Source organism: Phaseolus vulgaris, chromosome 1 (genome assembly GCF_000499845.2).
Source record: "Phaseolus vulgaris cultivar G19833 chromosome 1, P. vulgaris v2.0, whole genome shotgun sequence".
Taxonomy (NCBI): Eukaryota; Viridiplantae; Streptophyta; class Magnoliopsida; order Fabales; family Fabaceae; genus Phaseolus; species Phaseolus vulgaris.
The window spans coordinates 10,361,202-10,432,533 of NC_023759.2; the positions used below are offsets into that span (position 1 = coordinate 10,361,202).

The 71,332-nt window shown below is 44.1% G+C and overlaps 7 protein-coding genes across 7 annotated transcripts in view; 4 read left to right on the top strand and 3 right to left on the bottom strand.

Moving 5' to 3' along the window:
* Positions 1–17,921: 17,921 nt before the first annotated feature.
* On the bottom strand, positions 17,922–24,844 carry LOC137815501 (uncharacterized). Its single transcript, XM_068618617.1, has 10 exons — positions 24,562–24,844; positions 24,479–24,503; positions 23,194–24,407; positions 23,033–23,040; positions 21,817–22,985; positions 20,460–21,697; positions 20,341–20,401; positions 19,775–20,006; positions 19,508–19,694; positions 17,922–18,082 (listed from the first exon to the last, which is right to left on the bottom strand). Exons 1-10 carry the CDS (start codon positions 24,842–24,844, stop codon positions 17,922–17,924), a joined length of 4,578 nt encoding a protein of 1,525 aa, XP_068474718.1.
* LOC137815502 (uncharacterized) lies at positions 24,841–28,173 on the bottom strand. Its single transcript, XM_068618618.1, has 5 exons — positions 27,542–28,173; positions 26,845–26,988; positions 26,438–26,582; positions 26,072–26,386; positions 24,841–26,025 (listed from the first exon to the last, which is right to left on the bottom strand). Exons 1-5 carry the CDS (start codon positions 28,171–28,173, stop codon positions 24,841–24,843), a joined length of 2,421 nt encoding a protein of 806 aa, XP_068474719.1.
* Positions 28,174–28,187: 14 nt separating this feature from the next.
* Positions 28,188–32,222, top strand: LOC137815503 (uncharacterized). Its single transcript, XM_068618619.1, has 3 exons — positions 28,188–28,239; positions 30,760–31,659; positions 31,873–32,222. Exons 1-3 carry the CDS (start codon positions 28,188–28,190, stop codon positions 32,220–32,222), a joined length of 1,302 nt encoding a protein of 433 aa, XP_068474720.1.
* A 1-nt stretch (position 32,223) lies between these two features.
* Positions 32,224–42,063, top strand: LOC137815504 (uncharacterized). Its single transcript, XM_068618620.1, has 20 exons — positions 32,224–32,246; positions 32,318–32,685; positions 33,006–33,332; positions 33,703–33,813; positions 34,101–35,355; positions 35,463–35,938; positions 36,231–36,291; positions 36,399–36,820; positions 36,867–36,939; positions 37,011–37,597; positions 37,699–37,989; positions 38,072–38,108; positions 38,171–38,349; positions 38,758–39,019; positions 39,131–39,940; positions 40,048–40,793; positions 40,842–41,225; positions 41,344–41,452; positions 41,596–41,837; positions 41,960–42,063. Exons 1-20 carry the CDS (start codon positions 32,224–32,226, stop codon positions 42,061–42,063), a joined length of 6,867 nt encoding a protein of 2,288 aa, XP_068474721.1.
* A 12,099-nt stretch (positions 42,064–54,162) lies between these two features.
* On the top strand, positions 54,163–56,019 carry LOC137815505 (uncharacterized). The gene is made up of 5 exons (XM_068618621.1): positions 54,163–54,231; positions 54,431–55,019; positions 55,076–55,234; positions 55,352–55,511; positions 55,644–56,019. The coding sequence occupies exons 1-5, from the start codon at positions 54,163–54,165 to the stop codon at positions 56,017–56,019; spliced, it is 1,353 nt and encodes a 450-aa protein (XP_068474722.1).
* Positions 56,020–63,524: 7,505 nt separating this feature from the next.
* Positions 63,525–65,235, top strand: LOC137815507 (uncharacterized). The gene is made up of 3 exons (XM_068618622.1): positions 63,525–63,544; positions 63,652–64,329; positions 64,404–65,235. The coding sequence occupies exons 1-3, from the start codon at positions 63,525–63,527 to the stop codon at positions 65,233–65,235; spliced, it is 1,530 nt and encodes a 509-aa protein (XP_068474723.1).
* Positions 65,236–66,123: 888 nt separating this feature from the next.
* LOC137815508 (uncharacterized) overlaps positions 66,124–71,332 on the bottom strand; it is a 9,900-nt gene continuing 4,691 nt past the window's right edge. The window contains exons 10-17 of the mRNA XM_068618623.1: positions 71,191–71,332; positions 70,747–71,007; positions 70,137–70,259; positions 69,916–69,946; positions 69,457–69,839; positions 69,203–69,264; positions 67,489–67,711; positions 66,124–67,391 (exon numbers count right to left, since the gene is read on the bottom strand). The exon at positions 71,191–71,332 is cut by the window's right edge and continues 658 nt beyond it. Of these exons, the coding sequence (XP_068474724.1) occupies positions 66,124–67,391; positions 67,489–67,711; positions 69,203–69,264; positions 69,457–69,839; positions 69,916–69,946; positions 70,137–70,259; positions 70,747–71,007; positions 71,191–71,332 (2,493 nt within the window). The remainder of the gene's footprint in view (positions 67,392–67,488; positions 67,712–69,202; positions 69,265–69,456; positions 69,840–69,915; positions 69,947–70,136; positions 70,260–70,746; positions 71,008–71,190) is intronic.

Genomic DNA, 71,332 nt, shown 5'->3' on the forward strand with positions numbered 1-71,332 from the left:
AGCGAGGAGTTTCTGGGTCTCATCCTTGATCGCCTGCCTCCTTTCTTCATTAAATTTCCTCCTTCTTTGCCGTACCGGTCTCACCATGTTGTCCATCGCCAGATGATGGCACAAGAAGTCGGGATCGATCCCGGGCATGTCCGAAGCAGACCAGGCAAACGCGTCCTGATGCCGTTCAATCACCTTGGCGATCTGGTCCTGGAGATCGACCTCCAGGGATCTTCCGAGCTTGAAAACCTTCCCCCCGATCTCCTTCTCGAGCCACTGCTCGACGGGTTTGGGCCTGGACTCTCTGGCGATCACCGCTTTGGCGATTCCGAGTTCCCTTGCTTCCTCCGGGCGATTCCGCGCCTCTTCCTCCTCCAGGGCAGCATTCCTCTCCCCCAGCTCAGCATCTACCATCTCTACGTCCCTTCCAGCGGCCTCCTCCATTATCGGCGGTCTGGGCTTCACACCGGGCGGTGGGGTGGTTGTGACATAGCTCACTGATCTTTTATTTTTCAGGCTATTTTCATAGCACTTTTTCGCTTCCTTCTGATCAGACTTTATCGTGATTACCACCCCTTCCATGGACGACAACTTCACCTTCATGTGCCGAGTCGATGGAATTGCGCCTATCCTGTTAAGGGTGGGCCTTCCCAGCAGGATGTTATATGCTGAAGGGGCGTTTACGATGAGGTACTTGATTTTCTCCGTCCTCGACCCAGCCTCATCGGTAAACGTGGTTCTCAGCTCAATGTACCCCCTGACTTCCACCTGGTCGCCAGCGAACCCATACAAGCACCCTCCATAGGGCCTCAGCTGGTCAAGGGGCAACTCTAGCTGCGTGAAAGTCGGCCAGAACATCACGTCTGCCGAACTTCCTTGGTCCACCAGAACTCGGTGAACCTTCCTCCCCGCCGTGATCAACGAAATAACAATGGGATCGTTGTCATGAGGCACAACGTCCCGAAGATCCTGCTTGGTGAACGTAATGTCCACTTCGGGCGAGTGATCTTCAAACATGTCCACGGACATCACCGATCGCGCGTACTTTTTCTTCTGCGACGCGGTGCATCCACCACCTGAGAAACCCCCTGCAATGGTGTGGATCTCCCCATGGATAGGCATCTCGTGTTGCTGGGCTTCTCCACCTGTCGGCTGGGAACTCGACGCTCCTCCGGTCCTTCTGTCCAGCAGATAATCGTTTAGGAACCCGCTCTTAACCAGATCGTCGAGCTGGTATCCTAAAGACAAACACGAGTCTAGGTTGTGGCCAAAGCACTGGTGAAACTCACACCAGACGTCCGAATTTGACCCTAGCACCTTGTCGCCCACCTTCTCGGGCGCCTTCAACCTAGCAGATATGTTAGGGATAGCAATCAGGTCCGCTAGTCCCATGACGAATTTGTGCTTAGGCGGGCGCTTGTATTCCCGGCGTGCTGGTTGTTGGCGTGCCGGCGGTTGGCGCGCTTGGCTTCTTCCCTTATTTCTCCTATCGTAAGGATAGCGAGTCCTTTGGTCCTTTCAGGTCGCCGCTGCCGTTTCCAGCACCCTCTGTGGCTGGATCCTGGTCTGGGCGCGTGGCCTGGCGGGAGCCACGCTGCCTCTCTTCTCGGCGACCTCACTCTCGTCGGCGATGTGGGCCACCGCAAGTCGCCTGACTTCAGCAAACGTCGCTGGATGAGCCCTGATCAAGGCTTCGCAGAATGGCCCTGGCTGCACGCCCTTCTTGAAGGCATAAACCAGCATTTCTTCATCCTTGGCCGGCGACCTGACCATCTGCGCTCCGAAGCGATTGAGGTAGTCTCTGAGGGACTCCCCATGGTACTGCCTTATATCAAACAGGTCATAGGACACTCTGGGCGGTGCCTTGTTCACAATATACTGCTCGACAAAGATTTTCGAGAATTGCTGAAAATTAGTTATGTGGCCATTAGGCAGGCTCACAAACCACTCCATCGCCGTTCCCTGGAGCGTGCTCACGAACATCTTACAATAGACAGCATCCGACCCCCCTGACAGCATCATCTGTGTGTGGAACGTGGTCAGATGAGCCTCTGGATCTTCCACGCCAGTAAAAACAGCTTTAACCGGGACCACGCTCGTGGGAATTGGCGTGTCGGTAATCGCCTGAATGAAAGGCATTGGGAAAACACGAGGCGGCGTCGACGGTGCCACCTCTTCAGCGGAAGAACGAACCTGCTGCTCCTGAAGAGCTCGACGTAGCTCCTCAGCTACCTTGCTGAGCTCCTCGTTCCTGGCGCGAGAGGCGACCAGGTCTTCATGTATCCTTGCCTGCTCGACGCGCGAGGCTTCTACAGTGGCCTGCAATGAGCGCATCATTTCTGCCATCTGCGCCATGGTCATGGCGGCGTCGCCTTCGGCTGCGACGGGAGCTACGGGACTGGAACGATTGCTTCTCATCTTTCTCATTAACTTCAGCGAACCACAGGAAAACAGCAAATGACACTTCAACCACGATCGAATCAGCGATCAACCGGAGAAAACTCAAGAAACTGCGCAAGAACTTCAAGAACACCGCAAACCTTCGAAGAAAATCGCAGCTTCACCAGAAACCACCGTTTCCCCGCGAACCAAACAACCAAACGAAAGAACTCGAATCCACCGATCGAAAAGCCAAACGAACGGTTTAAAACACAAACTTCACCGAACGAAACTCAAAGAAACCAAGAACGACGGTTGCACCAGCACACAACCGCGCAGGAAACCTCGAAAACCTCCACGAACTCACGCTGTGGATGGGAGCACGTTTTACACGGCCCCACGGTGGGCGCCTGATGATCCTGCCTGTTGACCGGAGCGCTGGAGAATGCCTCGTCAAAGGATCGACGTGCGCGCCGCTCCTCGCTTCCGTTCCTCCTCTGGATCTATCTCAAGAACCTGCAAAGAAACGATACGGCGCCGCTGCGGCCGATCGCACTCCGACGCTCAAGTCAGTGGCGGTATCACCAAATACTAAGAACTGGAACCGTGCAAATCTCTCTCACAAACAGCTCTGTCACTCGCAAGCGTAAAGTGTATGAACTAAACGTGCGTACCTTAGGAAATCTGTTAAGAACTCTTATATACCTGGTGATTTTCTCTCTCCTGGCAGTTACAGACTTGGACACGTGGCTTGCATCCGACTGTACACGTGCCATCATCTGGAGGCTCCCTGACTTGGCGCTACTTCTACTCTCATTTTGGCTAAGTTACCTATGCATGGTGCTGCCCAGTGCATAGCTAACTCAGGAGTGCGATCTCTACTGAAACTGGCGAGGTAGGGCCTTCATACACCTTCCCTGTGGTCTCGCCGGCCGCCTTCATAATCTGCTTCTCCTTTAACTTCGGCGATGTGCTTGTTCTGGCGATCTCCGACTGCCTGGTCGCCTGAGTCTGCATCTGGCGACTTCGTCCTCAACCTGGCGATTGCCTATTCTGGTAAGCTGGAGATCGGAACACGCCAACTTAACTATCGGCGACTACACGTGCCTCCCGACTTCCTTCCCAACTGTCAACCTGGCGTCTTGTCAACACGCCTACACTGTAACAGGATGCCACGTCATTGCATCCGACCACCAGGGCGGTACAGAAACAATCTAGTTTCTCATGTGAAAGGTGTAGAAATGGAGATAACTCATGAAGTATGGACTGTTGTTGTTGGTCTCAAGTTCTTTGGCCTTAGAATCAACAAAGGAAATCTTGGAGTAGTGGAGGATTTTAACAAAATCCAATACTACAAGAGTTGCTTGAAGAATCAACATGCTCAAGTGAGAACATGCTCGGTTGGAGGTCTAAAGCTTGATGAAAGATTGCTTGCTCTCATTGTGACTTGGATTCTAACTCCAAGGGGGAGTAATCATTCTGTTCTTACTGAGGAAGATCTGGTATATATTTTCTGTATCATGAAGAAGATCAAAATCAATTGGATTCACATCATCAAAGAGCACATGCAAAAAGCTATGAGGTTAAGTGACTATCACTATTCATATGTTGTTTTAGTATCTAAATTTCTACTCTATTTTGAAGTGAACCTTGAAGATGAAACTTCTGAGTTGGTCAAGTCAACTCAAGAGTTGAACAATGGATCACTCAGCAAGATGGGTTTTACCAAAGTAGGTGGAAAATGGATTAGTAAGGATGGTGACCTTGGTGCCTCATCTAGTGGTGCTGCTGATCTTGAACAAGATGAACCTACTGATATGGATGTTCAACATGAAGATCCACCTGAAGATTATCAAGATGCTGGACCAAGTGCTGGTGCTGGAAATCAAGAAGAAAGGATGCAAACCGTGTCTCCTTTTGAAAGACTAATGATGAATAGGCTTGATGGTTTCGCTGAAAATCAAAGGAGCCTTCATGATCTCTGTGTTAGTAATTTCCAGAGTATTGACACCAGGTTTGACAATATGGATGCACGATTCATGACTCTAGATGAACAGATTGAAGTTGTCCAGAACCAAATCTTTGATCTTCAGTTTGATGAAGATGAAGAATGAAGGAAAAACAACCGATTGGTGTATCGAAACAATCGATTCATTTTGGTGCTTATATCTGGTTTTTAAATCTTTTCTTTCTTTCTACTGTTGCTGCTTTAATTCTGATGTAATCAAAACAATATCTTGTTTATTTCTTCTCTTTGTCTATTTGTGAAGACAAATAGGGGGAGATATATATGTTGTGTTTAAGTTTCTGTTTTGAGTTGTTAAAACAGTTTGGATGAGTAATTTTTTCTGATATTTAGCTCTGAAGTTTATCACTGTTTATCTGTGCTAACCAAATATCAGAAGTTCTATGCTTTGTTCAAAATTGTATCTTGCAGGAACTGCTTCAGATTCAATCAGGTACAACACAACCATCAGGGATTTGTCTTCATCAAATAAGGGGAGATTGTTGAACCAAGTGGTGTTCAAGCTTTGAAGAATCCAAACCCTTTGAAGGATGTTGAAGCCTTGGCTGTGCTTGGTGTTGCTGTGCTGGTATAGTATAGTTCTAGGGTAGTTTGAGTATTGTAATCCACCCCTTGATCGAATCTAAAGCATAAGCATCTCAATCTTTGTCAAAGTAAAATGTTTTCAAACTAAGTTAAAACAACCGATTGTTTTGTCGAAACAACCGATTGTTTAGATGTTTTGAGAAAAAGATTGAAAACTATTTTTAAAATGGTTGAACTGTTAAGAACCAAAACAACCGATTGATTCGAAGAAACAACCGATTGTTTGTTTTGGGACCATAACAGAAAAACTGTTTTATCTTTGACTGAGCTTTAAATGATTTAACTGATTACGCAAAAGTCATTAAATGCTTTGACCAATCTTTTAATGCAATTTAAGAGTTTGTTAAGATTTGACAAGTTTTTGAATAGAGTTTTCTGAAGTTTTTCAAAAAGCTGAGATTGCTGAAAGTTTGTGATTGATCAAAGTTTGTGGAATAGGATTCTGCTTGTATTGATTTTAGATTATCTTTTGTAACAAGTGTAATCCTTGTACTCTGTGAAACAAGTTTTGTTTCTGTGTTTGCTGAGATTGGTTGTATGTTCTTGAGGGGATCAAGATCAGCAATCTTGGTGTTGGTGTGTTGGCCAAGAAGAGTATGTGTCTTGAGGTGTTCAAGGTCATTCTCTTGGTTGTTGTGAAAGTAATCAAGTTGTGATTGATTAGTGGATTTCCTTAGGGTTTCTGGGAAGACTGGATGTAGCTCTGGGTTTGGAGTGAACGAGTATAAACATCTGAGTACAATCTCTCTATCCTTAATTCTTTAATCTCAATTTTGATATTTGTTTACTGGTATAAACAACCGATTGTTTCTGTGACACAACCGATAGTTTTTCTGGTTCTGCTGTTTTGTTTGCTGTTTTTGGTAAACTGAATTTCTTATCAATTGTTTCCTGAGATAAATTCATTCTTGTCTTAAAAGTTTACGAAAATGTTCTTTAAACAATTCACCCCCCTCTAGTTTAAAGCCATCCATTCTAACATTATTCCCACCAATAACAATGATGGTACCATCAGTATTATTCCCACCAATAACACTGATGGTACCATCAGTATTATTCCCTCCAAAAACACTGATGGTACCATCAGTATAATTGCCACCAATAACACTAATGGTACCATCAGTATCATTGCCACCAATAATACTGATTGTATCATCAGTGTTATTGGTGGCAATAATACTGATTATCAGTATTATTGCCACCAATAACACTGATGATACCATCAGGATTATTGCCACCAATAACCCTGATGGTACCATCAGGATTATTGCCACGAACAACACTGATGGTACCATAAGTTATATTCCCACCAATAGCATTGATGGTACCATCAGTATTATTCCCACCAATAACACTGATGGTACCATCAATATTATTCACACCAATAACAGTGATGGTACCATAAGTATTATTCCCACGAATAACAATGATGGTACCCTCAGTATTATTCCCACGAATAACAATGATGGTACCCTCAGTATTATTCCCACCAATAACACTAATGGTACCATCAGTATTATTCCCACCTATAACACTAATGGTACCATAAGTATTATTCCCACCAATAACACTGATGGTACCATCCGTATTGATCCTGCCGGTTGACTTAGCGCCAAAGGGTTGCCTCGTCACAAACCTCCTCACCAGCTTGACTCCACGTGCACTTCAAGTTCACACCACAAGAACTTCCTCAGGGAACCTGAAAATACAAGGTGGCACCTCTACGGCCGATGGCGCTCCGACGCTCAAGTCAGTAACAAGAATACCCAAAACTCAGAGAAAATATGCTCTGTAGAACCGTACTAAAGGCACACAACCCTAGCAGAATGAGCCGTAATGAAAACGTACCTCTGCAAATTCTGTAAAGTTTACCTTTATAGCTAGGTTTCTTCTCTCTCCAGGACGTTATGCTTTTGGACGTGTGGCTCGCATCCAGCCCTGCACGTGTCGCCATCTGGGCTGGGATAGCAGGTAGCGCCCAGCCCTACACGTGTCATCATCTGAGCTAGGGTAACTCGAGTGTCACTTCTCTATTGCACCCAACCCTACACGTGTCATCATCTGGGTTGCAGTAACAGACAGCATCCAACCCTACACGTGTCGTCATCTGGGTTGGGGCAACTTGAACGTTATTTCTGTGTAGTAACCAGGCGCGCAGCTAAGTCATCTACCCATGGAGCAAGCTAACACGCAATGTGCCTTAGAACACCACCTGACCAGGCGAGTATCGGGTGCAGCACAATGCACCATCTCTGTTATATCGCCTGTTGTTAATGGCACCCTCCTTGTCACTGCGCCATGAATGTTCTTGGGCTGAGGAGACCTTGTCAACAACGAATGTCCACTCTGGGAATCCTGTCGCTGATAGGCAAGTTGTCCCCTTCAACCCACACGCCCTTCACGCCTTATGCTGGGGCGACAATCGCCTCATTGGAGTTGTACACTTGAACTTACACTTCTGAGCCTTCGTCAGCTTCAACTGAGCTTGTCGGGAAATCCGGCGACGTGCTTCCTGTGGGGATGTCAAGCTACCTGGTCGCCAATCGCAAAACACGTCGATGACAGATAAACCCGGCGACAACCGACTATGTTCATCGCAGAACGCCAGGTCCATGAACCGGCGACTATGCTCACCTCTGAACCATCCATCTTTCTCTTGCCCACGTGTTCCGCTGAGCACGCCCCACATAGTCACGTGCAAGCCACGTCATCACACCCGATGACCTGGTCGGTACACAAGCCCCCCAGTTTCGAGCTGCGACTTATTCAGCGAGGAGACTAAAGAGGTTTAAATCCGGCGGCTTACGTGGCTTTGCGCGTTGGCGCTAATACTGTTCACTGACTTGACATTTCACCAACTTCTTCGATCATTCGACACGTGGACTCATCAACGGCCATTACTCACTGTCGTTTGCGCTTCTCGCAACGTTCAACACCCTTCGAAACTCTTAAACACTTCGCGCCATTTCACTGTTTCATTATCTTCTACCTCTCTTCGAACTCTCAAAACGCTTCAGCGAACGCTCCGATTCTCCCAACCTCCATCTTTCTAACTACTCTTCTGATCATCTAAAGGTAACTTTTTTATCACTTCTACTGATATTTGCTGCATTTTAATCGGTTTGCATCATCCATTACCTGTCTGGAGCATACGTTGTGGGATGTTTCTCTGCTTTGTTTTTCTCTTCTCTGCGTTTAGGGTTTCTGAACCTTTCTCTGCGAGCCCCTCTGGCTCTTCCCTCTTCTCTTCTTCTGTCGAGTCTTTCTGTTTACGAACACTCATACCTTTTCGTCTTCTTGCAGCTTCCTCGATGACTCGTTCAAAAATCACACCAAACCCTCCTCCATCTCCTCGCAACCCTCCGGCGAAAACCCGTAGGGCAAACCCCTCTTCTTCCCGCGACCCCCCAAGGGGTCCCAACGTCCCCTCCGACCGAGTCGTGAGACCCGCGTCCTCTCATCGTAGCCAACCACAACCAAACCCACCACAAACCAGCGCGATGGTAAAACCTCTTCCGGATTACAAACGGCTATACCCGTGGGCCTCCGCAACCTTGCTGGGTGAGACCTCATCCGTCAACTCCGATCTCGACATCTTTCGCCTCAAGAAAGGTGATAAGGAAAACCTCTCTTTCAGTACAGAGCACGATGACAAAGTAGTTGTGCGGCCTTGTCCTCCCGGTGAGCCAATCTGCACCGACGATCAGGGGAGCGACGACACCCCCTTCTGCTTCATATACACTACTATGTTCAAGAAGGTCAAACTCCGGTTTCCCTTCACACGCTTTGAGAGGGAGCTCCTGACCGAGCTCGACATAGCCCCCGCCCAGCTCCATCCCAACAGCTGGGCGTTCGTGCGGGCCTACCAAATCATCTGCGCACATTTGGGACATCCGGCCTCAGTGGATGTATTCCTCTATTTGTTCGAGGCGAAGAACCCGGGCGATCGTCTATGGGTCAGCCTGAATGGGGTCGCTGGAAGGTCTATTCTCTCCATCTTCCAGCAATCCTATAAGGATTGGAAGGGGAAGTTTGTACGTGTATGCTGCAACGATCAAGACCCTTCCCTTCTCGACGGGTTCTCCTTGTACTGGGTGAACAAGGGAAGGAAGGAGTCAAACTTCAGGAAGGCCAGGGGGCCAGAGAAAATGGGAGACCTTGACAAGGACTTGTGCGGCTTCTGGAAAAGAGTCGCCTCTTCCAACGTGGTTCTGCCGACTTCCACCATCATCGCCTACGAGTTTTTCGAAGGCCAACTAGACGTTCACATAGGTTCATTCTTGAGTTCCCTTAGCTTATACTTGTATCGTCCTGCCTTTGCTTTGACGATGCTGTTCTGACTTGTGTGTAGTTTTAGCTTTCCCCATGCATTGTCTTATACTGCTTGTCTTTCTGTGCAATGTTAAACACCAAATTTTGTGTTGTTTGGTAATTGTGGGCCAATAATGCAGATATGATGCTGGGGAAAGATAGAATGGCTGAGCTACGCGCCATAGCCAAATCCCACAAGCTGGCGGCGGGCTCCCAAACGGTCTCAAACTCTGTTGCGGAGATCGCCGCCGCCAGGGCCAATCTCCACCAGCTGGTCCACTCGCAGCTGTCGCTCTTCCAACCCCCCAATCCAAAAAACTACCCCTCAAGAAGGCCAAGAGGAAGGCCCCCAGGGTAGTATCTGACGAAGAAATGGATGAAGCCACTGAGGATGGGTTAATCTGCAAAATGAAAAGGGTGGCGGTGACCGAGACCCCTGCAATTGAGAGCGCCGCTCCAAACTTCATCGAGAACCCCCCAGCGCCTCCACACCATTCGAGTCCGCTGAGGATGTTCTCGTTTCGAACGCTTCAGTTGCTGAGGCCGCTCCTGAGCAACTTGCTGATACGCAAGCCTCCTCACAAGCCGCCGAAAACCTCCCTACCTCTCCACCGCGCCTCGAAGCTCCCCCCGTCGTCCAACCTTGTGAGGGTGGTGGTAAGCACCAACCGTCGCCTCCTTCAGCAACCTCAAACCTCCCAGCCGCTCTTCATGAAGCTTTGAAGTCCTTTACCGTGCGCCTGAGTGCCATGGTCGACGATTGCCTTCCCCAGATCGTCGGCGAAGGGCTCAAGGACTCTTTGGAGAAGTTTGAGCTCGATAACCGGATCAACCAGGAGGTGGCAAGCACCGCGAAAGCTGAAGCCGAGAAGACCAAATGCGATATGATGATGCAAGGCTTGGAGTTTTCGCGAGTTGAAAACGCCCTCAAGGACGAGCTCAAGAGCGTGCGACAAGACAACAAAGAGCTGCGCAAGAAGCTTCATGACAAACTCCAAGACGTCGTCGAGCTGGAGAGCAAGATCGTCCCTCTGAGGGAGAAAATCGCCGCGCTGGAGGAGGCAAAGAAAACTGACGCCCAGAAGATGGTCAACCTGGAGAAGAGGTCAGTCGAGAGAGAGACCCATCTGGGAAAGGTTGAGCAAGATCGGGATAAGGCCTCCCAGGAACTTAGTAAAGCTGTTGCTGAGCTTGCCCGAGTTTGTGAGGAGAACAGCGGGCTCAAGAAGAAGGCCGACGAGCTCGAGCTTGAAGTCACCCAGGTTCGTGAAGAGAACAGTGGGTTCAAGACGAGGATCGACGAGCTTCAGCTTGAGGCTGCCCAGGTTCTAACTTCCGGCTTTGGCGCTGCTTTGGAGCAGTTTGCTTGCAAATATCCTGACCTTGATCTTTCTGAGTTCTCAGTATACAACGAGGTGGTGGACGGCAAGATCGTGCCCTCGATTGACTTATCTCCTTGAAAACTCTTATGCTTTACCTTGGTCTGTAATAATTTTCATTCTGTTCGAACTGTTCGATACTTATGTGCACACACACATATATATATATATATATATATATATATATATAATCTTCTAATTTATCTACTGTGCAATCAACTAGTTTAACTGGATGGTTTTTTCTTAACTCAACGTATTTTGTACCAACCGGTACTTAACTTTTCTCAACTCAACGTACTTTGCACCAACCGGTACTTAACTTTCTGCAAACCACCTTAACTTAAATAAACGGTTAATTCGAAGCAATAACGCTTAATATGAAATCACTTACTTAGCACCTGGAACTTCTCTTGCCCGACCCGCCAAGGGCCAAAGGCATCTCTGCATCGTCGCTCAGAACTTCGCAGACGCGGTCCCCGCCTGCGATTCTCTTTCTGTTCCAATCTCAAACCACGGGCTTTTGGCGACGTCATCTTCCATTTAACTGAAAGCGTCCCTTGCGGGACCACCTTCTGATTTCATTTTTGCTCACTTGGGAGGAGAGTCGTCTTCCGAATCGCTCTTTGCCTTCCCCGAGCCTTTATCCTGGGATACTTACACCATTGTTCCCTCATCTGGGGGTAGAGCCGCCTTTCGGATTCTTCTCTACCTCCCTGAGTTTCAGAACAATGATTTGGGTGGTGGGGTGTCCTCTGCGAACCTTCCCCGACTACCCTTCACCTCCGATTTAACTGGTCCTACTAGGTCAACATTGGTGTCTCTCTCAAGGGGGAAAGAGTCCTTCTCCAACCCTCCTTTCCCACACTTGAGATCGTTAGCACCCCTGACTTTTCGGTTTAATCTTGCCTGAACTCACTCGAGGGTGAGAAGGACTTTTTCTGATGCCTCAACTTGGCCAGGGGTTACATCTCCTCCTCCCCCGAATGCACTGAGGGCTTTCAACTTGCCTCGATTTGCTCACGCAAAGAGGTCTTGTGATCTGTTCTCGCCTACGCTCGCTCAAGGCGAGGAGGTCTTTTAAATCTCTTTCTCGCCTGCACTCGCTCAAGGCGAGGAGGTCTTTCAAATCTCTTTCTCGCCTGCACTCGCTCAAGGCAAGGAGGTCTTTTAAATCTCTTTCTCGCCTGCACTCGCTCAAGGCGAGGAGGTCTTTTAAATCTCTTTCTCGCCGGGAGGAAATCTAATACTTGGGCCTCCGATCGCCAGGAGGCGGTGAGGACTTAAAAAACTTTATTCTTGTGCCTCCGATCGCCATATGGTGATGAGGACTTAAAAAACTTTGTTCCCGTGCCTCCGATCGCCATATGGCGATGAGGGCTTAAAAAACTTATGTTTCCGAAATTTTGTACTGGATGCATGCAGTTCAGATTTGCCGTTTTTCTTTAAAACTACACAAGGGCGATAGGGTCTCCCCCCACAAACTTGGCAAACAGACAACATGCAAATTTAATAGCTGGGAAACTTTGATAAACTTCGAAACCTTCTTTACTGGGTGGCCTCGTTAAAACCCTCCTTAGGGAAAAAGACTGCCCCCTTGAAATTTTTTTGTTTAAACTGATACATCTTAAATTGTTCGAGTTAATTGCTACTTACAAAGGCTTAACTGTAGTAAAACTTGTGATGGGTGGCGTTCCAAGTGCGAGGAATCGCCCCTCCCTCCAGCGTCTCCAAGCGGTAGGCGCCGTTCCCGAGTGCTTCAGTTATTCTGAACGGTCTTGTCCACTTGGGTGACAACTTTTTTTCCATCTCGTACTGGTGGGCCTTCCTCATCACCAGGTCACCATCCCTGAAATGCCTTGGCTTTATCTTGGAGTTGTTCTTATGCTCAACTCTTCTCTTTACCGCCTCAGCCTTCACCCGCGCTTCCTCCCTGACTTCGTCCAGCAAATCCAAGTTCATTCTCCTTTCTTCGTTCGAGTCTTCCGCCACAAAGTTCTGGAATCTCGGCGAGCTTTCCTGGATTTCGACTGGAATCATCGCGTCGCATCCATACACTAAGCTAAACGGGGTTTCATGGGTTCCCGATTGCTCAGTGGTATGATATGCCCATACTATACGGGGAACTTCCTCAGCCCAAGACCCCTTGGCCTTTTCCAGCCTCCTCTTCAATCCTCTCAGCAAAACCCGGTTATTGGACTCCACCTGCCCATTCGTTTGCGGGTGTTCCACGGAAGCAAACACCTGTTGTGTCCCGATGTCCTCGCACAGCTTCTTCAACAGGTGGCTTGCGAACTGGGTCCCATTGTCTGATGCTAGACGCTTGGGCACGCCAAAACGACACAATATTTTTCCACACGAAACTCTGGATTTTGTGTGCAGTGATCTGGGCTACTGGTTCTGCCTCAATCCATTTGGTGAAGTATTCGATAGCCACAACCAAATACTTCATTTGCCTGATCGCTAACGGGAAGGGCCCCAGAATATCGATTCCCCACGTGTGGAACGGCCAGGGGCTGTAGATTGACCTCAACTCTTCTGGGGGCGCCTTGTGCCAGTCGGCGTGCTGCTGACATTGCTTGCAGCGTTGGGCATATCTCTTGCAGTCTTCCCTCATCGTGGGCCAGTAATAACCTGCGCGGACAGTTCTTGTCGCCAGCGATCGACCTCCAATGTGGCTCCCACAAATCCCTTCATGGAGCTCAGCCATAATTCTCGTGCACTTCTCTCCGTGTACACATACAAGAAGAGGGTGTGTAAATCCGAACCTGTACAGCTCGCCATCAATGAGGGTAAACTTGCTAGAGCTTTTCTTCATCTTTCTAGCTTCTGTCGAATCTATTGGGAGCACGCCATCTGCCATGTAGCGTTGGTACGGCGTTATCCACGTATCAGGCTCGTGGATAGCGCAAACTTGCGTCGTGCTCACTTCCTTCGCTGGGTGTGCCCTGACCCTTGGCGTCCTCAAGGTCTCCTGCATTAGGGATCTATGGCTCCTCGCCGCTTTTTCCGTCGACCTGCAAACATGAAGAACCTGGTGGTCTGCCACGAATGCTCGAGGAGTCTTCAAAGTTTCTTGAATGACAGTCCTTTGTCTACCCCCCTTGCCCGAACTGGCGAGCTTGGCTAGCAAGTCAGCTTGGGCATTCTGCTCTCTTGGCACGTGCACCACTTCGAACAAAGCAAAAGATCTCCTTAGCTCTTGCATGTACTCCAAGTAGGCTGCCATCTGCAGGTTCTTGGCTTGGAACTCGCCAGTCACTTGTCCAGTGACCAACAGCGAATCGCTCTTGGCCATCAGCACCTGCGCCCCCATTTCCTTTGCCAACAAGATTCCGGCGATCAAAGCCTCATACTCTGCTTGATTGTTGCTTGCTTTGAAAGCAAACCTCAGTGATTGCTCTATCAACACACCGTTGGGTCCTTCCAAAATGATCCCAGCCCCGCTGCCCAGCTGGTTGGACGACCCATCCACCGAGAGTACCCAACGAAAGTCATCCTTGCCGTTTTGCGCTATTTCGGAGGACAGCTCGACCACGAAATCAGCGAAAAATTGCCCCTTGATCGATCCCCGGGGCTCATATTTGATGTCGAATTCCGACAGCTCAACCGCCCACTTCACCATCCTTCCAGCTAAATCTGGTTTCTTCAGGACCTTCTGGATTGGCAAATCAGTCATTACCAACACCGTAAAACTCTGGAAGTAATGATGCAGTCTCCTCGCCGAAAATACAACCGCTAACGCTACCTTTTCTAGGGCCTGGTACCTCACCTCTGGGCCTTGCAGCACCTTGCTAACAAAATAGATGGGCCTTTGGACCTGATCTTGATCATGGACGAGCACTGGGCTTACTGCCCTCTCAGTTATGGCAAAATACAGCCTGAGTGGCGTTGCGGCTTGGGGTTTGCATAGAACTGGTGGGCTCGCCAAATATTCTTTGAGCTTTATAAACGCCTCCTTGCACTCCTTCGTCCAGACAAACCTGTTGTTCCTCTTCAAGCACTGGAAGTATGGATGGCCCTTCTCCCCACTGGCCAATACAAATCGAGACAGGGCGGCCATGCGCTCGGTGAGCTGCTGCACCTCTTTCACAGTGGCGGGGCTCCTCATCGCCAAAATGGTGGCACAATTTTCGGGGTTAGCCTCGATTCCCCTTTCTGACAAAAGAAATCCCAGAAATTTTCCTGCTTCCACACCAAAGACACTCTTCTCAGGATTTAGTTTCAGCTTGTACCTGGCTATGGTAATGAACAACTCTTCCAAATCGGCAACGTGCTTTCTCTTTTCCAGGGACGTCACGACCATGTCGTCGACGTATGCCTGCACATTCCTTCCGAGCATAGGGGCAAGCACCTTGTCCATTAGCCTTTGGTACGTGGCTCCCGCACTCTTCAGCCCGAAGGGCATCACCTTGTAGCAGTAGCATGACCTTTCCGTCATGAAGGCGGTCTTCTCTTCATCCCTGGGGTGCATTTTGATCTGATTGTACCCCGAGAAGGCATCCAGAAAACTGAGCAGCTTGCACCTTGATGCACTGTCTACCAGGGCGTCTATACTCGGCAAAGGATAAGAATCCTTTGGACAGGCCTTGTTCAGGTCTGTGAAATCGACACACATCCGCCACTTTCCACTACTCTTCTTGACCAGAACGACATTGGCGAGCCATTCTGGATATTGAATCTCTCTGATGTGGCTTGCTGTGAGGAGTTTTTGTGTTTCGTCTTTGATCGCCTGCCTTTTCTCCTCGTTGAACTTTCTCCTTCTTTGGCGGATAGGCCTGACTTGGGGATCCATTGCTAAGCGATGGCACAAGAAATCGGGGTCAATCCCCGGCATGTCTGAAGCAGCTCACGCAAAGGCATCCAGGTGTCTACTAATCACCTTGGCGATTTGGTCTTGCGTCTCGCTATCCAAGGTTCTCCCCAGCTTAAACACCTTACCGTTGATCTCCTTCTCGAGCCATTTCTCCACTGGCTGAGGCCTCTTTTCACTGGCGATCAACGCCCTCGCGATACCTGTTTCTCTGGCGGTCTCCGAGCAGTTTCTTTCTCCCTCCAACCGAGCGGCGTTCTTAGACCTCGCCTCTATATCCTCCATAGGTACATCGCCCCTGGCGGCCACCTCCAACACCGTATCCGAAACTCGCCGTCGAGTTTCCTGCGCAGGCTCCGCGCCAGGTGGAGGCGTTGTGGATATGTGGCACACAGACCTCTTGTTTTTTAGGTTGTTTTCGAATGGTGATGATCAAATCCTCCACAGACGGTAGTTTGACTTTCATGTGCCTTGTCGAAAGCACAACCCCCGTTATGTTGAGCTTTGGCCTTCCCAACAGTATGTTGTACGCCGACGGAGCGTTTACAACAAGATACCTGATTCTCTCTGTTCGTGAGGCCAAACCATCTGTGAAGGTCGTCCTCAACTCGATATACCCCCTTACCTCCACTTGATCGTCGGCGAAACCGTACAGGCAGCCCCCATATGGCCTCAGCTGATCAGGAGACAATTGTAATTTTTCAAAAGTCGGCCAAAACATTACATCTGTCGAGCTCCCTTGGTCGACCAGTACCCGGTGGACTGTCCTTCTCGCCGTGACAAGTGAGATCACAATAGGGTCGTTGTCGTGAGGTACAACGTCCCCAAGGTCTTCTTTGGTGAACGTGATGTCCACGTCGGGTGAGTGGTCCTCAAAGATTTCCACTGACATCACCGACCTCGCGTACTTCTTGCGCTGCGATGCAGTGCACCCTCCACCTGAAAATCCGCCAGCTATGGTGTGGATCTCGCCGTGGATGCTCGCTGGTTGGGAACCCGCTGATTGGCCCGCTTGCTTTTCCAGCAAGTAATCTTTCAGGAATCCGCACTTGACCAACTCGACGAGTTGGTATCCCAAAGCCAAACACGAGTTGATGGAGTGGCCAAAGCTCTTGTGGAACTCACACCACGTGTCTGGTTTTGGACCCAAAACCTTCTTTGTCGTCTTCTCAGGCACTTTGAGCCCGGCGGCGATATTCGGGATGGCGATCAGATCAGCCAACCCCATCACGAACTCATACCTTGGTGGGCGATTAGTCTCTCTGGGCCGCCCTGACCCATTCCCCTTCCCGTTACCCTTCTTATGATCATAAGGATGACCCCAGTGAAAGACGCTTTCACCGCCACAGTGTTAGCCGGGACCACCGAGTCCATGATCTCTTGGGAAAACGGCATGGGGAAGCTGCGCGGTGGGGATGGGGGTGCAGATCTGTCCCCGACCGCGCGCTCCTCCCGCTCCTGCAGGGCTTTGCGCAACTCTTCGTTAACCCTGTTGAGCTCTTCATTCCTAGCTTGTGAAGCCACCAGTGCCTCGTGCATCCTTTCCGGTTCAGAACGTGATGCGAACATGTTCTCCTACAGCGTCCTCATCATGTCCATGACTTGTGTCATGGACACAGCATCTTCGTCTGTTGACGACGCGACTGAACTTGACCGTGTTGTCCTCATCTTTTCTCAGCAAACTTAGCAACTCAAAGAAACTCCAAACAAACGGTGAAAACTCCAGGAATCGACTGCGATAGCGAGCAGTCAAACAGAAAACACCAAAACCACAACAAACACGAACTATGGTTGGGAATCACCTTTTATACGGCCCCACGGTGGGCGCCAGATGATCCTGCCGGTTGACTTAGCGCCAAAGCGTTGCCTCGTCACGAACCTCCTCACCAGCTTGACTCCACGTGCCCTTCAAGTTCACACCACAAGAGCTTCCTCAGGGAACCTGAAAACACAAGGTGGCGCCTCTGCGGCCGGTGGTGCTCCGACACTCAAGTCAGTAACAAGAACACCCAAAACTCAGAGAAAATATACTCTGTAGAACCGTACTAAAGGCACACAACCCTAGCAGAATGAGCCGTAATGAAAACGTACCTCTGCAAATTCTGTTAAGTTTACCTTTATAGCTAGGTTTCTTCTCTCTCCAGGCCGTTATGCTTTTGGACGCGTGGCTCGCATCCAGCCCGGCACGTGTCGCCATCTGGGCTGGGATAGCAGGTAGCGCCCAACCCTACACGTGTCATCATCTGAGCTAGGGTAACTCGAGCGTCACTTCTCTATTGCACCCAACCCTACACGTGTCATCATCTGGGTTGGAGTAACAGACAGCATCCAACCCTACACGTGTCGTCATCTGGGTTGGGGCAACTTGAACGTTATTTCTGTGTATTAACCAGCCGCACAACTAAGTCATCTACCCATGGAGCAAGCTAACACGCAATGTGCCTTAGAACACCACCTGACCAGGCGAGTATCGGGTGAAGCACAGTGCACCATCTCTGTGATATCGCCTGGTTTTAATGGCACCCTCCTTGTCACTGCGCCATGAATGTTCTTGGGCTGAGGAGACCTTGTCACCAACGAATGTCCACTCTGGGAATCCTGTCGCTGATAGCCAATGAATTGTTTATAGAAGATTTTCGTACACTTTTAAAACAAGATTGAATTTATCTCAGGAAACAATTGATTCAGAAATTCAGTTCGCCAAAACAGCAAGCAAAAGCTATTGTACCAGAAAAACAATCGGTTGTTTCACAGAAACAATCGGTTGTTTATACCAGCAAACAACAAATAAAACTGAATTTAAAGAGTTAGAGATGAAGAGATTGTACACAGTTATTTATACTGGTTCACTCCAAACCCAGAGCTACATCCAGTCTTCTCAGAAACCCTGAGGAAATCCACTAAGCAACCACACCTTGATCACTTACACAACAAACAAGAGAATGACCTTGAACACCTCAAGAGAGACACTCTCCTTATCCAACACACCTACACCAAGATTGCTGATCTTGATCCCCTCAAGAACACACAACCAATCTTAGCAAACACAAACGAAACTTGTTTCAGAGAGAATACAAGGATTACACTTGTTACAGAAGATAATCTGAAATCAATACAAGCAGAATCCTATTCCACAACTTTGATCAATCACACACTCTTAGCAATCTTAGCTCTTTGAAAAACTTAGAAACTCTTCTCAAAACTTGTCAAAAGATTTATTGCCAAATCTGTTCTTCTGAATATATTCAAAGATGTAGTTTGTTATCAAATCTTAACAAACTCTTAAATTGCATTAAAAGATTGGTCAAAGCATTTAATGACTGGAGCGTAAGCAGTTAAAACATTTAAAGCTCAATCAAAGCAAAAACAGTTTTTCTGTTATGGTCCAAAAAAAAACAATCAGTTGTTTCCTCGAATCAATCGGTTGTTTTGGTACTTAACAGTTCAACCATTTTAAAAACAGTTTTCAATCTTATTCAAAACACCTAAGTATAAACAATCGGTTGTTTCGACAAACCAATCAGTTGTTTCGACAAACCAATCGGTTATTTTAACTTAGTGTGAAAACATTTTACTTTCATAAAGATTGAGATTCCTAATGCTTTAGATTTAATCAAAGGGTGGATTACAACATATAAACTACCCCATAAATAAGCTAAACCAGCACAGATACACCAAGCACAACAAAGGCTTCAACATCCTTCAAAGGGATTGGATTCTTCAAAGCTTGAACACCACTTGGTTCAACATTATTCCCACCAATAACACTAATGGTACCATCAGTATTATTCCCACCAATACCACCGATGGTACCCTCAGTATTATTCCCACCAATAACAATGATCGTCCCATCACTATTATTCCCACCAATAACACTCATGGTACCATCAATATTATTCCCACCAACAACACTGATGGTACCATCAGTATTATTCCCACCAAAAACACTGATGGTACCATCAGTTTTATTCCCACCAATAACACTGATGGTACCATCAGTATTATTCCCACCAATAACACTGATGGTACCATCAGTATTATTCCCACCAATAACACTCATGGTACCATCAGTACTATTCCCACGAATAACCCTGATGGTATCATCAGTATTATTCCCACCAATAACACTGATGGTACCATCATTTATATTCCCACCAATAACACTGATGGTACCATCAGTATTATTCCCACCAATAACAGTCCTGGTACCATCAGTCTTATTCCCACTAATAACACTGATGGTACCACTAGTATTATTACCACCAATAACACTAATGGTGCCATCAATATTAATACCACAATTAAAACTGATGGTACAATAACAATGATGGTCCTATCAGTATTATTACTACGAATAACACTGATGGTACCATCAGTATTATTCACACCAATAACACTGATGGTACCAACAATATTGTTCCCACGAATAACATTGATGGTATCATCAGTATTATTCCCACCAATAACACTGATGGTACCATCAGTATTATTCCCACTAATAACACTCATGGTACCATCGATGTTATTACTACCAATAAGACAGATGGTACCATTAGTATTTTTGCCACCAATAACATTGATGGTACCATAAGTTATATTCCCACCAATAACACAAATGGTCCATCAGTATTATTCCCACCAATAACACTGATGGTACCATGAGTTATATTCCCACCAATAAAACTGATGGTACCATCAGTATTATTCTCACCAATAACATTGATGGTACCATCAGTATGATTCCCACTAATAACACTGATGGTACTGTCGGTATTAATCCTACCAATAACACTGATGGTACCATCAATATTATTCCCAACAATAACCCTGATGGTACCATCATTTATATTCCTACCAATAACACAGATGGTACCATCAGTATTATTCCCACCAATAACACTGATGGTAGCATCAGTATTATTCCTACCAATAACATTGATGGTACCATCAGTATTATTCCCAGCAATAACACTCATGGTACCATCAGTATTATTCCCACCAATAACACTCATGGTACCATCAGTATTATTCCCACCAATAACTCTAATGCTACCATAAATATTATTCCCACCAGTAACAGAGATGGTACCATCACTTATCTTCCCACCAATAACACTGATGGTACCATCAGTATTATTCCCACCAATAACACCGATGGTACCATAGGTATTATTCCGACCAATAACACCGTTGGTACCATCAATACAATTCCCACCAATAACTTTGCTGGTACCATTAGTATTATTCCCACCAATAACAGAGATGGTATAATCAGTTATATTCCCACAAATAACACCGCTAGTAGCATCAGTAATATTCCCACCAATAACATTGATGGTACCATCAGTATTATTCCCACCAATAAAAGAGATGGTACCATTAGTTATATTGTCACCAATAACACTGATGGTACCATAAGTTATATTCCCACGCATAACACAGATGCTACCATCAGTATTATTCCCACCAATAACACTGATGGTACCATAAATATTATTCCCACCAATAACACTGATGATACCATAAGGATTATTGCCACCAATAACACTTATGGTACCATAAGTTATATTCCCACTCATAACACAGATGCTACCATCAGTATTATTCCCAACAATAACACTGATGGTACCATAAATATTATTCCCACCAATAACACTGATGATACCATAAGTATTATTCCCACCAATAATACTGATGGTACCATCAGTTATATTCCCACCAATAAAACAGATGGTACCATCAGTATTATTCGCACCAATAACACTGATGGTACCGTCAGTATGATACCCACCAATAACACTGATGGTACCATCAGTATTATTCCCACCAATAACCCTGATGGTACCATCATTTATATTCCAACAAATAACACTGATGGTACCATCAGTATTATTTCCACCAATAACACTGATGGAACCATCAGTATTATTCCTACCAATAACAGTGATGGTACCATCAGTATTATTCCCACCAATAACACTCATGGTACCATCAGTATTTTTCCCACCAATAACACTCATGGTACTATCAGTATTATTCCCACCAATAACTCTAATGGTACCATCAATATTATTCCCACCAGTAACAGAGATGGTACCATCACTTATCTTCCCACCAATAACACTGATGGTACCATCAGTATTATTCCCACCAATAACACCGATGGTACCATAGGTATTATTCCCACCAATAACACCGTTGGTACCATCAATACAATTCCTACCAATAACATTGATGGTACCATCAGTATTATTCCCACCAATAACAGAGATGGTATAATCAGTTATATTCCCACCAATAACACCGCTGGTAGCATCAGTACTATTCCCACCAATAACATTGATGGTCCATCAGTATTATTCCCACTAATAAAAGAGATGGTACAATTAGTTATATTGCCACCAATAACACTGATGGTACCATCTGTTATATTCCCACCAATAACACAGATGGTACAATCAGTATTATTTCCACCAATAACAGTAATGGTACCATCAGTATGATTCCCACCAATAACATCGATGCTACCATAAGGATTATTGCCACCAATAACACTTATGGTACCATAAGTTATATTCCCACCCATAACACAGATGCTACCATCATTTATATTCCAACAAATAACACTGATGGTACCATCAGTATTATTCCCACCAATAAGACTGATGGAACCATCAGTATTATTCCCACCAATAACACTCATGGTACCATCAGTATTATTCCCACCAATAACACTCATGGTACCATCAGTATCATTCCCACCAATAACTCTAATGGTATCATCAATATTATTCCAACCAGTAACAGAGATGGTACCATCACTTATCTTCCCACCAATAACACTGATGGTACCATCAGTATTATTCCCACCAATAACACCGATGGTACCATAGGTATTATTCCCACCAATAACACCGTTGGTACCATCAATACAATTCCCACCAATAACATTGATGGTACCATCAGTATTATTCCCACCAATAACAGAGATGGTATCATCAGTTATATTCCCACCAATAACACCGCTGGTAGCATCAGTACTATTCCCACCAATAACATTGATGGTACCGTCAGTATTATTCCCACCAATAAAAGAGATGGTACCATTAGTTATATTGCCACCAATAACACTGACGGTACCATCTGTTATATTCCCACCAATAACACAGATGGTACAATCAGTATTATTTCCACCAATAACAGTAATGGTACCATCAGTATTATTCCCACCAATAACATCGATGCTACCATAAGGATTATTGCCACCAATAACACTTATGGTACCATAAGTTATATTCCCACCCATAACACAGATGCTACCATCAGTATTATTCCTGCCAATAACACTGACGGTACCATAAATATTATTCCCACCAATAACACTGATGATACCATAAGTATTATTCCCACCAATAACACTGATGGTACCATCAGTTATATTCCCACGAATAAAACAGACGGTACCATCAGTATTATTCCCACCAATAACACTGATGCTACCGTCAGTCTTATACCCACCAATAACATTGATGGTACCATCAGTATTATTCCCACCAATAACCCTGATGGTACATCATTTATATTCCAACAAATAACACTGATGGTACCATCAGTATTATTCCCACCAATAACACTCATGGAACCATCAGTATTATTCCTACCAATAACATTGATGGTACCATCATAATTATTCCCACCAATAACACTCATGGTACCATCAGTATTATTCCCACCAATAATACTAATGGTACCATAAATATTATTCCCACCAATAACACTGATGATACCATAAGTATTATTCCCACCAATAACACTGATGGTACCATCAGTTATATTCCCACCAATAAAACAGATGGTACCATCAGTATTATTCCCACCAATAACACTGATGCTACCGTCAGTATTATACCCACCAATAACACTAATGGTACCATCAATATTATTCCCACCAATAACCCTGATGGTACCATCATTTATATTCCAACAAATATCACTGATGGTACCATCAGTATTATTCCCACCAATAAGACTGATTGAACCATCAGTATTATTCCCACCAATAACACTCATGGTACCATCAGTATTATTCCCACCAATAACACTCATGGTACCATATGTATTATTCCCACCAATAACTCTAATGGTATCATCAATATTATTCCAACCAGTAACAGAGATGGTACCATCACTTATCTTCCCACCAATAACACTGATGGTACCATCAGTATTATTCCCACCAATAACACCGATGGTACCATAGGTATTATTCCCACCAATAACACCGTTGGTACCATCAATACAATTCCCACCAATAACATTGATGGTACCATCAGTATTATTCCCACCAATAACAGAGATGGTATCATCAGTTATATTCCCACCAATAACACCGCTGGTAGCATCAGTACTATTCCCACCAATAACATTGATGGTACCGTCAGTATTATTCCCACCAATAAAAGAGATGGTACCATTAGTTATATTGCCACCAATAACACTGACGGTACCATCAGTTATATTCCCACCAATAACACAGATGGTACAATCAGTATTATTTCCACCAATAACAGTAATGGTACCATCAGTATTATTCCCACCAATAACATCGATGCTACCATAAAGATTATTTCCACCAATAACACTTATGGTACCATAAGTTATATTCCCACCCATAACAAAGATACTACCATCAGTATTATTCCCACCAATAACACTGATGGTACCATAAATATTATTCCCACCAATAAATCTGATGATACCATAAGTATTATTCCCACCAATAACACTGATGGTACCATCAGTTATATTCCCACCAATAAAACAGATGGTACCATCAGTATTATTCCCACCAATAACACTGATGGTACCGTTAGTATTATACCCACCAATAACACTGGTTGTACCATCACTATTATTCCCACCAATAACCCTGATGGTACCATCAGTTAGATTCCAACAAATAACACTGATGGTACCATCAGTATTATTCCCACCAATAACACTGATGGAACCATCAATATTATTCCTACCAATAACATTGATGGTACCATCATAATTATTCCCACCAATAACACTCATGGTACCATCAGTATTATTCCCACCAATAACCCTGATGGTACCAATAATATTATTCCCACGAGTAATAGAGACGGTACCATCAGTACTATTCCCACGAATAACATTGATGGTACCATCAGTATTATTCCCACCATTAACAGAGATCGTACCATCAGTTATATTCCCAACGATAACATTGATGGTACCATCAGTATTGTTCCCACCAATAACACCGATGGTACTATCATTATTATTCCCACCAATAACACTGATGGTATCATCATTGTTCTTCCCACCAATAACACTCATGGTTCCATCAGTATTATTACCAGCAATAACATTGATGGTACCATCAGTATTAATACCACAATTAAAACTAATGGTACAATAACACTGATGGTACTATCAATATTATTCCCACCAATAACACTCATGGTACTATCAGTAATATTCCCACCAATAACATTGATTGTACAATCAGTATTATTTTTACCACTAAAACTAATGGTACCATCAGTATTCTTCCGACCAATAACACTAATGGTACCATCGTAATTATTCCCACCAATAACAGTCATGGTACCATCACTATTATTCCCAACAATAACCCTGATGGTACCATCAATATTATTCCCACCAATAACAGAGAAGGTACCATCAGTTATATTGCCACCAATAACACTGATGGTACCATCAGTTATATTCCCACCAATAACACAGATGGTACCATCAGTATTATTTCCACCAGTAACAGTAATTGTACCATCAGTATTATTCCCACCAATAAAATTGATGGTACAATCAGGATTATTGCCACCAATAACACTGATGGTAGCATAAGTTATATTCCCACCCATAACACAGATGGTACCATCAGTATTATTCCCACCAATAACACTGATGGTACCATCATAATTATTCCCACCAATAACACTCATGGTACCATCAGTATTATTCCCGCCAATAACCCTGATGGTACCATCAATATTATTCCTACCAATAACAGAGATGGTACCATCAGTTATATTGCCACGAATAACACTGATGGTACCATCAGTTATATTCCCACCAATACCACAGATGGTACCATCAGTATTATTTCCACCAATAACAGTAATGGTACCATCAATATTATTCTCACCAGTAACAGAGATGGTACCATCAGTTATCTTCCCACCAATAAAACTAATGGTACCATGAGTATTATTGCCATCAATAACACTTATGGTACCATTAGTATTATTCCCACCAATAACACTGATGTTTCCATCACTATTCTTCCTACCAATAACACTGATGGCAACATCATAATTATTCCCACCAATAACACTCATGGTACCATCAGTATTATTGCCACACATAACACTGATGCTACCATCAGTATTATTCCCACCAATAACACTGATGGTACCATCAATATTATTTCCACCAATAACATTAATGGTACCATTAGTATTAATACAACAATTAAAACTGATTGTACAATAACACTGATGGTACCATTAGTATTAATACCACAATGAAAATTGATGGTACAATAACACTGATGTTACCTTCAGTATTATTACTATGAATAACACTGATGGTACCATCAGTATTATTACTACCAATAACACTGATGGAACCATCAATATTATTACTATCATTAACAATGATGGTACCATCAGTATTATTACTACCAATAAGACAATTGGTACCATTAGTATTATTTCCACCAATAACAATGATGGTACGATCAGTATGATTGCCACCAATAACAGTGATGGTTCCATCAGTATCATTGCCACCAATAACACTGATCGTAGCATCAATATCATTGCCACCAATAACACTGATGGTAGCATCCGTATTCTATCGACCAATAACATTGATTGTACGATCAATATTATTGCCAATAATAACAATGATGGTACCATCAGTACTATTGCCACAAATAACACTGATGGTATGATCAATATTATTGCCACCAATAACACTGATGTTACCATTAGGATTATTGGCACCAATAACACTGATGGTACCATCAGTATTATTCCCACCAATAACACTGATGGTACCATCAGTATTATATCCACCAATAATACTGATGGTACCATCAGTATTATCCCCACCAATAACACTGATGGTACCATCAATAGTTTTGCCACCAATAACACTGATGGTTCCATCAGTATTATTCCCACCAATAACACTAATGGTACCATCAGTATTATTCCCACCAATAACACTGATGGTAGCATCAGTATTATTTCCACCAATAAAACTAATGGTACCATGAGTATTAATACCACAATTAAAACTGATGGTACATGGTAGCTTCAGTATTATTACTACGAATAACACTGATGGTACCATCAGTATTATTACTACCTATAACACTGATGGAACTATCAGTATTATTACTATCAGTATTATTACTATCAATAACAATGATGGTACCGTCAGTATTATTACTACCAATAAGACAGTTGGTACCGTTAGTATTATTGCCACCAATAACAATGATGGTACCATCAGTATGATTGCCACCAATAACATTGATGGTACCATCAGTATGATTGCCACCAATAACACTGATGGTTCCATCAGTATTATTGCCACCAATAACACTAATGGTACCATCAGTATTATATCCACCAATAGCACTGATTATACGATCAATATTATTGCCACTCGTCGTCCGCTCCCATGGAGTGCGTTCCCGCCGCTCCGTTTGGGGTGCCTAAACGTCCGAGGCGGTTTGCACTCTTGGTGTCCAGGCCCAGAGGATATATCCGCGTCCCTCCTGCTGAGGTGTCTAAACACCATGGTGGCGGGTTCGTTTCTTAAGGAAGCACGCCCTTTCTTTTTAATGTTTCCTTACATCTCAAGAGAAAAAATTCAAGACAATGTATACTTAAACTGATTTTTTTTTACTTCGGTGACCTCATTAAAAAACCCCCGAAAGGGAAAAAGAGTGTCCCCTTTTAACTGTGTACTACTTAAAGTCTTTGACTAAAGTAAAACTTCAAATTAGTTGCGTTCCAGGTGCGTGGAATGGGGCCTCCCTCCAGAGTTTCAAGACTGTACGACCCGTTCCCCTTAGGGGACAACTTGTTCTCCAACTCATATGGATGAGCCTTGCGCATGACGAGATCCGCCACCTGGAAGTGGCGAGGCCTCACCTTGGAGTTGTACTGGCGCTCCACCCTTCTCTTCACTGCCTCAGCCTTTATTCTCGCCTCTTCCCTGTCCTCGTCCAACAGGTCTAAATTCACCCTCCTCTCCTCGTTGGACTCCTCTGCCACAAAGTTCTGGAAACGTGGTGAGCTCTCGTGAATCTCCACCGGGATCATCGCATCTGATCTGTACACGAGGCTGAAAGGCATCTCCATGGTGGAGGTCTGGGGCGTGGTTTGATAAGCCCACACTATCCTTGGTACGAACACCTGTTTGATGCGTACCTCTGCACACAACTTCCTCAGTTGCTGGCTTGCAAACTGAGTACAGTTATCCGAGACCAGACGCCTCAGCACACCGAAACGACACACAATGTTTTTCCAAACAAAGTGTTGTACCTTTTGTGCAGTGATCTGTGCCACTGGTTCTGCTTCTATCCACTTTGTGAAGTACTCGATGGCTACTATCAAGTACTTCATCTGCCTTATCGCCAATGGAAATGGCCCCAGAATGTAAATTCCCCAAATATGGAAAGGCCATGGGCTGTAAATTGACCTCAGTTCTTCTGGCGGCGCCTTGTGCCAATCGGCGTGTTGTTGGCACTGCTTGCACCGCTGGGCGTACCCTTAGCAATCTTGCCTTACGGTTGGCCAATAGAAGCCTGCACGTACCACCTTGGATGCTAACGATCTCCCCCCCACGTGGCTTCCACAAATTCTTTCGTGGAGTTCAGCCATTATCAATGTGCACTCATCTCCACTTACACACGTCAAAATTGGGTGTGTGAACCCATGCCCGAATAACGTCTCGTCCACCAGGGTATACCTTGCGGAATTTCTTTTCACCTTCTTGGCCTCTTCTGGCTCCGCTGGGAGGATCCCATCTGCAAGGTAGCGTCTGTAGGGGGTCATCCCGGTGTCTCTTTCTTCAAGGGCGCACACTTGCATGAGGTCCCCTTCTGTGGGCGAGGCCGAGTAGACACTTACGCTAGTGGCCCTCGCCGTTTCCTGAGTCAAAGACCGATGACTCTCCGGCTTTCCCTTAGATGCACTGATCTGGAGGACATCCACTCTGTTATCTGCCACAAACTTTTGAGGCGCCTTGAGGGTCTCTTGGATGACCGTCCTCTGCCTTCCCCCTTGCCTGAGCTGGCCAGCTTGGCGAGCAGGTCAGCACGGGCATTTTGTTCTCTTGGGACGTGCACCAACTCAAATGCCACGAACGCTCCCTTCAGCACCTAGACGCACTTCAAATACGCAGCCATCTGCGGGTCCTTTGCTTGATACTCCCCGGTCACATGCCCCGTGACCAGTAGCGAGTCACTCTTCGCTAAGAGGCTTTGCGCGCCCATCTCCTTGGCTAGAAGCATTCCTGCGATCAGGGCCTCATACTCTGCCTGGTTGTTGCTTGCCTTGAAGGCGAATCGCAGGGCTTGCTCAATCAATACCCCGTTGGGCCCCTCCAAGACTATCCTAACGCCGGTTCCCTGTTGCTTCGAGGATCCGTCTACTGACAACAGCCACTGGGAATCAAGCTCCACTTCCCGTGGGGCGCCTCCCGGTGATAGTTCTGTGACGAAGTCTACATGGATCTGTCCCTTGATGGATCCCCTGGGCTTGTATACTGTATCGAACTCTGATAGTTCCACCGCCTAGCAAACCATCCTCCCAGCTATATCTGGCTTCTGCAACAGTGTAAAACTGTGGAAATAGTGGCGGAGCCTCCTGGATGAGAACACCACTGCTAGGGCCGCTTTCTCCAAAGATTGATACCTCGTAGAAACTTAGGAAAACTGGGAAACTAATCGGTGAAAATGAGCAAAACCACGAACAAACGGTGAAATTGAACGAAACTTCAAAGACGAACGGTGAATCTTGCAAGATTCTTGAAAAACCTCCACAGAGCTCGCTACTGAACCTCCAACAACTTGCGGTGGGACAATCGTTTTAGAACGGGCCCCACGGTGGGCGCCAAATGTTCCTGTCGGTTCACCAGATCGCGCTTCGTGCGCAGCTAAGACTCGCGTATCAAGGACTCCTTCGTCTTTGTTCCAGTTCACCACCCTTCATCGCCGTAAGCACCTAAAATAGAGAGAACAAAGGGCGCCCTCGCGGCCGTTTGCACTCCGACGCTCAAGTCAGTAAGGCAGTAAACACCGTGCACCTCCGTATCGGAACACTGTGACTCAGGTGTTCTGAAGGTGTGTAACCGTTTTCTAACTAACTTGTCTCTGGTGCTCAAATCACTCGTGCCTACAAGGTGTAAGCTAGCAAAATGATTCGAGTGTGTGTAAAAATGTAAAAAATGTACCTCTATAAGCTTTCAGAAAAGCTTATATACCTTGGGTTTCAGTGCTACTGCCACGTGTCACTTATGACTTAAGCGCAACTTCACGTGAAATGTCTTACGACGCTGTAACCCAACTTAGGGAAATCCCAGCGCGTAAGTCTTCCCTCCTCGAAGTACATCCGGCGCAGGGGATGACTACCTGGGTGCCAACTCATGCACCCCAGCCTCTAGTCACTCGCCCTGGGAGTATCTCAGCCTTCCTCTCGCACCATGCACGTAAATTACCCCTGGGACGAGGCCCTCTCCCGGGTCGTGTCTGTCCCAGCGATTCTCCAAAGGTGGCGTGGATTGCCACGTCCCTACACCTCATGCATGGGTACTTCACAAGTCAGGTCACTCCCTGCTGGTACTGGGAATATGGCCTTGAAGCCACCTTTCTCTTCTCTTTATTGTTGTTCTGAGGTACCGAGGCCTAAAGCCTCCACGCCCGAACCATGGCCTCTAACTGTGCCGCCCCCTCCACGGTCTTCCCTACCCATGGGTATCGGGGGGTGGCACCATCTGGGCCAAAGCACGCTCTTAGAACAACGGGTCACACCTTTAAGGTGGGCGACGCCTAAACCTGCCGACGCCCAAAGCTGGCGACGCTCATACCTGGAGACACCCCTGCCTGGCGACGCCCGAGGCGGTCAATACTAACTTTCCTCCTTGGAGCCCCTTGGTGGGTCCCATCGTATGTTTGACTTTGGTCCACGCCCGAGGACGGGTCGGTACAGGTACCATCAATGTTATTGGTAACAATGATACTGATGGTACACTCATTGTTATTGCTGGCAATGATACTGATGGTACCATCTGTGTTATTGGTGGGAATCATACTGATGGTACCATCAGTGTTATTGGTGGGAATAATATTCATGGTACCATCAATTTTATTCCTAGCAATCATACTGATGGTACCATCAGTGTTATTGCTGGCAATAATCCTAATGGTACCATCAATGTTATTGGTGGGAATAATACTGATGGTACCATGTGTGTTATTGGTGGGAATATAACTGATAGTACCATCAGGGTTACTGGTGGGAATAATACTGATGGTACCATCAGTGTTATTAGTGCGAATAATACTGATGGTACCATCAGTGTTGTTGGTGGGAATAATACTGATGGTACCATCAGTGTTATTGGTGGAAATAAGAGTAATGGTACCATCAGTGTTATTGATGGGAATAATACAAATGGTACCATCAGTGTTATTGGTGGGAATAATACTGATTGTACCACGAGTGTTATTGGTGGGAATAATACTGATTGTACCATCAGTGTTATTTGTGGGACTAATACTGATGGTACCATCAATTTTATTGGTGGGAATAATAATGATGCTACCATCAATGTTGTTGGTGGGAATAATACTAATGCTACCATCATTGTTGTTGGTGGGAATAATACTAATCGCACCATCAATGTTATTGGTGGGAATAATACAGACGGTACCACCAGTATTATTGGTGGGGATAATATTGATCGTAGCATCAGTGTTATTGCTAGGAATAATATTGATGGTCCCATCTATGTTATTGCTGGCAATAATCCTAATGGTATCATCAATGTTATTGGTGGCAATAATCCTTATGGTACCATCAGTGTTATTGGTCGGAATAATACTGATTGTACCATGAGTGTTATTGGTGGGAATAATACTGATTGTACCATCAGTGTTATTGGTGGGACTAATACTGATGGTACCATCAGTGTTATTGGTGGGAATAATAATGATGCTACCATCAATGTTGTTGGTGGGAATAATACGGATGCTACCATCAGTGTTGTTGGTGGGAATAATATTAATCGCACCATCAATGTTATTGGTGGGAATAATACAGACAGTACCACCAGTATTATTGGTGGGGATAATATTGATGGTAGCATCAGTGTTATTGCTATGAATAATACTGATGGTCCCATCTATGTTATTGCTGGCAATAATCCTAATGGTACCATCAATGTTATTGGTGGCAATAATCCTTATGGTACCATCAGTGTTATTGGTGGGAATAATACTGATTGTACCATCAGTGTTGTTGGTGGCAATAATACTAATTGTACCATTAGTGTTATTGGTTGCAATGATACTGATGGTACAATAAGTGAAATTGATGAATATAATATTGATGGTACTATCAGTGTTATTAGTGGCAATGATACTGATGGTACCATCAGTGTTATTGGTTGAAATGATATTGATTGTAGCATCATTGTGATTGGTGGCAATCATATTGATTGTACCATCACTGTTATTGGTTGAAATAATAATTATGGTACCATCAGTTTTATTGATGGGAATAATACTGATGGTACCATCAGTGTTATTGGTGGGAATATAAATGATGGTACCATCAGGGTTATTGGTAGGAATAATACTCATGGTACCATCAGCGTTATTGGTGGCAATAATACATATGGTACCTTCAATGTTATTGGTTGGAATAATATTGATGGTACCATTAGTGTTATTGGTGGGAATAATACTGATAGTACCGTCAGTGTTATTGGTGGGAATAATACTGATGGTACCATGAGTGTTATTAGTGGGAATAATACTGACGGTACCATCACTGTTATTGGTTGGAATAATACTGATGGTACCATCAGTGTTGTTGGTGGGAATAATACTGATGCTACCAACACTGTTATTGGTGGGAATTAAACTGATGGTACCATCAGTGTTATTGGTGGGAATAATACTGATGGTACCATCAGTGTTATTGGTGGGAATAAAACTGATGGTACCATCAATATTATTGTTTGCAATAATAGTGATGGTACGATTAGGGTTATTGGTGTCAATAATACTGATAGTAGTATCTATGTTATTGGTAGTAATAATACTGACGGTACCGCCAGTGTTATTCATTGTAATAATACTGATAGTACCATTAGTGTTTTTTTACCATCACTTTTAATTGTTGTATTAATATTGATGGTACCATCAGAGCTATTAATTGTAAAAATACAGATGGTACCATCCGAGTTACTGGTGGTAATAATACAGATGGTACCATCAGTGTTATAGGTGGGAATAACACTGATGGTACCATCAGCGTTATGGGTGGGAATAACACTGATGGTACCATGAGTGTTATTGGTGGGAATAATATTGATGGTACCATCAATGTTATTTGTTGGAATAATACATATGGTACCATCAGTGTTATTGGTGGGAATAATACTGATGGTACCATTATTGTTATTGGTGGGAATAACTCTGATGGTAACATCAGTGTTATTGGTGGGAATAATACTGATGGTACCATCAATGTTATTGGTGGGAATAATACATATGGTACCATCAGTGTTATTGGTGGAAATAATACTGATGGTACCATCATTGTTATTGGTGGGAATAACTCTGATGGTACCATCAATGTTATTGGTGCGAATAACACTGATGGTACCATCAGTGTAATTTGTTGGAATAAAACTAATGCTACCTTCAGTGTTATTGGTTGGAATAATACTAATAGTACCATCAATGTTATTGGTGGGAATAATATTGATGGTACCATTAGTGTTATTGGTGGGAATAATACTGATTGTACCATCATTGTTATTGTTGGGAATATAACTGATGGTGCTATCAGTGTTATTGATGGGAGTATTATGGATGGTACCGTTAGTGTTATTGGTGGGAATAATACTGATGGTACCATCAGTGTTATTTGTTGGAATAATTTGTTGGAATATAACTGATGGAACCGTGAGTGTTATTGGTGGGAATAAGACTGATGGTACCATCAGTGTTATTGGTGGGAATAACGCTGATGGTACCATGAGTGTTATTGGTGGGAATAATACTTATGGTACCATCAGTGTTATTCGTTGCAATAATAGTGATGGTACCATTAGTGTTATTTGTGTCAATAATAGTGATGGTACGATCTATGTTATTCATAGTAATAAGACTGATGGTTCCATCAGTGTTATTAATAGGAATAACAGTGATGGTACCATCAGTGTTATTGGTGGGAATAACACAGATGGAACCATGAGTGTTATTACGGGAATAATACTTATGGTAATATCAATGTTTTCGGGGGGAATAATACTGAAGGTACCATCAGTGTTAATGGTGGGAATAATACTAATGGTACCATCAGTGTTATTGGTGGGAATAATACTAACGGTACCATCACTGTTATTGGGGGGAATAATACTGATGGTACCATCAATGTTTTTTGGAGGAATAATAGTGAAGGTACCATCAATGTTTTTCATAGTAATAATATTGATGGTTCCATCAGTTTTATTGGTAGTAATAATACTGATGGTACCATCAGTGTTAGTGTGGGTATAATACTGATGGCACCATCAGTGTTATTTATTGGTGGGAATAATATTGTTGGTACCATAAGTGTTATTGGTTCGAATAACACTGATGGTACCATCAGTGTTATTGGTTGGAATTATACAAATGGTACCATCAGTGTTATTGGTTGGAAAAATTTTGATGGTACCATCAGTGTTATTGGTGGAAATAATACTGATGGTACCATCAGTGTTATTCGTGGGAATAATAATGATCCTACCATCAGTGTTGTTCGAGGGAATAATACTAACGGTACCATTACTATTATTGGGGGGAAAAATACTGAGGGTACCATCAATGTTTTTTGGGGGAATAATACTGATGGTACCATCAATGTTTTTTATAGTAATAATATTGATGGTTCAATCAGTGTTATTGGTAGTAATAATACTAATGGTACCATCAGTGTTATTGGTGGGAATAATACTGATGGTACCATCACTGTTATTGGTTGGAATAACACTGATGGTACCATCAGTGTTATTGGTTGGAATAATACTGATGGAACCATCAGTGTTGTTGGTGGGAATAATACTGATGCTACCAACACTGTTATTGGTGGGAATAATACTGATGGTACCATCAGTGTTATTGGTGGGAATAATATTGATGGTACCATGAGTATTATTGTTTGCAATAATAGTGATGGTACGATAAGTGTTATTGGTGTCAATAATACTGATAGTACTATCCATGTTATTGGTAGTAATAATACTGACGATACCGCCAGTGTTATTCGTTCTAATAATACTGATAGTACCATTAGTGTTTTTGTACCATCACTTTTAATTGTGGTATTAATATTGATGGTACCATCAGTGCTATTAATGGTAATAATACAGATGGTACCATCCGAGTTATTGGTGGTAATAATACAGATGGTACCATCAGTGTTATGGGTGGGAATAACACTGATGGTACCATCAGCGTTGTGGGTGGGAATAACACTGATGGTACCATCAGTGTTATTGGTGGGAGTAAGACTGATGGTACCATCAATGTTATTGGTGGGAATAATACATATGGTACCATCAATGTTATTGGTGGGAATAATACTGATGGTACCATCATTGTTATTGGTGGGAATAACTCTGATGGTACCATCAGTGTTATTGGTGGGAATAACACTGATGGTACCATCAGTGTAATTTGTTCGAATAACACTGATGGTACCTTCAGTGTTATTGGTTGGAATAATACTGATGGTACCATCACTGTTATTGGTGGGAAAAATACTGATGGTACCATGAGTGTTATTGGCGGGAATAATACTGATTGTACCATCATTGTTATTGTTGGGAATATAACTGATGGTGCTATCAGTGTTATTGATGGGAGTAATATTGACGGTACCGTTAGTGTTATTGGTGGGAATAATACTAATGGTACCATCAGTGTTATTAGTGCGAATAATACTGATGGTACCATCAGTGTTGTTGGTGGGAATAATACTGATGGTACCATCAGTGTTATTGGTGGAAATAAGAGTAATGGTACCATCAGTGTTATTGATGGGAATAATACAAATGGTACCATCAGTGTTATTGGTGGGAATAATACTGATTGTACCACGAGTGTTATTGGTGGGAATAATACTGATTGTACCATCAGTGTTATTTGTGGGACTAATACTGATGGTACCATCAATTTTATTGGTGGGAATAATACTGATGGTACCATCAATTTTATTGGTGGGAATAATAATGATGCTACCATCAATGTTGTTGGTGGGAATAATACTGATGCTACCATCATTGTTGTTGGTGGGAATAATACTAATCGCACCATCAATGTTATTGGTGGGAATAATACAAACGGTACCACCAGTATTATTGGTGGGGATAATATTGATCGTAGCATCAGTGTTATTGCTAGGAATAATATTGATGGTCCCATCTATGTTATTGCTGGCAATAATCCTAATGGTATCATCAATGTTATTGGTGGCAATAATCCTTATGGTACCATCAGTGTTATTGGTCGGAATAATACTGATTGTACCATGAGTGTTATTGGTGGGAATAATACTGATTGTACCATCAGTGTTATTGGTGGGACTAATACTGATGGTACCATCAGTGTTATTGGTGGGAATAATAATGATGCTACCATCAATGTTGTTGGTGGGAATAATACGGATGCTACCATCAGTGTTGTTGGTGGGAATAATATTAATCGCACCATCAATGTTATTGGTGGGAATAATACAGACAGTACCACCAGTATTATTGGTGGGGATAATATTGATGGTAGCATCAGTGTTATTGCTATGAATAATACTGATGGTCCCATCTATGTTATTGCTGGCAATAATCCTAATGGTACCATCAATGTTATTGGGGGCAATAATCCTTATGGTACCATCAGTGTTATTGGTGGGAATAATACTGATTCTACCATCAGTGTTGTTGGTGGCAATAATACTAATTGTACCATTAGTGTTATTGGTTGCAATGATACTGATGGTACAATAAGTGAAATTGATGAATATATTATTGATGGTACTATCAGTGTTATTAGTGGCAATGATACTGATGGTACCATCAGTGTTATTGGTTGCAATGATATTGATTGTAGCATCATTGTTATTGGTGGCAATCATATTGATTGTACCATCACTGTTATTGGTTGAAATAATAATTATGGTACCATCAGTTTTATTGATGGGAATAATCCTGATGGTACCATCAGTGTTATTGGTGGGAATATAAATGATGGTACCATCAGGGTTATTGGTAGGAATAATACTCATGGTACCATCAGCGTTATTGGTGGCAATAATACATATGGTACCTTCAATGTTATTGGTTGGAATAAAATTGATGGTACCATTAGTGTTATTGGTGGGAATAATACTGATAGTACCGTCAGTGTTATTGTTGGGAATAATACTGATGGTACCATGAGTGTTATTAGTGGGAATAATACTGACGGTACCATCACTGTTATTGGTTGGAATAATACTGATGGTACCATCAGTGTTGTTGGTGGGAATAATACTGATGCTACCAACACTGTTATTGGTGGGAATAAAACTGATGGTACCATCAGTGTTATTGGTGGGAATAATACTGATGGTACCATCAGTGTTATTGGTGGGAATAAAACTGATGGTACCATCAATATTATTGTTTGCAATAATAGTGATGGTACGATTAGGGTTATTGGTGTCAATAATACTGATAGTAGTATCTATGTTATTGGTAGTAATAATACTGACGGTACCGCCAGTGTTATTCATTGTAATAATACTGATAGTACCATTAGTGTTTTTTTACCATCACTTTTAATTGTTGTATTAATATTGATGGTACCATCAGAGCTATTAATTGTAAAAATACAGATGGTACCATCCGAGTTACTGGTGGTAATAACACTGATGGTACCATCAGCGTTATGGGTGGGAATAACACTGATGGTACCATGAGTGTTATTGGTGGGAATAATATTGATGGTACCATCAATGTTATTGGTTGGAATAATACATATGGTACCATCAGTGTTGTTGGTGGGAATAATACTAATGGTACCATTATTGTTATTGGTGGGAATAACTCTGATGGTAACATCAGTGTTATTGGTGGGAATAATACTGATGGTACCATCAATGTTATTGGTGGGAATAATACATATGGTACCATCAGTGTTATTGGTGGAAATAATACTGATGGTACCATCATTGTTATTGGTGGGAATAACTCTGATGGTACCATCAGTGTTATTGGTGGGAATAACACTGATGGTACCATCAGTGTAATTTGTTGGAATAAAACTAATGCTACCTTCAGTGTTATTGGTTGGAATAATACTAATAGTACCATCAATGTTATTGGTGGGAATAATACTGATGGTACCATTAGTGTTATTGGTGGGAATAATACTGATTGTACCATCATTGTTATTGTTGGGAATATAACTGATGGTGCTATCAGTGTTATTGATGGGAGTATTATGGATGGTACCGTTAGTGTTATTGGTGGGAATAATACTGATGGTACCATTAGTGTTATTTGTTGGAATAATTTGTTGGAATATAACTGATGGAACCGTGAGTGTTATTGGTGGGAATAAGACTGATGGTACCATCAGTGTTATTGGTGGGAATAACACTGATGGTACCATGAGTGTTATTGGTGGGAATAATACTTATGGTACCATCAGTGTTATTCGTTGCAATAATAGTGATGGTACCATTAGTGATATTTGTGTCAATAATAGTGATGGTACGATCTATGTTATTCATAGTAATAAGACTGATGGTTCCATCAGTGTTATTAATAGGAATAACAGTGATGGTACCATCAGTGTTATTGGTGGGAATAACACTGATGGAACCATGAGTGTTATTACGGGAATAATACTTATGGTACTATCAATGTTTTCGGGGGGAATAATACTGAAGGTACCATCAGTGTTAATGGTGGGAATAATACTAATGGTACCATAAGTGTTATTGGTGGGAATAATACTAACGGTACCATCACTGTTATTGGGGGGAATAATACTGATGGTACCATCAATGTTTTTTGGAGGAATAATACTGAAGGTACCATCAATGTTTTTCATAGTAACAATATTGATGGTTCCATCAGTTTTATTGGTAGTAATAATACTGATGGTACCATCAGTGTTAGTGTGGGTATAATACTGATGGCACCATCAGTGTTATTTATTGGTGGGAATAATATTGTTGGTACCATAAGTGTTATTGGTTCGAATAACACTGATGGTACCATCAGTGTTATTGGTTGAAATAATACTGATGGTACCATCAGTGTTATTCGTGGGAATAATAATGATCCTACCATCAGTGTTGTTCGAGGGAATAATACTAACGGTACCATTACTATTATTGGGGGGAAAAATACTGAGGGTACCATCAATGTTTTTTGGGGGAATAATACTGATGGTAGGATCAATGTTTTTTATAGTACTAATATTGATGGTTCAATCAGTGTTATTGGTAGTAATAATACTAATGGTACCATCAGTGTTATTGGTGGGAATAATACTGATGGTACCATCACTGTTATTGGTTGGAATAACACTGATGGTACCATCAGTGTTATTGGTTGGAATAATACTGATGGAACCATCAGTGTTGTTGGTGGGAATAATACTGATGCTACCAACACTGTTATTGGTGGGAATAATACTGATGGTACCATCAGTGTTATTGGTGGGAATAATATTGATGGTACCATGAGTATTATTGTTTGCAATAATAGTGATGGTACGATAAGTGTTATTGGTGTCAATAATACTGATAGTACTATCTATGTTATTGGTAGTAATAATACTGACGGTACCGCCAGTGTTATTCGTTCTAATAATACTGATGGTACCATTAGTGTTTTTGTACCATCACTTTTAATTGTGGTATTAATATTGATGGTACCATCAGTGCTATTAATGGTAATAATACAGATGGTACCATCCGAGTTATTGGTGGTAATAATACAGATGGTACCATCAGTGTTATGGGTGGGAATAACACTGATGGTACCATCAGCGTTGTGGGTGGGAATAACACTGATGGTACCATCAGTGTTATTGGTGGGAGTAATACTGATGGTACCATCACTGTTATTGGTGGGAATAATAAATATGGTACCATCAATGTTATTGGTGGGAATAATACTGATGGTACCATCATTGTTATTGGTGGGAATAACTCTGATGGTACCATCAGTGTTATTGGTGGGAATAACACTGATGGTACCATCAGTGTAATTTGTTCGAATAACACTGATGGTACCTTCAGTGTTATTGGTTGGAATAATACTGATGGTACCATCACTGTTATTGGTGGGAATAATACTGATGGTACCATGAGTGTTATTGGTGGGAATAATACTGATTGTACCATCATTGTTATTGTTGGGAATATAACTGATGGTGCTATCAGTGTTATTGATGGGAGTAATATTGATGGTACCGTTAGTGTTATTGGTGGGAATAATACGAATGGTACCATCAGTGTTATTTGTTGGAATATAACTGATGGTACCGTTAGTGTTATTGGTGGGAATAATACTGATGGTACCATCAGTGTTATAGGTGGGAAGAATACTGATGGTACCATCAATGTTATTGGTGGGAATAATAGTGATGGTACCATCACTGTTATTGGTGGGAACAATATTGATGGTACCATCAGTGTTATTGGTAGGAACAATACTGATGGTACCATCAGTGTTATTGTTGGGAATATAACTGATGGTGCTAACAGTGTTATTGATTGGAGTAATATTGATGGTACCGTTAGTGTCATTGGTGGGAATAATACTGATGGTACCATCAATGTTATTGGTTGGAATATAACTGATGGTACCATCAGTGTTATTGGTGGTAATAATACTGATGGTACCATCAGTGTTATTGGTGGGAATAACACTGATGGTACTATTAGTGTTATTGGTTGCAATAATAGTGATGGTACCATTAGAGTTATTGGTGTCAATAATAGTGATGGTACCATATAAGTTATTGGTAGTAATAATACTGATGGTACCATCACTGTTATTGATAGTTATAATATTGATGGTTCCATCAGTGTTATTGGTAGTAATAATACTGATGGTACCATCCGTGTTATTGGTGGTAATAATACAGATTGCACCATCAGAGTTATGGGTGGGAATAACACTGATGGTACCATCTGTGTTATTGGTGGGAATAATACTGATGGTACCATCAATGTTATTGGTGGGAATAATACTGATGGTACCATCAATGTTATTGGTGGGAATAAGACTGATGTTACCATCAATGTTATTGGTGGGAATATAAATGATGGTACCGTGAGGGTTATTGGTGGGAATAATACTGATGGTACCATCAGTGTTATTGGTGGGAATAATACTGATGGTACCTTCAGTGTTATTGGTGGGAATAATACTGATGGTACCTTCAGTGTTATTGGTGGGAATAATACAAATGGTACCATCAGTGTTATTGGTTGGAAGAATATTGATGGTACCATCAGTGTTATTGGTGGAAATAAAACTGATGGTACCATCAGTGTTGTTCGTGGGAATAATACTGACGGTACCATCACTATTATTGGGGGGAATAATACTGAAGGTACCATCAATGTTTTTTATAGTAATAATAGTGATGGTTCAATTAGTGTTATTGGTAGTAATAATACTAATGGTACCATCAGTGTTATTGGTGGGAATAATACTGATGGTACCATCAGTGTTATTGGTTGGAATAACACTGATGGTACCATCAGTGTTATTGGTTGGAATAATACTGATGGTACCATCAGTGTTGTTGGTGGGAATAATACTGATGCTACCAACACTGTTATTGGTGGGAATAATACTGATGGTACCATCAGTGTTATTGGTGGGAATAATACTGATGGTACCATCAGTATTATTGTTTGCAATAAAGGTGATGGTACGATGAGTGTTATTGGTGTCAATAATACTGATAGTACTATCTATGTTATTGGTAGTAATAATACTGACGGTACCGCCAGTGTTATTCGTTCTAATAATACTGATAGTACCATTAGTGTTTTTGTACCATCACTTTTAATTGTGGTATTAATATTGATGGTACCATCAGTGCTATTAATGGTAATAATACAGATGGTACCATCCGAGTTATTGGTGGTAATAATACAGATGGTACCATCAGTGTTATGGGTGGGAATAACACTGATGGTACCATCAGCGTTGATCCTGCCTGTTGACCAAAACGTTGGAACCTGCCTCGTCAAACTTGGAATGACGTGTGCACCGCGTCAACCTCCGTCCTTCGTCACGATCCACCTCAAGAACCTGCAAAAGAACAGAGCGGCGCCGCTGCGGCCGATCGCACTCCAACGCCCAAGTCAGTGACTGAACCACCAAATACTTCAAGAGTAACACTCAAGAACTCTCAAGGAACCGTGAACCAGTTCTCTCTCACAGTATGCTCAAGAACTCGCAAGCGTAAAGAATACAATCTGAACGTGCGTACCTCAGAAGTTCGTTGGGAAACCCTTATATACCTGGTCACTTTCTCTCTCCTGGCAGTTACACATCTGGACACGTGGCCCGCATCACTCTGTACACGTGCCATCATCTGGAGCCCCCTTGACTTGGGCGCTGCTTCTGACTCTCCTTTGGCTAAGTTACTTCATGCATGATAATACTCAGTGCATAGCTGTCCTGGAGTGCGATCTCTACTGGATTGGCGAGCTAGGGTGCCTTCGTTACACACCTTCCCTGTGGTCTCGCCGACCGCCTTCATAATCTGCATCACCTTCATCTTCGGCGATGTGCTTGCTCCGGCGATCTCGAATCACTTGGTCGCCTGAGTTTACATCTGGCGACTTCATCTTTAACCCGGTGACCGCCGGTTTTGGTATGCTGGAGATCGGAGCACGCCAACTTAATAACTGGCGATTTCACGAGCCCCCCGACTTCCTTCCCTTCTGCCAACCTGGCATCTCGTCAACACGCCTATACTGTAGCTTGATGCCACGTCATCACTTCCGACTACCAGGACGGTACACCAACCCCCCAGTCTTAAGCGAAGACTTGTCCAGCGAAAAGACTAAAGGAGTCACGTCAATACCGATCTACGTGGCATTGGCGCAGAATTCCAAGCGGTTGTACTTTCTGCTTCTCTGACGCTCCACCAAACACTCCTCCCATCGTTCGACACGTGGCTTCATCAACGGTTACCTTCAGTTAACGTTTGCGCTTTCCAAACCCATTTCGAAAAACCCTTAAACTCATTTCGCTCCACTGTTCCATCACTTTCTTCGTATTCTCAGACGCTCCAACTCTCTTCTGCAAAAGCTCTCAACGTTCTTCAACCTCCTGAATCACCAACATCCTTCATTACTTTTCCGATCATAAAAAGGTACTTCCTTTACTTCTTCTGCTGGTTTTTCCTGCATTTTAACCGATTCGCATCATCCTTTAACTGTCTGGTGCATACGTTGTGGGTTGTTTTTTCTACTTCTCCTTCTTCGTAACTTAGGGCTTCGCCTTCGTTACAACGAACCTTCGTTCGTTCGTTTTTCACCCCTTTTTTCATGATCGAGTCAGCCTCTGCGAGTCCTGATCACCTTTTCTTTTCTTCTTCCTTTGCAGCTTCCGCAATGACTCGCTCAAAGATCACCCCAAATCCTCCTCCTTCGTCACGAAACCCCTCATCACAAGCACACAACCCACCGCGAGCACGTGGTGCTTCTTCTTCTCAGGCTGAGAGGCCTGCACCCTCCCGCCCCAACTTGGCTCAGGCCACTCCACCCGTCGCCGGAGGAGCCTCCGTGCCTTCTCCAGATTTCAAAAAACTATACCCATGGGCCACCTTGACCTTGCTGAAGGAAACCTCCTCAGTAAACTCTGCTGGGGCGGTTCTTCGACTGACGAAAGGGGATGAGCCTCACCAATCGTTCCACAAGGAGCATGACGACAGAATGACGGTGCTACCTTGCCCCCCCAACCTGCCCGTGTGCGCCGACAACAAGGGGAACAACGGCGGGTTGTTCTGCTTCGTCTACACCACCCTGTTCAAGAAGGTGAAACTTAGATTTCCCTTCACTCGCTTTGAAAGGGAGCTTCTCACCGAGCTCGACATCGCCGCCGCCCAGCTCCATCCCAACAGCTGGGCGTTCGTACGGGCGTTCCAGATAATGTGCGACCACTTGGGGCTGCCAGCGTCAGTGGACGTCTTCCTCTTTCTTTTTGAAGCCAAGCACCCAGGAGATCGCCTGTGGGTGAGCTTGAACGGGATTGCTGGGAGGTCGATCCTCTCTATCTTCCAGCAATCCTACAAAGACTGGAAGGGCAAGTTCGTCCAGGTGCGCCCCAATGATAAGGACGCTTCTCTGCTCGACGGTTTCCCCTTGTATTGGGTAAACAAGGGGAGCAAAAAGTCCAAAGGCAGCTTCAGGAGGCCAAGGAGTCCTGATAGCATGGGTGCCTTGGACAGGGACCTATGCTTCTTTTGGAAGAGTGTGGCAGACGCCAACATTACCTTCCTCACCACCACGCTCATCTGCTTCGAGTTCTTCGAAGATCAACTTGAAATTCGCATAGGTTAGAACTCACCTCAACGTCTAAGTCTTTATTTTGACATTACCTCTGTTAACTGTTTCTGGGCGTCTTGTGCGTTGTGCGCAAGACTTTGGTTTTATTTTCTGCACCATTTATCTCTTTGCTGCATACTGCCTTATGCATTTATTTTTCTCTCTGAGCTAACCCATGCATTTTGCTTTATGCAGATCGTATGTTGGGCCAGGGCAAGCTCGCTGAACTGAGGGCGCTCGCCCGAGCCCACGGGTTGGCATCGGGTTCCCAAACCGTGCCAAACTCTGTGGTGGAGATCGTCGCTGCTCAGGGCAGATCGCCACCCAAAGGCCCAACTTCCTCTGAGGCCCAACCCGCCAACCAACGCAAAAAGCTTATCCTCAGGAAACCAAAGAGGAAAGCCCCCCAAGTAGTCCACGAGGAAGAAGAAGAAGATGATGAGGCGACCGAAGACGGCCTCATCGTCAAGAGGAAGAGGGTGGCGCCTTCTTCACCATCTGCTCCACCCCCTCTTCCAACATCAACACCACCATCCACACCTGCTCCACCTCCAACATTGGTTCCTCCACCAGCTCCTGCCTCGCCAGTCCAAGCGGTTCCATTGGCGTCTGCGCCTCCTGTGGCTGAGGCCGCCGAAGCCAATTTCTTGGAGAACCCCCCCGAGCGCCTCCACGCCTTACATATCAGCTGGAGGGGGTCCTCCTTCAAACGCCTCCACCGCAAACGCTGCACCAATCGGGGATGAAGGTGCTCACCACTCTCCAATTCTTATTACTGAATCCCCGACGTCGCCACCACGCCAAGAAGCACCCGCTGAGCAACCAACTCAAGAAGGTGGCGGCGAAAACCAACAACAAGCCCACCCGGTGCCTCCACAAGCAAACCTCTCTCTTGAGGTCAAGAGGATGTGGGAGCCTTTCTCAGCGAAACTAAAGATGATGGCGGAGGATTTCCCCTCCATTATATCTAAAGCTGTGGAGAGCTCCACCAGGAAGCTCTAGGATGACCTCTTCACACTCCGAACTGAGAATAACTCCATAAGGATTGAGGCGGAGAGGTTATCCTGCAATCTTACACTCGCCGAGATTGAACACTCCCGAGTAGAAGATGCAATGAGCACCGAGCTCCGGGTGGCGCGCAAGGAGGCCACCGATCTACGCCATAAGGTGCAACTTTTGGCTCAAGAGAAGATTGAGCTGGAGAGCAAGCTGGTGCCTTATCGCGTCAAAGTGGCTGACCTGGAGGCCTTGATTAAAACTGACGCCGCCAAGGTGAAGAAACTCGAACAAAGGTCAGCCGATCGGGAGGTCTTCCTGGGGAAGGTGGAAAAGGAAAGAGATGACACCATGGCTAAGCTCGCTGAAGCCAACGAAGAGAACGGGAAGATCGCCGCTGAGCTGGCCCAGGCGCAGGCAGAATCCAAGAAGGTTACTGAAGACCTTCTTCAAGCTCGGGAAGCAGTTGAAGAACTTACGAAACAAGCTGAAGAGCTGAAGCAGCAAAATGAGGGGCTAAAGAAACAAATCAAAGAACTGGAGCTGAGCTCTGCCCAGATTCTTGCTGCTGGATTCGAGGCCGCCCGGGAACAGTTTGCCTGCTTGTTCCCCGATCTAGATCTTACCATGGTGTCTCTCAACAACGAGGTGGTGGACGGGAAGGTTGTTCCTGCTGAAGACTGATTGATTCCCCCCATCCACTACCTTTATGCTTTCTCCTTTCATATGATTGTAATAAACTTTCTATTTTTCTGTACATGTGCCCTGAACTGATATTTACTTTATGACAAACTGATGTTCATTTAATGATAAGGTCTTTGTATTTCCTCTTGCAACTCCTTTGTCTGCTTTATCTCTTCTTGCACAATTTTCTTCAAGAAATTAACTTAGCAATTCCGTAAGCACGATCATATACTTAACTGCTTCAAACCACTGACTTTCGAATAACAATCACTCTAGCAACTTGTAATCTCAAGGCAATGAACCTTAGCGTAAAATCACTCTTCAAACAACGAACTTTAACTCAACTAATGGCTTAAGACACCGCTGACCCGACCTGCTTCATCAAAACGGGTCTTTAACTTTCTTGCCACTGGTTGAACTTTTCCTGGTCGCCAAAGACTCTTGGCGATATCAGCTTCTTTCTGGCTTCATACCTTGGCCATTGTTCCTTCATCTGGGGGTAGAGGCGCCTTTCGGATCCTTCTCTACCTCCCTGATCTTCAGAACAAGAGACCGGGTGGCTAGGCGTTCTCTTTGAACCTACCTTAGCCACCCTCAAAACTTCTTCCACCCTTTACACCATACCTGAACTCGTTCGAGACGAGAAGGATTTTATCTTGCCTGAACTCGCTCATCGGCGAGAAGGTCTTTAACTCGCTCATAGGCGAGAAGGTCTTTAACTCGCCTGAACTCGCTCATCGGCGAGAAGGTCTTTAACTCGTGCCTCTACATTGCCCCAGGGGTTACATCTCCTCTCCCCCAGAAACACTGAGGACTTTTCGCTGGTGCCTCTACATTGCCCCAGGGGTTACATCTTCTCTCCCCCAGAAACACTGAGGACTTTTTACTGGTGCCTCTACATTGCCCCAGGGGTTACATCTTCTCCCCCCCAGAACACTGAGGACTTTTCACTCTTCCTCGCCTGCACTCGCTCGACGACGAGGAGGTCTTTATCTCGCCTCAGGACGCGCGAGGGCGTTGAGGTCTTTTAACTGGTGCCTCCGATCGCCGAAAGACGATGAGGACTTTAACTTTAACTGGTGCCTCCGATCGCCGAAAGACGATGAGGACTTTAACTTTAACTGATGCCTCCGATCGCCGAAAGACGATGAGGACTTAGAAACTTTTTAGAAAGCATGCAACATATCTTTAACTTGCCTTAAATCACATATAAGTGACAAGGTCTTTCTTCAAAACTTTCGGAAAACAACCAGCATGCAATCTAAAACAACTTAAACTTCAAAAACTCCTCTTTATTGGGTGGCCTCGTTAAAAACCCTCCTTAGGGAAAAAAGAGTGCCCCCTTCAAACTGTTTTAACAGAGACATTGTAAAATAACTTCGTGTTTGTCTTTACTTACAAAGTTCTTAACTGTAATATAACTTGAGGTGCGTGGCGTTCCAAGTGCGAGGAATCGCGCCTCCTTCCAATGTCTCTAAACGGTAGGCGTCGTTCCCGAGCGCCTCGGTTATTCTGAACGGTCCCGTCCACTTAGGCGACAGCTTATTCTCCATCTCATACTAGTGGGCTTTCCTCATCACCAGGTACCCCTCTCTGAACTGTCTCGGCGTCACCTTCGAGTTATATCTTCGTTCAATCCTTCTCTTCACCGCCTCAGCTTTTAATCTCGCCTCTTCCCTGACCTCATCCAGTAGATCCAGGTTCAACCTTCTCTCCTCATTCGAGTCTTCCTCTACGAAGTTCTGGAATCTCGGCGAGCTCTCATGGATCTCCACTGGAATCATTGCATCACACCTATAGACCAAGCTGAACGGGGTCTCATGGGTTCCTGACTGTTCGGTGGTGTGGTACGCCCAGACTATACGGGGTACCTCCTCAGCCCAGCTTCCTTTGGCTTTCTCTAGCCTTCTCTTCAAACCTCTTAGCAACACCCAATTAGCTGACTCTACTTGGCCATTTGTCTGAGGGTGCTCGACGGATGCAAACACTTGTTGAATTCCCACCCCTTTGCACAGCTTCTTCAACAGGTGGCTTGCAAACTGAGTCCCATTGTCCGACACCAGGCGCTTGGGCACACCAAACCGGCACACAATGTTCTTCCATACGAAGCCTTCGATCTTGTGTGCGGTGATCTGGGCCATTGGTTCTGCTTCGATCCACTTGGTGAAATACTCAATCGCCACCACCAAGTACTTCATCTGCCTGATCGCCAGCGGGAATGGTCCCAGGATGTCGATTCCCCAAGTATGAAACGGCCAGGGGCTGCAGATCGACTTCAACTCCTCGGGAGGCGCCTTGTGCCAATCGGCGTGCTGTTGGCATTGCTTGCAGCACTGCGCATATCTCTTGCAATCTTCTCTCATCGTTGGCCAGTAGTAACTTGCACGGAGAGTCCTTGCGGCTAGAGCTCGACCCCCGACGTGGCTTCCGCATATCCCTTCATGGAGCTCTGCCATAATCCTCGTGCATTTCTCGCCATGCTCACATTCCAGGAGTGGGTGAGTGAACCCAAACCTGTACAACTCGCCATCAATCATTGTGTACTTGCTAGAATTTTTCTTTATCTTCCTAGCCTCTGTCAGATCCAGAGGGAGAAGGCCATCTGCCAGGCACCGCTTGTACTGTGTTATCCAGGTGTCTGGCTCATGGGTAGCGCAGACCTGCGTCATGTTCACCTTCTCTCCTCGACATGCTCTAATTCTCGGCGATCTCAATGTTTCTTGCGTCAAAGACCTGTGACTTCTTGCCGCTTTTTCCGTCGACCTGCTTATCTGAAGAACCAGGTGATCTGCTACAAATGCTCTCGGCGTCTTCAGAGTTTCTTGAATCACCGTCCTCTGCCTACCCCCCTTGCCTGAACTGGCGAGCTTAGCTAGCAAGTCAGCTCGGGCATTCTGCTCTCTGGGCACATGCACCACTTCAAAGGAGGCAAAGGAACTCTTCAACTCCTGCACATACTCCAGGTAAGCCGCCATTTGTGGATCTTTAGCCTGGAACTCGCCTGTTACTTGCCCCGTGACTAGCAGCGAGTCACTCTTAGCCATCAATACCCTGGCTCCCATCTCTTTGGCCAGCAAAATCCCGGCGATCAGCGCCTCATATTCTGCTTGATTGTTGCTGGCTTTGAAGGAAAACCTCAAAGATTGTTCGATCAGCACGCCGTTGGGTCCTTCCAAGATGACTCCAGCACCGCTACCCTGCTGGTTCGACGATCCATCCACCGAGAGCACCCAACGGAAATCGTCCCCTTCAACTCGTGTCGCCTCAGATGAGAGCTCGAGCACGAAATCTGCGAAAATCTGTCCCTTAATCGGACCTCGGGGCTCATACTTAATATCAAACTCCGACAGCTCCACTGCCCACTTCACCATCCTTCCCGCAACGTCGGGCTTCTTCAAAACCTTCTGGATGGGGAGATCAGTCATCACCAGAATTGTGAAGTTATGGAAATAGTGGCGCAACCTCCTTGCCGAAAATACCACAGCCAGCGCAGCCTTTTCCAGGGCCTGATATCTCGTTTCGGGGCCCTGCAGCACCTTACTAACAAAATAAATAGGCTTCTGAACCTGATCTTGGTCCTGGGCGAGCACCGCACTCACCGCCCTCTCAGTTACAGCAAAATACAACCTGAGAGGGGTTCCCACCAGCGGTTTGCACAAAACCGGCAAGCTCGCTAGATACTCCTTCAGCTTGACGAAGGCTTCCTCGCACTCCTTCGTCCAGGCAAACTTGTTATTTCGCCTTAAACACTGGAAATATGGGTGGCCCTTCTCTCCGCTAGCTGACACGAAGCGAGATAGGGCGGCCATCCGACCTGTGAGCTGTTGTACTTCCTTCACAGTGGCTGGGCTCCTCATCGCCAAGATGGCGGCACACTTATCCGGGTTGGCTTCTATTCCTCTTTCAGTCAAGAGAAATCCCAGGAACTTTCCAGCCTCCACGCCAAAGATGCACTTCTCTGGATTCAGCTTCAACCTGAACTTGGCGATCGTCGTGAACAATTCCTCCAAGTCCGCGACGTGCTTGCTTTTCTCTGGCGAGGTCACGACCATGTCATCCACATACGCTTGCACATTCCTTCCCAGCATCGGTGCAAGTACTCGATCCATCAACCTCTGGTACGTGGCCCCCGCATTCTTCAGCCCAAACGGCATCACCTTGTAGCAGTAGCACGATCTCTCGATCATGAAGGCAGTCTTCTCTTCATCCATGGGATGCATCTTGATCTGGTTATACCCCGAGAAGGCATCCAGGAAACTCAACAGCTTACACCCTGCAGCACTATCCACCAGGGCGTCTATGCTTGGTAAAGGATATGAGTCCTTTGGGCAAGCCTTATTCATATCGGTGAAATCGACGCACATGCGCCATTTCCCGTTGCTCTTCTTCACCAGTACGACATTGGCCAGCCAATCAGGGTACTGCACCTCCCTGATGTGGCCTGCAGCGAGGAGTTTCCGTGTTTCGTCCTTGATCGCCTGCCTCCTCTCCTCGTTGAACTTCCTCCTTCTCTGCCGCACTGGTCTCACCAAGTTGTCCATCGCCAAACGATGGCACAAGAAGTCGGGATCGATCCCGGGCATGTCCGAAGTGGACCATGCAAATGCATCCAGATGCCGTTCTATCACCTTGGCGATCTGGTCCTGGAGCTCGACCTCCAGGGATCTTCCCAGCTTGAAGATCTTTCCCCCGATCTCTCTCTCGAGCCACTGCTCGACGGGTTTTGGCCTGGTCTCTCTGGCGATCACCGCCCTGGCGATTCCCAGCTCCCTTGCTTCCTCAGGGCGATTCCTCGCCTCTTCTTCCTCCAGACCGGCGTTCCCCTCCCCCAGCTCAGCATCCACCATCTCTACGTCTATCCCGACGATCTCTTCCATTACCGTCGATCTGGGCTTCGCACCGGGAGGCGGGGTGGTTGTTACGTAACTTACCGACCTCTTGTTTTTCAGGCTATTCTCATAGCACTTCTTCGCTTCTTTCTGGTCGGATTTGATGGTGATCACCACCCCCTCCATAGACGGCAACTTCACCTTCATGTGCCGGGTTGATGGTATGGCGCCTATTCTGTTGAGCGTGGGCCTTCCCAACAGAATGTTGTAGGCTGAAGGAGCGTTCACGACAAGGTATTTGATTTTCTCCGTTCTCGAACCCGCCTCATCTGTAAACGTAGTCCTCAACTCAATGTACCCCCTGACCTCCACCTGGTCACCAACGAAACCATACAAACACCCTCCATAGGGCCTCAGCTGGTCAAGGGGTAGCTCCAACTGCGTGAAAGTCGGCCAGAACATCACGTCTGCCGAGCTTCCTTGGTCCACCAGAACCCTGTGGACCTTTCTTCCTGCTGTGATCAACGAGATGACTATGGGATCGTTGTCATGAGGCACAATATCCCGAAGATCTTGCTTGGTGAACGTAATGTCCACATCCGGCGAGTGGTCTTCAAACATATCCACCGTCATCACAGACCTCGCGTACCTCTTCCTCTGTGATGCGGTGCATCCACCACCTGAGAAACCCCCTGCGATGGTGTGGATCTCCTCGTGTGTAGGCATCTCGTGCTGCTGAGCCTCAGCACCTGCTGGCTGGAAGCTCGACGCGCCTCCCGTCCTTCTATCCAGCAAATAGTCATTTAGGAACCCGCTCTTAACCAGATCGTCGAGCTGGTATCCTAAAGCCAAGCACGAATCCACGGTGTGGCCAAAGCCCTGGTGAAACTCACACCAGGCGTATGGCTTTGGTCCCAGCACCTTGTCGCCCACCTTCTCGGGCGCTTTCAACCTAGCTGATATGTTGGGAATGGCGATCAGGTCCGCCAATCCCATGACAAACTTGTGCTTAGGCGGGCGATTGTATTCCCGGCGTGCTGGTTGCGGGCGTCCTTGGCCCCTGCCCTTGTTCTTCCTTGGGTCATAAGGATGGCGAGTCCTCTGATCCCTTCTGGCCGCCGCTGTCTCCAGCACCCTCTGTGGCTGGATCCTAATCTGGGCGCGTGGCCTGGCGGGAGCCACGCTTCCTCTCTTCTCGGCGACTTCATTCTCGTCGGCGATGTGGGCCACCGCAAGTCGCCTAACCTCAGCAAACGTGGCGGGGTGAGCCCTGATCAATGCCTCGTAGAATGGTCCTGGCAGCACGCCCTTCTTAAATGCATAGACCAGCATTTCCTCATCTTTGGCCGGCGATCTGACCATCTGCGCCCCAAAGCGATTCAAGTAGTCCCTGAGGGACTCTCATTGATATTGCCTGATATCAAACAAATCGTAAGACACCCTGGGCGGTGCCTTATTCACGATGTACTGCTCGACGAAAATCTTCGAAAACTGTTGGAAGTTGGTTATGTGACCTGTAGGCAGGCTCACAAACCATTCCAGCGCCGTTCCCTGGAGTGTGCTCACGAACATCTTGCAGTACACGGCGTCCGATCCTCCTGATAGCATCATCTGCGTATGGAACGTGGTGAGATGAGCCTCAGGATCCTCCACGCCAGTGAAAACAGCCTTAACAGGTACCACACTCGCAGGAATAGGCGTGTCAGTAATCGCCTGAGCGAAAGGCATAGGAAAAACACGAGGCGGCGTTGACGGCGCGACCTCTTCAGCAATAGGACGCCCTTGCTGCTCCTGAAGAGTTTGACGCAGCTCCTCAGTCACTTTGCTAAGCTCATCATTCCTGGCCCGAGAGGCGACCAGGTCCTCATGCATTCTCGCCTATTCTATGCGCGAGGCTTCCACAGTTGCCTGCAACGAACGCATAATCTCTACCATCTGCGCCATGGTCATGGCGCCGGCGCCTTCAGCAGCAACAGGCGCAAATGGACTTGAACGGTTGCTTCTCATTTTTCTCATGAAATCTTGGCAATTCACAGAGTGTAATGAACAACACCTCCTTCAGCGACGATCGATTCAGCGATCAATCGGTCAAAACTTCGCGAAACTCCGCAAGAAAACTCAAGAACACAGCGAACCTCCACAGAAACCTGCAACTCCACCAGAAACCACCGCTTCTCCCACGAAAAACCAAACGAGCCAAAGAACTCAAATCTCACCGAACAAATCTCGCGTAAACAGTAGAAAACTTCACTTCACCGAACAAAAACCCAAACGAACGGTGGAAAACGCGAAACCACCGAACAAAACCTAGATGAACAGCGAACAACGGTTGCACCAGCACACAACCACACAGAAAACTACGAAAACCTCCAAGAACTCACGCTGTGGATGGGAACAGGTTTTACACGGCCCCACGGTGGGCGCCTGATGATCCTGCCTGTTGACCAAAACGTTGGAACCTGCCTCGTCAAACTTGGATCGACGTGTGCACCGCGTCAACCTCCGTCCTTCGTCACGATCCACCTCAAGAACCTGCAAAAGAACAGAGCGGTGCCGCTGCGGCCAATTGCACTCCAACGCCCAAGTCAGTGACTGAACCACCAAATACTTCAAGAGTAACACTCAAGAACTCTCAAGGAACCATGAACCAGTTCTCTCTCACAGTATGCTCAAGAACTCGCAAGCGTAAAGAATACAATCTGAACGTGCGTACCTCAGAAGTTCGTTGGGAAACCCTTATATACCTGGTCACTTTCTCTCTCCTGGCAGTTACACATCTGGACACGTGGCCCGCATCACTCTGTACACGTGCCATCATCTGGAGCCCCCTTGACTTGGGCGCTGCTTCTGACTCTCCTTTGGCTAAGTTACTTCATGCATGATAATACTCAGTGCATAGCTGTCCTGGAGTGCGATCTCTACTGGATTGGCGAGCTAGGGTGCCTTCGTTACACACCTTCCCTGTGGTCTCGTCGGCCGCCTTCATAATCTGCATCACCTTCATCTTCGGCGATGTGCTTGCTCCGGCGATCTCGAATCACTTGGTCGCCTGAGTTTACATCTGGCGACTTCATCATTAACCCGGTGACCGCCGGTTCTGGTATGCTGGAGATCGGAGCACGCCAACTTAATAACTGGCGATTTCACGAGCCCCCCGACTTCCTTCCCTTCTGCCAACCTGGCATCTCGTCAACACGCCTATACTGTAGCTTGATGCCACGTCATCACTTCCGACTACCAGGACGGTACAAGCGTTATGGGTGGGAATAACACTGATGGTACCATCAGTGTTATTGGTGGGAATAATACTGATGGTACCATCAATGTTATTGGTGGGAATAATACATATGGTACCATCAGTGTTATTGGTGGGAATAATACTGATGGTACCATCATTGTTATTGGTGGGAATAACTCTGATGGTACCATCAGTGTTATTGGTGGGAATAACACTAATGGTACCATCAGTGTAATTTGTTGGAATAACACTGAAGACTGATGGTACCTTCAGTGTTATTGGTTAGAATAATACTGATGGTACCATCAATGTTATTGGTGGGAATAATACTGATGGTACCATAAGTGTTATTGGTGGGAATAATACTGATTGTACCATCATTGTTATTGTTGGGAATATAACTGATGGTGCTATCAGTGTTATTGATGGGAGTAATATTGATGGTACCGTTAGTGTTATTGGTGGGAATAATACTGAGGGTACCATCAGTGTTATTTGTTGGAATATAACTGATGGTACCGTTAGTGTTATTGGTGGGAATAATACTGATGGTACCATCAGTGTTATTGGTGGGAATAACACTGATGGTACCATGAGTGTTATTGGTGGCAATAATACTTATGGTACCATCAGTGTTTTCGGGGGTAATAATACTAAAGGTACCATCCATGTTATTGGTGGCAATAATACTGATGGTACCATCAGTGTTATTCGTTGCAATAATAGTGATGGTACCATTAGTGTTATTGGTGTCAATAATAGTGATGGTACCATCTATGTTATTCATAGTAATAAGACTTATGGTTCCATCAGTGTTATTAATAGTAATAACAGTGATGGTTCCATCAGTGTTATTGGAGGGAATAACACTGATGGTACCATGACTGTTATTACGGGAATAATACTTATGGTACTATCAATGTTTTCAAAGGGAATAATACTGAAGGTACCATCAGTGTTATTGGTGGGAATAATACTCATGGTACCATCAGTGTTATTGGTGGGAATAATACTAACGGTACCAGCACTGTTATTGGGGGGAATAATATTGATGGTACCATCAATGTTTTTTGGGGGAATAATACTGAAGGTACCATCAATGTTTTTCATAGTAATAATATTGATGGTTCCATCAGTTTTATTGGTAGTAATAATACTGATGGTACCATCAGTGTTAGTGTGGGAATAATACTGATGGTACCATCAGTGTTATTTATTGGTGGGAATAATATTGTTTGTACCATCAGTGTTATTGGTTGGAATTATAGTGATGGTACCATCAGTGCTATTAATGGTAATAATACAGATGGTACCATTCGTGTTATGGGTGGTAATAATACAGATGGTAATATCAGTGTTATGGGTGGGTATAACACTGATGGTACCGTCAGTGTTATTGGTGGGAATAATATTGATGGTACCATCAGTGTTATTGGTGGGAAGAATACTGATGGTACCATCAATGTTATTGGTGGGAACAATACTGATGCTACCATCAGTGTTATTGGTGGGAACAATACTGATGGTACCATCAGTGTTATTGTTGGGAATATAATTGATGGTGCTATCAGTGTTATTGATGGGAGTAATATTGATGGTACCATTAGTGTTATTGGTGGGAATAATACTGATGGTACCATCAATGTTATTGGTTGGAATATAACTGATGGTACCATTAGTGTTATTGGTGGTAACAATACTGATGGTACCATCAGTGTTATTGGTGGGAATAACACTGATGGTACCATGAGTGTTATTGGTGGGAATAATAGTGAAGGTACCATCAGTGTTATTGGTTGCAATAATAGTGATGGTACCCTGAGTGTTATTTGTGTCAATAATACTGATGTGAATCCAATAGCAAGGTATACATGATTCTTTGACATTCTTAGGAACAAGTTGAGTTGGTCATGAATTGACACTTTAATTAGAATTGGATCAATGTTCTAATTCAAGAACTCACCAAAACTTTGCACCGAACCAAAGCTCACATGGAAGTCCATGTATTGTCAAATTGAATCAATCAACAAGAATTGAAGAACAACAATTGAAAACCGAACAAAATTGAAAGATATAACCAATGCATCGAACATAATTGCAAATTACAGCAAGGTACCGAACAGAATTTGATGAACAAGTAAAACTAGAACATGATTCATGAAGAAGAAACAAAGCTTGAGAATAGAAAACTTATCGAGATGGAAGGAGAGGTGAGTGATCACGCCACTTAGAGTGTGGATACTCCAAGATTAGTGAGCTTCCCCCACTTGAGGTTCACCATAGACACCCAAGATAAGACTTGATGAAGGCACCAAAGCTCTTCCAATTTCTCTCTCAATTTGAGTAGAGTTTTCTTACTACAATTTCCAAATTTGATATGTACAAGGGCAGCACCTCTATTTATAGCCTATAAGGTGCTGAAATGCAAGACTAATCAAATGCAAATGTGTCCCTAATGACCTTCAAATTCGGCGCCAACTAGTGCATGAAGGAAGTGTGACTTTCCTTCCTAGTTTGGCACCTCCTAACTCATATCTACACTCCCTCTAGCATCCCTTACTATGTTCACCCCCCCTATGCTACTAATATTTCTAAACTACAACTAAGGATGCTTTTACACAAGAGGTTTCTTATGTTTCCCTCTTAAGCACCATCTACCAAAGATATTACAAATAAAGAAAACAATTGTCCATTATTTCCTAAGGCCTTGAACATGCTTCTTGTAAGCCTTTGAGAAGGATGAGTAACGTCTTGCACATCTACCTCTTGATCCTCTTCCTCCTCTTGTCCTTGTTGATTGGCTTCTATTTGTCCTTGGCCTTGATCTCCATCATACTCCCCGAGTTGGAGAGAATTCGACCACGAATTCTGGAGACCTACAGAAAAAGGAGTTAGATCGCTGACATTAAAAGTATGACTACCTAAGAATGTTTCAGGCATATCTAACTCATAAGCATTGTCATTAATCCTCTTAAGGACTTGGAAAGGTCCATCCCCACGAGGCATTAGTTTGGACTTCCTTTGAGTAGGAAAACGATCCTTTCTCAAGTGAAGCCAAACCCAATCACCCTCCTCAAACAACAATGCTTTTCTCCTTTTATTCGCAAGTTCAGCATACTTGCCAACCTTCTTCTCAATTCGCATCTTGATGTCTTGATGCAAAGTTTTTACAAAAAAAGCCTTTTCATCACCATCTTTGCACAAGACATCTCCAAGATCCGGAATAGGAAGAAGATCAAGAGGTGTTAAGGGGTTAAACCCATAAACAACCTCAAAAGGAGAATGAGAGGTGGTAGAATTTACTACACGGTTATAGGCAAATTCAACATGAGGTAGTAAATTCTCCCACACTCTAGGATTCTCGGAAATGAAGCATCTCAATAGTTGGCCCAATGTTCGATTGACCACTTCGATTTGACCATCAGTTTGTGGGTGGCAAGTGGTAGAAAATAAAAGCTTAGTTCCAAGCTTGCCACACAAGGTCTTCCAAAAGTGGCTCAAGAACTTTGGGTCTCTATCGGACACAATAGTTCTAGGGATCCCATGCAAGCGAACCACTTCTTGGAAGAAGAGGTTTGCAATGTGGCATGCATCATCCACTTTGTGGCAAGGAATGAAGTGAGCCATCTTTGAAAAACGATCCACTACCACAAAAATGGAGTCCTTTCCCTTTGATGTCTTGGGTAAGCCTAAGATGAAATCCATAGATATGTCTACCCAAGGCATTGAAGGGATAGGAAGAGGGGTATATAAACCATGGGGGTGCATCGTAGATTTAGCCTTGCGGCAAGCTATGCATTTATCACCCCAACTATGAACATGTTTATGCATATGAGGCCAATAAAAATGATCATTCAACTCATCCAAAGTTTTAGCAACCCCAAAGTGACCCATTAAGCCCCCCTCATGTGCTTCTCTAACAAGAGATAATCTAATAGATCCTTGAGGAACACAAAGACGTTTTCCCTTAAAAAGAAATCCATCTTGTATAAAAAAATCTTTGTGTCCTCCCCTAAGACACTTTTGATAGATTTGAGAAAAATCAAGGTCATCATGATAAAGATCCTTGATGTGATCAAAGCCAAGAAATTGAGAACCTAAAAGATTGAGCAAAGTATATCTTCAAGAAAGTGCATCGGCCACAATGTTTACTTTGCCTTGCTTGTGCTTGATCACATAAGGAAATTGCTCAAGGAATTCCACCCACTTAGCATGCCTTTTGTTGAGCTTGTTTTGGCTTTTCAAATACTTTAGAGATTCATGATCACTATGGATCACAAACTCTTTAGGAAAAAGATAATATGTTGCCAAGTATACAAAGCTCAAACAAGGGCATATAACTCCTTATCATAAGTGGAATAGTTGAGATGACTCCCTTTCAATTTCTCACTAAAGTAAGCTATGGGGTGGCCCTCTTGAAGGAGGACAGCCCCAATGCCTATGTTGCAAGCACCACACTCTATCTCAAAGGTCTTAGTGAAATTAGGAAGAGCTAATATGGGAGCATTAGTCAATTTTTCTTTTAAAAGCTCAAAAGCGTTTTGTTGTGCTTCTCCCCATTGAAAAACCACATCCTTTTTCACTATGTCATTGAGAGGTGCAGCTATTGTACCAAAGTTAGGTACAAAGCGTCTATAGAAAGACGCAAGTCCATGAAAACTTCGGACTTCATTCATGTTGGAAGGTGTAGGCCAATTTTCAATGGCCACCACCTTAGCTTGGTCCACATGGACCCCTTTGCTACTTACAACAAACCCTAGGAATTCTATATGGTCAAGAGCAAACATGCATTTAGCAAGGTTAGCATACAATTGTTCCTTCCTAAGGGTTTCTAAAACTTCTCTAACATGCACTCTATGGTCTTTCAAAGATAAGCTATAAATGAGAATATCATCAAAATAAACAACAACAAACTTACCAATGAAAGGTCTCAACACATGATGCATGAGGCGCATGAAAGTGCTTGGTGCATTAGTTAAGCCAAAAGGCATAACTAACCACTCATATAGACCAAAGTTGGTCTTAAAAGCCGTCTTCCATTCATCACCCGGTTTGATACGGATTTGATTGTAGCCGCTTTTAAGATCAATCTTTGAAAAATTTTTGGAACCATGTAATTCATCCAACAAATCATCTAGTCTAGGAATGGGATGCCTATACTTAATTGTAATGTTATTGATGGCCCTACAATCCGAACACATCCTCCATGATCCATCTTTCTTAGGTACAAGGATGATAGGCATAGCACAAGGGCTCATGCTATCTTGAACCCAACCTTTTTCTATTAAAGCTTCAACTTGTTGGCGAATTTCTTTGGTTTCACTTGGATTGGTCCTATATGCTGGACGATTGGGTAAAGAAGATCCCGGGATAAGATCAATTTGATGCTCAATTCCTCTCAAAGGTGGAAGGCCTTTGCGAGGATCTTGAAAAATATCATTAAACTCCTTTACCAAATCTTCCAAACAATGAGGACTATCAACAAGTGTTTCTAACTTAAGAGGTTTAGGGATAGCTAAGAAAATAGGATTGTGAGACTAATTTCCTTTTGAACCTCATGCCTAGACACAAGAAGTGTAGGCTTAGGTATTTTTTCTTTTTCACTCTCCCTCTTTTTCTTCATTACTATTTGGTCCTCATGGACTTCTCTAGGTGAGAGAGATTTGAGAGTAATCTTGTGACCATGGAAATCAAAAGAAATTTTGTTTGTAAAGCCATCATGTAAAATTTTTCGATCAAATTGCCAAGGTCTTCCTAAAAGCACATGTGTGGCTTCCATGGGCACAACATCACACAAGACCTCATCTTTGTACTTGCCAATAGAGAAATGGATGAGGACTTGTCTATTCACAACTCTTTCACCTACTTCACTAAGCCATTGTAACTTATAAGGCTTGGTATGAGAGATAGTAGGCAAGCCAAGCTTATCCACCACTCTTGTACTAGCCACATTGGCACAACTACCCCCATCCACTATTAAGGAGCAAATGTTGTTTTGAACCTTGTATGGAAAATATTTTCCCTTTGACTTTCGTCAAAAGGTTGAGAAACTTGGCCAATGAGTCTTCTCACAACTAACAAATCACCCTCTAGTGGACTCTCACTCTCATCCCCACTTGAGTGCCTAGAAAAGGAAACATGTTTAGGAGAGTCGGAATCATGTTCACTAACTACAATGCCTTCATGCATGTACATACTTCTTTTTTAGGGGCAATTCGCAGCTATATGACCATATCCTAAACATTTAAAGCATTTTTTATTAGACGTTTTTGTTGGGGATTTAGGCCTAGTAGTAGATGGCTTAGATTCCTTGGGTTTGAAAGAAGAATCTTAGGAAGGAAATTTTGAAAAAGACTTTTTGTTCTTCCAAGATTTGGAGTAGTAACCATCATTTGGGGGATTTTTAAAAGAGTTTTTCTTAGCAAGTTGGGCTTCCACCTTCATTGCTAAATGAATTAATGACCCAAATGATGAATACTCTTGTAATTCCACAATATCTTGGATATCCTTCCTTAACCCACTAACAAACCTAGCAATCAAAGCTTCGTCATCCTCACGTATTTCTAACTTATAGAAAAGCGTTTCTAATTCTTTATAATAAGCGTCCACACTTAGCGTGCCTTGTTGAAACCGTTGGAGTTTCAACATAAGGTCTTTCCTAAAGTGGGGCGGCACAAATCTAGCGCGCATTTGAAACTTAAGAGAGTTCCAAGAGTCCACGAGATGACCCTTGTGAAACATAATGTCCTTTACAAGTCCATGCCACCATTGCATGGCATAATCACAAAATTCTAAAGTAGCTAACTTATACTTATGCTCATCTTGGACCCCATGTAGATAAAATATCTGCTCACACTTGGCCTCCCAATCTAGATAGATGTTAGGATCACTATCTCCATTGAAGCTTGGAAGCTTGACCAAGGGAAGTCTAGCTTTAGCCTCTCGGTAATAGCCATTGTCACGGTGGTCTCTTCCTCTAGGATCATAGCCATGAAAGGAATGATTTGGCTCTCTTCTTCTTCGCACTTCTTCACGGCCAAAGGCATTGGATGATCCCCTAGACGAATGTCTATGTGAATGGTGCGCTGCATGCTGAGCATTAGACGGTCCAGCTTGTTGCATGTCCAGTTTTTGCAACCTTTCCTCCAATCTTCTAATATGGCGTTGAGCTTCCAGTAATTCACCACGAAGAGAAGCTTTAGAAGGTGAATTCTGCTTGCAAGATTCCTCACTAGAATATGGAGCCATTTTATCAAAGAAAACAGCAAACACAAAACAGCAAACAAATGTTAGGAAACACAGTCAGCTAAAAGAAATTGGAACCAAAACCGCAGTGAAGTGGTCAGTGAAATTCACTCTCAAAGAAAGAATGCTCTCTGCACCAAGCTTATCTTAAGGCCTTAGTAATCCTCAAGTGAAAAATGCCAAAACAAGAGCACAGAATCTTGAAAGTACTTCACCACAAAACCAAAGAAGAAAGAATGACAAACAAGAAAAGGTATAAGCAAAGAAAGGCAATTGCAAAAGGAATACTATATGTAAGACAAACTCAAAGATTAATGAATGAAAGACAAACAAGAAAATAAAGAACTCAATGAAGAAAGAAGGCACACCAAAAGAGTCCTAGAGAAAAGTACTAGAGTAGATTTAAGAAACAAAAACAAGCTACTGGAAAATATTTTTTTATGCAAACTGTGCTATGTTTACAGATTTAACTGTACTGATTGAAAGCGAACTGGAATGTGAAAAATTAACCACAGAAACTTCAATGTCTCAAATCAATAATGGCACTGGAATGAGGGAAAAACAGTAAGCCAATTGAGAGAAATAAATTTTTCAAAATCGCTGCCAGATTACTGTATTTTTTTCGGCAGAATTGTACACTTTCCGTATTTTATTTATCATTTTTTGTGTACTTGGAATTTTTTAGTACTTATTTTTTCTATGGATTTGTAACACTTTGAAGAATGTAAATCCAAATTTTCACAAATTTCCAGTGAGCCAATTAATTGCAGTAAATTGAAAACAGTAGCACGTTTCTAAGAAAACAAAGTATCCTTTTCACAAACACTTGGTGTAACAAAAAAAAACAGCAAGGAAACTCAAAATAAAGCCTAAAACAGAATGGTAAACAACTTGAAATAAAGAGCTCTTGAAAATAAAGTGCAACACAGCTCAAAAATTAAGCAACACAAAACCTAAACTCTAGATACCACATGATGTGAATCCAATAGCAAGATATACATGATTCTTTGACATTCTTAGGAACAACTTGAGTTGGTCATGAATTGGCACTTTAATTAGAATTGGATCAATGTTCTAATTCAAGAACTCACCAAAACTTTGCACCGAACCAAAGCTCACATGGAAGTCCATGTATTGTCAAATTGAATCAATCAACAAGAATTGAAGAACAACAATTGAAAACCGAACAGAATTGAAAGATATAACCAATGCATCGAACAGAATTGCAAATTACAACAAGGTACCGAACAGAATTTGATGAACAAGTAAAACTAGAACATGATTCATGAAGAAGAAACAAAGCTTGAGAATAGAAAACTTATGGAGATGGAAGGAGAGGTGAGTGATCACGCCACTTAGAGTGTGGATACTCCAAGATTAGTGAGTTGTCGCCACTTGAGGTTCACCATAGACACCCAAGATAAGACTTGATGAAGGCACCAAAGCTCTTCCAATTTCTCTCTCAATTTGAGTAGAGTTTTCTTACTACAATTTCCAAATTTGATTTGTACAAGGGCAGCACCTCTATTTATAGCCTATAAGGTGCTGAAATGCAAGACTAATCAAATGCAAATATGTCCCTAATGACCTTCAAATTCGGCGCCAATGAAGGAAGTGTGACTTTCCTTCCTAGTTTGGCACCTCCTAACTCATATCTACACTCCCCCTAGCATCCCTTACTAAGTTCACTCCCCCCTAAGCTACTAATATTTCTAAACTACAACTAAGGATGCTTTTACACAAGAGGTTTCTTATGTTTCCCTCTTAAGCACCATCTACCAAAGATATTACAAATAAAGAAAACAATTGTACATTATTTCCTAAGGCCTTGAACATCCTTCTTGTAAGCCTTTGAGAAGGATGAGTAACGTCTTGCACATCTACCTCTTGATCCTCTACCTCCTCTTGTCCTTTTTGATTGGCTTCTATTTATCCTTGGCCTTGATCTCCATCAAATACTGATGGCACAATCAGTTATATTCCCACCAATAACAATGATGGTACCATCATTATTATTGCCACGAATAACAATAATGGTACGATTAGTATTATTCCCTCCAATAACACTGATGGTACCATCAGTGTTATTGGTTGCAATAATAGTGATGGTACCATTAGTGTTATTGGTGTCAATCATGGTGCTGGTACCATCTATGTTATTGGTAGTAATAATACTAATGGTACCATCAATGTTATTGATAGTAATAATATTGATGGTTTCATCAGTGTTATTGGTAGTAATAATACTGATGGTACCATCAGTGTTATTGGTGGGAATAATACTAATGGTACCATCAGTGTTATTGGGGAGAATAACACTGATCGTATCATCAATGTTATTGGTAGGAATAACACTGATGGTACCTTCAGTGTTAATGGTGGGAATAATACTGATGGTACCATCATAGTTATTGTTGCGAATATAACTGATGGTACCATCAGTGTTATTGGTAGGAATAACACTGATGGTACAATCAGTGTTATTGGTTGGAATAATACAGATGGTACCATCAATGTTATTGGTTTGAATAACACTGATGGTACCTTCAGTGTTATTGGTGGGAATAATACTGATGGTACCATCAATGTTATTGGTGGTAATATAACTGATGGTACCACAAGTGTTACTGGTGGGAATAATACTGATGGTACTATCCGTGTTATTGGGGGGAATAATACTGAAGGTACCATCAGTGTTATTGGTGATGGTACCATTAGTGTTATTCGTGGCAATAATACTGATGGTACCATCAGTGTTATTGGTTGCAATAATATTGATGGTACCATTAGTGTTATTGGCGTAAATAATACTGATGGTAGCATCTATGTTATTGGTAGTAATAAAATTGATGGTACCATCAGTGTTATTGATAGTAATAATATTGATGGTTCCATCAGTGTTATTGTTAGTAATAATACAGATGGTACCGTCAGTGTTATGTGTAGTAATAATACTAATAGTACCATCAGTTTTAATTTTGGTATTAATACTAATGGTACATCATTGTTATTAGTGGTAATAATACTGATCGTACCATCAGTGTTATTGGTGGGAATAATACTGATGGTACCATCAGTGTTATTTGTGTGAATAATACTAATGGGACCATCATTATTATTGGTGGGAATAATACTGATGGGACAATTAGTGTTATTGGTGGGAATAATACTGATGGTACCATCATTGCTATTGTTGGGAATAGAACTGATTGTGCCATCAGTGTTATTGGTGGGAATAATACTGATGGTGCCATTAGTGGTATTGGTGGGAATATAAGTGATGGTACCATCAGTGTTATTGGTGGGAATAATACTGATGGTACCATCAGTATTATTGGTGGGAATAATACTGATGGTACCATCAGTGTTATTCGTTGGAATATTACTGATGGTACCATCAGTGTTATTGGTGGGAATAATACTGATGGTACCATCAATGTTATTGGTGGGAATAATACTGATGGTACCATCAGTGTTATTGGTTTGAATAATACTGATCGTACCACCAGTGTTATTGATTGCAATAATAGTGATGGTACCATCTATGTTATTAGTAGTAATAATACTAATGGTACCATTAGTGTTATTGATAGTAATAATATTGATGGTTCCATCAGTGTTATTGGTAGTAATAATACTGACGGTACCTTCAGTGTTATTCGTAGTAATAATACTGATAGTACCATCAGTGTTATTGTACCTTCAATTTTAATTTTGGTATTAATACTGATGGTACCATCATTGTTATTGGTGGTAATAATACAGATGGTACCTCGCAAGGAAGTGGCGGGGGGCGCCTCCTTCGTGTGTGGGCATCAGGCAGTAAGGAAGTTCGGAGCAATCTAGAGCCAGGCGGTTTGGTGCAGATACACCCCAGGTAGGAGAAGTGCCATCCTTCGGGAAACCTTCTCCTTAAGCATAATCACCAAATCCTTGGTCGTCTTGGTGTTTAGATACACCGGGGACGATACGACACTGCTTTCAGCGTGCCTCTCCCCGGGCGTAGGCACCAAGTGCACTGATCGCCTTGGTGTTTTTAGACACACCGAGGACAAAATGGCGTTGTCTCCGGGCAGGCCTCTCCTCGGGCGTGGGCACCAAGTGCGCAGAGATAAGGGCTAGTTACCTTGGTGTTTAGACACCCCGTGGACGATACAGTGCTGCTTCCAGCAGGCCTCTCCTCAGGCGTGGGCACCAAAGCGCAACTTTGTCCCAAGTGTCTAGACATGCTAAGGACAAAATGAACTTGCGTTCAGCAGGTCTCTCCTTGAGTGTGGGCACCCAGTACGAGCAAGTAGGCTTCGGCCAAGATAAGCCCTCCTTCGCCTTTGAGCGACGTCGAGGCCAGAAACACCTTCAGAAACGGATGCCTCAAGGCCACGAAGGTCGAAACAAATATCGAAGGCTAAGAAAATCCCACAAGTTAGAAAGCAGAAAGGGAGAAAGGTATGCACCTCGCCTTGGTTGAGAAGACAAGAAAGAAAGGCACGTGCTGCCTATGGTTCGCAAGGTAAGTGAACAAGATCGAAGTAAGTCTAAGGTAAAGTAACAAGATACACCTTTGGAACAGCAAGTGGAGACAATGGTCGACACGAAGATAAAGTGCAAGCACGATTACCAAGCAGTAAAAGAAGAGAAGCATACGTAAAGATATAAAGATGAAATGATTGATTATATTGAGTATGGCAATACAAAGTGATAGGTAATTATGAAGGTACAAAGTTAAAAGGGAGGCTAATCCTCAGGAATAGCTAGGGGAACGATTTTTCCCTTGACGATGTGGTTGAGCGGGCCGCAGCTGGAGACGTCGATCCCTGGATTTGCACATGCCACCTGGGCTAGGGCCTCTGCGAACCCCTCAACAAAAGCGCCTTCGGCGTTGTCAACCAGCTCCTTCTCCGCCCTCTCAAAACGCTCGGCTTGGGAGGCCATTTCTTTATCTTTGGCTTCCAAAGCTTCGTCCTTCTCTGCCTGCAGTTTGGAAAAGTTAGCTTGCAGCAGGTCGAAGGCTTCAATCTTGGCATTCAGCGCTGCCTCCACCTCGCCCAGTTTTTCCTCTCGAGAGCCACAGTGGTCCTCAAGTTTCTTCTGTTGGATCTTGGAGGCTTCGACAGCATCTTGGAGCTCATCGATCTTCACACGAAGAGGCACAGTTTGCCCAAGAAGCTCAGCGTAGGTTTGACCAGCCTCGTGGAGTCTTTTGTTGGTGGCATCCTTTGCTTGTTGAGCTTCCTTCAGGGTTTCTTTGTAGGAGACCTCTTGGTGAAACCAGCGACGCTCTTGGGCCTGAGTTTGCTCATTCAGCAAGGCCAGTTCTTTCTCAAGAGCTAGGCAGTCGTTGGCTTTGGCCTCAGCTTGCTCCCGCCAAGAGCGGGCGTTGGAAAGGTATTCCCCAATGCAGTAGGCAACACCTTCTTCTGTGGTTGTGTCAGTCGAGCCTCTCGGCGTCGCCTTGTGCAGAAAGCCTTTTATGAAGCCTTGGACTGGATGGGGAAGCTCTGGGGTCTGCGTAGGATCAGGTGTGGACGCAGACTCAACCCCACCCCCCGAAGCCAGTTGATGGGGCGGTGAAGTGGCACTTGGAGGGTGTTCCCTCAGGGACTCAACACCGTGGTTGGAGGAAGAATGGGAGGTGACGACCTTGTTGGTCCTCCTCCTCTTGAAGACTTGCCCATCCTCAGTGTCTTCATCATCCTCTGAGGGAATCACCACCACCCCTTTGCCTTTGTCCAGGGGGGCTGGTGTGGTCGCAATTTCGACCATGGTAAGGGGCATGACCGCGATGAGAGGTGGAGAGCTAGGAGTGTGGGTGACATGTAAGGAAGGAAGGTCTTGGTTAGGTGTTGTTGTTGGGAGGGTTTGAGAGTGAGATGTTGGAGAGGGTGGAGGAGTAGGCTCAGGGGCTGGTTGCGTGGAAGCGTCAGCTCCTTTGGAGGTGGCTTTGCCCCGGGCTGTCAAAGCCTTGGCGAGCCTCAGCCTCTTGTTCATATCCATTTTTGAATCTGCACCAAGAAAGCAAACAAAGCAGAGGTTAGGCACAAGCTAAGCCAAAGCATGAAGCATAATCAGATATACTATGGAAATTTAAAGTAAACAGACAGTTCACATATGAACAAAGGTAAACACTAGCGGAAGCAAGAATCAAAGAAGATGAGTGGGGAGTAGTTCCCATACTAAGGTATTGAGTGAGGGTTGCAGAGTCGTATTCACGTGCTATCAACTCGGCAGTATCTAAGACCCCCACACTGGCCAAAATCAAGCCCACCTCTCGATCTGTTGAGGGTAGTTCATCCAAGGACTTGGGCTTGGTCAATCCTGGCTCCTTCACCCAGTACAGAGGAAAGCCATCCAGTGATGTGCGGTCGTGGTCAGTACAACACACTTTGAAGAACTTCTTTCTCCATCCCTTATAGGATTGTTGGAATAGGGATAGAAGGATTCCCCGGCAATGCCGCTGCAGCTGACCCAGAGGCTCTTCCCTTGTTTTTTAATCTAAAAAAAGTGGAGGAATATGTCCACGGAGGGGGCCTGGCCAAAGTATCCACAGAGGATCCCGAACTCTTTGATGAAGGCCCAGCTATTGGGGTGTAGCTGGGCAGGGGCGATGTTTATTTCAGTAAGGAGCTCTCTCTTGAACCCAAAGAAAGGTAAACGCAGACCTATGCATTTGAACACGGTCTGGTAGAAGAAGAAGAAAGCCTCCCCATTGTTTGACCGGTCGTCAACGCAAATGGGCTCACTCGGTGTGCAAGGGCGAACGGATATGTACGCGTCATGCCTTTTGGCAAAGGCACCGTGTTTGTAAACACCTGGTTCGCCTACATGGGCCCTCCAATCAACTAAGGTGGTTAAGGTTGAAGTCTCAGCAAGCAGCTCATCAGATGCCCAAGGGTACTGAGACTTGTAGTTGACGCTGGGAGGTGGAGGGTTGGCGGTGGTTTTGGTACGCGCCATGATGCGGCAAAGGAAGCTGAGCAGAAAGAAATACAAGTGTTTAGTAAGCGAAGGGTCATGGTATCAAAATGGGTAGAAATCCCAGAAACCCCTACCCCCACGCGAGAAAGTTCAAAATGGGTATTATTCCCAGTACCAGCAGGGAGTTACCTGACTCGTGAAGTACCCATGCATGAGGTGTAGGGACGTGGCAATCCACGCCACCTTTGGAGAATCGCTGCGACAAACACGACCCGGGAGAGGGCCATGTCCCAGGGGTAATCTACGTGCATGGTGCGAGAGGAAGGCTGAGATACTCCCAGGGCTAGTGACTAGAGGCTGGGGCGCATGAGTTGGCACCCAGGTAGTCATCCCCTACGCCGGATGTACTTCGAGGAGGGAAGACTTACACGCTGGGACTTCCCTAAGTTGGGTTACAGCGTCGTAAGACCTTCCACGTGGAGTTGCGCTTAAGTCATAAGTGACACGTGGCAATAGCACTGAAACCCAAGGTATATAAGTTTTTCTGAAATCTTAGAGAGGTACGTTTTTACATTTTTACACACACTCGAATCATTTTGCTAGCTTACACCTTGTACGCACGAGTGATTTGAGCACCAGAGAGAACTTAGTTAGAAAACGGTTCCGCACCTTCAGAACACCAGAGTCACAGTTTTTCGATACGGAGGTGCACGGTGTTTACTGCCTTACTGACTTGAGCGTCGGAGTGCAAACGGCCGCGAGGGCGCCCTTTGTTCTCTCTGGTTCAGGTGCTCACGGCGGCGAAGGGAGGTGAACTGGAACAAGGACGAAGGAGTACTTGATACGCGAGTCTTAGCTGCGCACGAAGCGCGATCTGGTCAACCGGCAGAAACAATACCATAAGTTTTATTGCCACCAATAACACTGATGGTACCATCAATATCATTGCCACCAATAACACTGATGGTAACATCAGTATTTATCCACCAATAACGTTAATGGTACCATTAGTATTATTCCCACCAATAACATTGATGGTACCATCAATATTATAACCACCAATAACACTGATGGTACCATCAGTATTATTCCCACCAAAAACACTGATGGTACCAGCGGTATTATTCCCACAAATAACACTGATGGTACCACCAGTATTATTCCCACCAATAACAGTGGTGGTACCATCAGTATTATTCCCAATAATAACATTGATGGTACCATAAATTATATTCCCACAAATAACACTCATGTTACAATCAGTATTATTCCCACCAATAGCACTGATGGTACCATCAGTACTATTCCCACCAATACCACTCATGGTACCATCACTATTATTCCCAAGAATAACAATGATGGTACCATCAGTATTATTCCCACCAATAACACTAATGGCACCATCAGTATTATTCCCACCAATAACATTGATGGTACCATCAGTATTATTCCCACCAAGAACACTAATGGTAACCTTAGTATTATTCCGACCAATAACACTAATGGTACCATCAGTATTATTCCCACGAATAACCCTAAGTGTACCATCATTATATTCCCACCAATAACACTGATGCTACCATCAGTCTTGATCCCACAAATAACACTGACGGTACCACCAGTATTATTCCCACCAATAACCCTGATGGTAACATCAGTTATATTCCTACCAATAACATTGATGGTACCATCAGTATGATTCCCACCAATAAAACTGATGGTACCATCAGTATGATTGCCACCAATAACACGGATGGTACCATCAGTATCATTCCCACCAAAAACACTGATGGTACCATCAGTATCACTGCCACCAATAACACTGATGGTACCATAAGTATCATTGCCACCAATAACACTTATGGTACCATCAGTATTTTTCCCACCAATAACACTAATTGTATGATCAGTATTATTCCCACTAATACCAAAGATAGTACCATCAGTATTATTTCCTTCAATAACACTTATGGTACCATCAGTATGATTCCCACCAATAACACTGATGGTACCATCAGTATTATTCCCACCAATAACACTGATGGTCCATTAGTCATATTCCCACCAATATCCTTGATGGTACCATCATTTATATTCCCACCAATAACACTGATGGCACCATCAGTATTACTCCCACCAATAACACTAATGGTCCCATCAGTATTATTCCCACCAATAACATTGATGGTACCATCAATATTATTCCCACCAATAACAATGATGGTACCATTAGTATTATTCCCACCAATAACAATTATGGTACCATCAATATTATTCACACCAATAACACTCATGGGACCATCAGTATTATTCCCACCAATAACCCTGATGGTACCATCATTTATATTCCCACCAATAACATTGATGGTACCATCAGTATTATTCCCACCAATAACACTGAAGGTACTATCAGTATTATTCCACCAATAACACTGATGTTACCATCAGTATTATTCCCAACATTGATGGTACCATCATTATTCTTCCCACCAATGACCCTGATGGTACCATCATATATATTCTCACCAATAACACTAATGGTACCATCAGTATTATTCCCACCAATATCACAGATGGTACCATCCGTATTATTCCCACCAATAACACTAATGTTACCATGAGTATTATTCCCACCAATAACAATTATGGTACCACCAGTATTATTCCAACCAATAACATTGATGGGACCATCAATATTATTCCCTCCAATAACCCTGATGGTAGCATCATTTATATTCCCACCAATAACATTGATGGTACCATCAGTATTATTCCCACCAATAACACTGATGGTACAATCAGTATTATTCCCACCAATAACCCTGATTGTACCATCATTTATATTCCCACCATTAACATTGATGGTACCATTAGTATTATTCCCACCAATAACACTGATGGTACCATCAGTTATATTCCCACAAATAACACTGATGGTACCATCAGTATTATTTCCAGCAATAACACTGATGATACCATCATTATGATTGCCACCAATGACACTGATGGTACCATTAGTTTCATTGCC

What these genes read in the sequence shown, in the direction of transcription:
- LOC137815501 (XM_068618617.1), bottom strand. Translation starts at nt 24,844, where the DNA reads ATGAGTGTTATTGGTGGGAAGAACAATGATGATACCATCAGTGTTATT. An exon ending in TGGTGGGAATAATACTGATG is followed by an intron (nt 24,504 to 24,561) that starts GTACCATGAGTG and finishes TGTTATTGGTAG; the next exon opens with GAATAATATTGATGGTTCCA. An exon ending in AATACTGATGGACCATCAAT is followed by an intron (nt 21,698 to 21,816) that starts GTTATTGGTGGG and finishes TGTTATTGGTAG; the next exon opens with GAATTGTATTGATGGTACCA.
- LOC137815502 (XM_068618618.1), bottom strand. Translation starts at nt 28,173, where the DNA reads ATGAAGTACTTGATAGTAGCCATCGAGTACTTCACAAAGTGGATAGAA. An exon ending in AATAATACTGAAGCTACCAT is followed by an intron (nt 26,583 to 26,844) that starts GTACCATCAGTT and finishes TGGTACCATCAG; the next exon opens with TGTTATTGGTGGGAATAATA. An exon ending in AAGGTAACATCAGTGTTATT is followed by an intron (nt 26,026 to 26,071) that starts GTACCATCAATT and finishes TGGTACCATCAG; the next exon opens with TGTTATTGTACAATCAGTTT.
- LOC137815503 (XM_068618619.1), top strand. Translation starts at nt 28,188, where the DNA reads ATGGAAATGGCCCCAGAATGTAAATTCCCCAAATATGGAAAGGCCATG. An exon ending in ATATGGAAAGGCCATGGGCT is followed by an intron (nt 28,240 to 30,759) that starts GTAAATTGACCT and finishes GGGTCGGTACAG; the next exon opens with GTACCATCAATGTTATTGGT. An exon ending in TGGTCGGAATAATACTGATT is followed by an intron (nt 31,660 to 31,872) that starts GTACCATGAGTG and finishes GGAATAATACAG; the next exon opens with ACAGTACCACCAGTATTATT.
- LOC137815504 (XM_068618620.1), top strand. Translation starts at nt 32,224, where the DNA reads ATGATATTGATTGTAGCATCATT. An exon ending in ATATTGATTGTAGCATCATT is followed by an intron (nt 32,247 to 32,317) that starts GTGATTGGTGGC and finishes TGGTACCATCAG; the next exon opens with TTTTATTGATGGGAATAATA. An exon ending in TGGTGGGAATAACGCTGATG is followed by an intron (nt 33,814 to 34,100) that starts GTACCATGAGTG and finishes ATAATACTGAAG; the next exon opens with GTACCATCAGTGTTAATGGT.
- LOC137815505 (XM_068618621.1), top strand. Translation starts at nt 54,163, where the DNA reads ATGGGTGGGAATAACACTGATGGTACCATCAGTGTTATTGGTGGGAAT. An exon ending in TGGAGGGAATAACACTGATG is followed by an intron (nt 55,020 to 55,075) that starts GTACCATGACTG and finishes ATGTTTTCAAAG; the next exon opens with GGAATAATACTGAAGGTACC. An exon ending in AATATCAGTGTTATGGGTGG is followed by an intron (nt 55,512 to 55,643) that starts GTATAACACTGA and finishes TGCTACCATCAG; the next exon opens with TGTTATTGGTGGGAACAATA.
- LOC137815507 (XM_068618622.1), top strand. Translation starts at nt 63,525, where the DNA reads ATGGTGCTGGTACCATCTAT. An exon ending in ATGGTGCTGGTACCATCTAT is followed by an intron (nt 63,545 to 63,651) that starts GTTATTGGTAGT and finishes TGGTACCATCAG; the next exon opens with TGTTATTGGTGGGAATAATA. An exon ending in GATGGTACCGTCAGTGTTAT is followed by an intron (nt 64,330 to 64,403) that starts GTGTAGTAATAA and finishes CATTGTTATTAG; the next exon opens with TGGTAATAATACTGATCGTA.